The sequence below is a fragment of the Lactuca virosa genome, chromosome 5 (assembly GCF_052849685.1).
Source record: "Lactuca virosa cultivar CGN04683 chromosome 5, Lactuca_virosa_CGN04683_v6, whole genome shotgun sequence".
Classification (NCBI taxonomy): Eukaryota; Viridiplantae; Streptophyta; class Magnoliopsida; order Asterales; family Asteraceae; genus Lactuca; species Lactuca virosa.
The window spans coordinates 387,720,602-387,780,732 of NC_136430.1; the positions used below are offsets into that span (position 1 = coordinate 387,720,602).

General features: G+C 37.8%; 4 protein-coding genes across 6 annotated transcripts; 1 reads left to right on the forward strand and 3 right to left on the reverse strand.

Moving 5' to 3' along the window:
• Window positions 1-4,800: 4,800 nt before the first annotated feature.
• Window positions 4,801-7,295, reverse strand: LOC145117696 (ATP sulfurylase 1, chloroplastic-like). The gene is made up of 5 exons (XM_079054002.1): window positions 6,681-7,295; window positions 5,886-6,291; window positions 5,529-5,789; window positions 5,285-5,371; window positions 4,801-5,198 (listed from the first exon to the last, which is right to left on the reverse strand). Exons 1-5 carry the CDS (start codon window positions 7,187-7,189, stop codon window positions 5,061-5,063), a joined length of 1,401 nt encoding a protein of 466 aa, XP_078910128.1. The 5' UTR covers window positions 7,190-7,295; the 3' UTR covers window positions 4,801-5,060.
• Window positions 7,296-42,551: 35,256 nt separating this feature from the next.
• On the forward strand, window positions 42,552-45,665 carry LOC145117697 (O-fucosyltransferase 10-like). Its single transcript, XM_079054003.1, has 10 exons — window positions 42,552-42,988; window positions 43,241-43,316; window positions 43,423-43,490; window positions 43,578-43,666; window positions 43,780-43,977; window positions 44,048-44,252; window positions 44,325-44,492; window positions 44,572-44,739; window positions 44,823-45,010; window positions 45,116-45,665. Exons 1-10 carry the CDS (start codon window positions 42,647-42,649, stop codon window positions 45,282-45,284), a joined length of 1,671 nt encoding a protein of 556 aa, XP_078910129.1. The 5' UTR covers window positions 42,552-42,646; the 3' UTR covers window positions 45,285-45,665.
• Window positions 45,666-45,905: 240 nt separating this feature from the next.
• On the reverse strand, window positions 45,906-51,268 carry LOC145117698 (uncharacterized). 3 transcript variants are annotated; one of them, XM_079054006.1, is made up of 8 exons: window positions 51,023-51,268; window positions 48,851-50,881; window positions 48,619-48,733; window positions 48,427-48,515; window positions 47,606-47,844; window positions 47,436-47,522; window positions 47,250-47,349; window positions 45,906-47,176 (listed from the first exon to the last, which is right to left on the reverse strand). In XM_079054006.1, exons 2-8 carry the CDS (start codon window positions 50,846-50,848, stop codon window positions 46,301-46,303), a joined length of 3,504 nt encoding a protein of 1,167 aa, XP_078910132.1. In that variant the 5' UTR covers window positions 50,849-50,881; window positions 51,023-51,268; the 3' UTR covers window positions 45,906-46,300. The 3 variants fall into 3 exon arrangements, with proteins under 3 accessions (XP_078910132.1, XP_078910131.1, XP_078910130.1); XM_079054005.1 differs by having other exon boundaries at window positions 48,851-50,932; XM_079054004.1 differs by having other exon boundaries at window positions 48,851-51,268.
• Window positions 51,269-56,896: 5,628 nt separating this feature from the next.
• On the reverse strand, window positions 56,897-57,816 carry LOC145113748 (uncharacterized). The gene is made up of 2 exons (XM_079049798.1): window positions 57,372-57,816; window positions 56,897-57,282 (listed from the first exon to the last, which is right to left on the reverse strand). Exons 1-2 carry the CDS (start codon window positions 57,814-57,816, stop codon window positions 56,897-56,899), a joined length of 831 nt encoding a protein of 276 aa, XP_078905924.1.
• Window positions 57,817-60,131: the final 2,315 nt, after the last annotated feature.

Below are 60,131 nucleotides of genomic sequence, written 5' to 3' on the forward strand. Positions count from 1 at the left end.
CATAGCAATAGTTGCTACAACATTCATGAGTGCTCATAAGTCCTGGGTATTGGATTCAACCCACGCTCACTTGCATCACTTCATGGAATTTATCTCGAGTGATCGTGAGACGGTAATATCATATAAATCTTTAAACCTAGAGATATGAGTTGTTGACTATGAGTTGGTTATTCATTGATTGTACGAAAACGCATTGGTAACTCGATGTTATAAAACGTGCTTTTGTGCATAATTTAACAAATAGTCAGTACAAGCATATGTGTCGAAGTTTATCTGTTCCTTCTAGAAATAGAAGCGATATCTGGGCCCCTCGATGATTTGGTTTTGACTTATGTACCGGGCCCGGTCAGAACCTAATTGATGTGTTCAATTTAGTTCTATGTCGAAACAAATCAGAGATCGAGAAACAAATGTTGGACAATAAGTAAGACCATGTTCCATGTGTTTGTCTGGCTGATATTTTGAGAGGAGAGGATTATATGATCACTTATCTTAAATGGCGTATCATTATTATCTCAGTTTCGAGAGACTTTGAAAGAGCTACGATTGCTAGTCGGATCCTGAAGTCATATCTGCAAATATAGTTATTAGACTTATCCAAGTGGGAGACTGTTGGATATAGTGTCTAAGTCCATAACTTTATTTGGTATGTACTTGACCCGACCCGGCATGGTCCATTTGGGTTGCATGGCATTGCAATACTTGGATAGACTAAATGAGAGAAAGGACACTTGTGATTATTAATATATTATAAGTTCTAATATATTAATAATAATATTATTTAATTAGTATTGATCAAATATTAATCTAGTATTAATTTGGTGATCAAAGTGATACTAATTAAATACATAGGGTTGATTATGACAATCATCAATTCTTTTATGGTGGATTAATGATCCATGGTTTATGGGTTTGGTTATAACCATTTGGAGCTCCATGGATATGGGAGTTACAAACCCATGGATCATGAGAAATGAAGAGTCATGACAGTTAAGGGCATTCATGTGGAAACCCTAATTGTGACAACACTATAAAAGGGACCCTTTGGCTAGCAAAATCGGCACTAGAGAGTTCTTGTGAGGGCATAACCGATTTTGGGTGTAAGAAGTATTCTCTCAAGTTATTCCAAGTTTTGTGGTGTTGTGTGAAGCATTTGAGGCACAACATTTGGGGTGCTAGGCTCACAAAGTCTTGAAGGAATCCAAGCAACAACAAGGTATGTATTTCTACTAGTCTTTATCTTTTATGTAATCCCCATGCCATGCTAGTTAGGAAATAACCTTGAAAAAGAAATTTGCATGTATATAGACAAAACATAGATTCGAGGTTATTAGGGTTGCATGTACACTTAGGAAGTGTTAGAATGCTTAAAACCCATCAGTTTGTCTAACATAAAAGGAAATTTTTGGTTTTAAATTTTGGGACGTTACATGCGCGTAGAGCGCGGCGTGCATTCTGACACCCCGATTCGTCAGGATACGGATGAGTGGCACCATAAGAAGAGTACACGTGTCAACATCTGGTGGTTCACGTGTACTGCGCGACGTGCACCCCAAAAATTTCCTATAAATAGAACTCTCAGGTTGATCCTTTTTCACACCTCATTCTCTCTCGATTTTTGTGCCAGTAACTCCCGAAGCGCCTCTCGAGTTCCGGACTCCCAAATTTTACCCTACATCAACGGTTTCATGAATTATAAGTGAGTTTATGGCCCCATTTTCCAAACCTTTTCTCGGGGGGGGGGGGGGATACATATTAAAATGCAACTATTAAATAGTTATTAGTAATTATAGTTAGATAATTATGCTCATAACATTAGGATGATATTATGCCCGGTAGATACTCTGCCCAAAATTTTTAGCTAATATTATGCATAGTTTTTATACTGATTCACACTGATAGATAAGATCATATCTAGTTATTGTGCTTGCTAGTTGCCAGGAAACGTTGATACTCTAATCGCTATTATACCCACCATTTGGATAAGCTTAGTATCTAGTGGTTACTCTGCCTAAATACTCGGCTACGCAAAACACACTAATTATATATATGTATAAGATAAATAATATATATATATATATATATATATATATATATATATATAAAATAAGTAAAACAGTAAGAGTAACAACACGACGGGAGGCCCCCACAACAAGAGTTAGATGAGACACGATTCATCAACACACTCAAAGAATTTCAGCTAGCTCCCGTCCTATAATTGTTAAATCTTAAGTGAGCGGGAGAGATATGTATAGATCTATATGAGATTGACACTCCCACCTGTGGTTGCTAGCTACAACCCGATTGCAAGTCGAAGCAGGCATAACTTTCTAAACACATTTGCGATGTCTGATGAAACATCATGGTTTCGGGAATCAAAAGTCATAGCTCGATTATAGGAACTAATCGTAACTTTGTTAATCTAAAACTAGCTATCAAAAACTACGAATTAAATAAGTAGTGATAGTACATTCAAACTCGAGGAAACGAGTTTATATTACCCTTATCAAACTTAAAATGCCTTGAATAAGGAAGTAGTACATGCAACCCGATAAAAGAATATTAGGGGAATATTACCTAGGTACCAACAAAGGGTTTTGAAATCAACGAAAGTAATACAATACGCCCATTTATCCATATAGGTTCAGATTTAGTCACTAAACTATCTGAACCCACTATCAAAAACATTAAAGGAACGGTTAATATGCAACATAAGTTAAGAATACAACAAGAGTTGACTTAACGGAACTCGACAGAGTATTTCCAAGTATACAAAACATGTGGATTCACCAACATTATGTTGACCCTTTTAAAACTTACATGTATTCTTAGGTCACCAATGGAGATAGAAGATCATTCAACAAAAGGTTATGGACGAATTACAGTCTACCGAAGTGTATGATTGCCAAGAAAAAACTCAATGTAATAAAATTAAAGTTCTTTTGTAAGTTATCAGTTGTTGAATGAAAGTGATATTTATGACATGAATGACAGGTAACTTATCTATGAGCCAACATCCTAACGTCGCGCCGCCCGATGTTTCTGCCGCCAGGCCGGAGGTGTGACACCAACATATACTTCTTTCTGTTTATTTGGTCGTTGACTAGGTTAACAGTTAGTCGTTAAAGTTTGCTATTTGGCTGAACTAGTCTTGCATCTATCTTTTTATAATATCACATGTTCACACACAAAGTGTCATGATGCAACATGTAACAAAAGATAGAAATAAAATTTGTAGGATTCATAAACATTTTCTCTTTGTGGAGCATACATACTTCATTTCAAAATACATAAGTATAAAAGCATAATTTTAATTTTTAAGTGACATGTACCCCAAAGAGGGAAAAATCCATATATACTAGTTAAACCTAAGTTAACCTTAACAAAAACCTTCATGTTTATATGTCTAAATTCATTTAATACCATCATAATCCAAGAATGTTAAAACTAGCACCCTGGATTCATTACCAACCATTCCTAACTCCCCCATGACACTAAAGATTATACCAATATTTCATTTCATTAAGGTCTAATCATTATCATAAATTTAATCATATAAATTGTATATTTAACCAATTATATTGTCCTAATTTCCATACACCATTATCTAATTTCATATGTTAGATGCTCAGAAATCGCTACATAGTTCTAATAATAACATTCTACTCTTCAGTTACCAATCAATATCATCATTCCATTTTAAAGACACATTATGTGATATCTAACTTCTCATTTTATTCATATCACAAAACTCCACATGTTAAATAATATGATTTCTAACCTTTCAAGATGTAATTTCAACAATCTAGGATAATTGTTCAATTTTAACTTATTGAAGACGAATATTTAATCTTTCAATGGTTACTCATACCATAATCATATTTATCTTGTATTTCTAATGAAAGAAACAACAAAATATTATTAACGTAGTTGTTCTTGCATCAATTTACAAACACTTAATTCATTCAAATCTATTTTGGTGGTTATCGACCTAACACGACATGATAATCCATAAACGATGTTTAATTCAAGTTAATATTACAAGAAACAATGTTTATATAATTTGTTTTTTCATCTTTTTTTTTTCCTTGTTGTCTCCATATTTTAGAAAATAGTAACATACTTTAATTTTGTCTCATTCCTCACACGAACGCTCATTTCTTTATACCATTTCCATTATAAGGCATATTATAATATGTTGAAACACTATTCTCATTAAATTTTACATTTGGAGCATATTTTAGCAATAGTTGTAGATTTCTCGTAATTATCATCATTTTGACACTTTCCATTGTCATGACTTCTTTATCAGTTCATAAGCTTCAATAACTATTCACAAAGATGACACTTGTATAGTAACAAAAATTTAAGAATGTTACCCATCACCCCATGTATCTGAAGTGGAGGAATCGCAAAGTAAATCTAACGAGTTCAAACTAAATATCAAAAAACAAAAATATCACAATCTGAAGTGGAGGAATCGCGAAGGTAAAGTTGAGCACTAGAAAGAAATATAAAGTCATTGCCTGTAAAGGAGATGAATCAATACCCCTATCAACAAAGCTAAAAAGCAGAAACGCATTCATTCAATAATGGATATTCAAAGCACATGACAAGAACAAAGGATTAGCCAAAACATCTATCTCAGAACATTTGTTAATTAGGAGAAATCACTTTTACCAATGGAAAGAAGCAAAGGTAAAGTGTTTCAACCATTATGTCCAAATTAGAATATGAATATGGATTAAAACTTTTTTAAAGATGAACCAAGATGGAAAAGGTTTTAATGGAATAAGAAAATGAATCCCAAAAGCAACCAGTATATTTCATGTGTGAAAAGCATAAATAAATATGTTACAATGTGCACCAGAACAGCACATGAATTTTTACATGGAGGCAAAGTTATATCACTACAGCAGTGCCTGTGCCTCAACTTATTTCTAAAACAAAACAATCCACACAATTATGAACAAACAGAAACAAACACATGCATTCTAATCTGGTTCATGGACTTTTCACCCTTCTGTGTGTGTGTATCACATGGTCAATGGCTCAATGGCTCAAGCTGGAATGGGTTCAGGGACCCTACCAGAGTCATTTGCAGCCAAACTATCATAGTATTCAACCAACACTTCCCAACCACCAGGGCACATAAATCCATCTGGAGGGTTTTCTTTGTTCTTTGCAAGTGCTCTCATCTGTAAAGGGCAAAAATGTCCATTAACTCTCATTTCTGCAAAAGACATGAATGCCCTTCTCACAGAAACATTATACTTATACATACCTTGGTACCCGAGATGAAGAGGAAATCTTGAGGTCTGGAGGGATCAAAGAATTCCATTTTCTGCTTTGTCTTGTCATAAGCTGCCACCTGTAAGTAATATATATTTCCATGATTTAGTAAGAGAATCATAATCAAACCAAAAGGGTTTCTTTGGTTGGATGGAATGGAATGAACCATTCCATTCCATTCCTTCCTGGGAACACAAGGAATTGATTATGTTATGGAATGCAATGCAAGTAAGTACCTTGAAAGGAAGAATGTTTAGGCGTTCAAGTCCAGGTGCCATGCTGAGTACTTTCTTTCCATGATCAGCATCATATAAATCCCTTTTCTCAACTGGATGACTCATGCCAGCTGGATCACGGCCCACTATGTAAAAGTCAGCACCTGCATTGATCCGAGCCTTGGCATGCCACTGCACCTCAGTGGGCCCCGCATAGTGCATTGGAGATGGAAATATCGACACAACTGTGTTTTCTGGATCAAGAACACCATCTTCAAGCACCTAATCATATTCATATCATTTAAAAAAAAAAAAAAAAAAAAAAAGTTACACAATCATAATTGTAGTAACCAAAAACTATAATAAAATTTTGCTAACCTTCTCATGTTGCTTCATACGCCAGCTAAGGGGAACATCATCTGCCTTAGTGAATCCCCCAAGTGGATGAAGCAAAAGAACAGGATTCTTATACCCCATTTCAAGAAGCCTTCGCCTTGTGTCAGTCATCAAAAGAGCATGACCATTGTGAACTGGATTCCTGAGCTGGAAAGCAAAGACGGCATCAGCATTCCGTTTGGTGAATTCCGCCCGAAGTTCTGAAGGGGAAAGTCTGTATTTGTCAAGACCATCATTGTATTTGATTGGTTGTATGACTTCAAGATCACCACCAATCAGCCAATCCCCTGCACCTGTTATGGCTTCTTCAACATATGGAAGACCAGGGGCAGTGGTGCCCCATGTTCTTGCTATTCTTTCTTCTTTGTTGTGCTTGTAGATCTCAATACTACATGATTAATACATAAATCATCAGAAATTCAATACTTGTAGGTTTTCAGTCTTTTCAAGGTGAGAGATATATCACTTTTTGATATTTATCTCCTTTTCTGGTAAAGAAGATACCAGAAGGCGCCTTGTGAATCATCAATATACCTCGGATTCATGATTAATGATTCTGGAATAATGCCCAACAGATAAAGACTAAACCATTTTGTAGCTGATAACTATAAAATTAGTGTTTACAAGTTTGAAGGAGATAAAGTACTAACTTTTTTCGTCTACTTTTAAGCAGATTATCATCATAAAGATGTTCAGTGGTAGTTATAAAGTTGGAAAGGTCCCTGGATTAATAACAAAATGAAATAAATCAATAATGAATGTAGAAAAGCATCTTACTTGTTCAAAATAGCAATCGGGTTATCAGAAGAGTCAATGAGGGCAACAGATGTGGAACCGGAAATCCGATTCTTTTGAGAATCGTCAATGTCCAGGACGATTGGCAAGGACATATTGACGATTGACCCGTCTCCTAATCGGAGCGAGTTAAAATGAAGAGTTTGGAGGAACTCGGATTCTCTCATGAACCCGGTTAACGGACTAGCCCAGCCTTCGCTGAGCACATGGACCCATTCCAGATCGATCCTGGAGAGCTTGATTTTGGGCAAAGACATGGCTTCCCGCTTCTTAACATCTCTCTGGGATTCCGGAACGACAAGCTCAACGAGCTTGCCTCCATCTGGTTGAATCAACCCGCAAGAGATACGAATCGATTTTGGAATCGGTTTCTTTTTGTAGGAGGAGTAGGAGACAGGGGAGACAATAGGGAAATTGATTCGGTGGGTTTTGGGGAAAGGGTTGTTAGACTGGATTGGTGTCTTGATGATAAAGGAAGCCATGGCAGCCATTGTTTTCCTGTTGTCCCTCCTTTATTGCCGATTGCAAGGGGAGACAAAGGTTGATTTTTGATTCAGTTCCAGTCCAGGCTGTGTCAATGGAATCATAATAGTAGGAATATAAAGCGGAGTTGGGAGGATGAACCTGGACACTTAAGTTTTTGTATTATAATCGTTTACACGTTTTAATTTTGTTTTTACTGCAAAAGTTTCCTCCACTTTGTTCTTTGGTTATATAAAAAATAATATTTTTCTGCGTAGCTTTATTATTCTTTATTTCTAATCAATAAATATACATAGATATGCATAATTGTACGGACGCTCTACAAAAGACCGAACATTCAAGTATTCAACCATTCTTTTGAACTTTAGACAAAAAAAAATTCGTTTATTTTGTTAAATAAAAGAAAATAAAGACTATTTTTGTTTATTGAAATATGATTACATTTGTTCATTTATGTTTATAAATATGTTTATTTATGTTCGTTATGATCTAATTACGTTTATTTATGTGTATGCAACATACGAATATATATTCGCTTATCATATCTATATATGTATGTTTATGTTTGTTTCGAATTTTAATGAACATAAACACAGAACATGTTCAAGTTAAACAAACAAATGTTTATGTCTAATCATTCTGCTGGTTTATGCATATAGGAAGACGATGGAGAAATTTTGTTTTCTAAATAAAAGTATAAAAGCAATTAACTTAATAAATAAATTGATTATATAAAATAACAATATATTATTACATATATTAAAACAAAAGTCTTTGCGAAAAGTAAGGCGTTGTTTGTTTATTAAGCTAAAATGTCTGCAGTTTACGGACCACATTTGCAAGCCTATGTAGCAGAAGAGGTGGACAAACTGTTTGCAATCTGCAATAAGAAGTTTGTTTTTTAACGTTTGCAGGTTGCTCACATAAATTGAATTTTAAATAAATTGAGTTTACATACTTAAAATGGTTTTTCAACACCAAAATTCTAATAATAATAATCGTACAACATTAAAATAAAATTCATGCAACCAAATTAGACTTACAATAAAAAATTTAGTTTTATAATAACAATTTCTTTTAAAATATTTCATTCAAAAGTTTGCATCAACTGCTCAACAATTCATCCTGTAACTGAGTCATATATTCACGATCTGTTGTAGTACAATGTGTTGGAACCTCGTCTTCATCATCATCAACGGACACATTGTTATTTCAAAACGAGACATTGAGTTCATCATATCGTGAGAAATACTCATTACTCAATCCTTCTTTTTTTATAAAATTATGAAGTGTGAAACATGTCAATGCAATGTTTCTTTGTGTAACAAACGGGAATGGTGACATCCTCTTCAATATGGGGAATCATGCTTTCAAAACACCAAAAGCACGCTCAATGACGTTCCGAAGTTTTACATGTCCATGGTTAAAAATTTCTTTATTGGTAAATGCACGTCTTTGACGAAAATCTTCAAGCCAATACCTCATATTATGATATGGGGCCATAAATCTTCGAGTGTGTGCATACGCGACATCACAAAGATAATATTTCTCTGTAAAAATGCAAAACACTAATCCATTTACAAACTATGATTTAAAAAAAATCATAAACTTACCTGGTGGTGGAAACGGGAATGATGCATGTGGATCGGCTAATGCTTCTAATAATATTCTAGAATCGTGCGCTACCCCTTCCCAACCGGCCACAACAAACGTACAAATCATATTGAAGTCACAGATTGCCAGTACATTTTAGTAACAATCGCTATTTTCCTTACTTCTATATAAATTTTGTTTCTTAGCAGGGACAACAACATGTATCAAAGAGTCATTAAGTGCACCAACCGCTCATTTGAAAACTCGTTGTAGCCTCCTATTATGTCCCGGAATGTTTGGATTCAGATTAAAAGAAATTGGTACTATAATGTCTTTTGGGAAAAGCATCATTTTGTCCAACACTTCATAAAAAAAATTATGAATTGTTTGCTTTGGGTGTTGAAATCTCCGCTTGATAATCACGTAATGTTGATTATGAACGATCATCATAAAAAACATAGTCATCTTTTCCTCGACCGATACATGTTTACTATCATTTAGCGAGTAATTTACTCTAAAATGAGCACATAGTCGGACAAAAGATTCACGAGATATGCATAGTACTTCGACACATTTTAAAGGATTATGTTGCAATAACTCTAACATGTATTCATGTCCCATCATTTTTGAATCATTGTCCCGCACTCGTTTCACACCTCTCTTCCAAAAATAATAGACATACAAGTACATAAGAACTACGAAAAGTATCTTTTGATCGTGATCCATTATGCACCTATTAATCAACAAAAGTAGAAATTTAAAACATAACAATAACCAAATTCACATAGCAAAGAAATATTATATCAACCATATTTCAAATTTCAAGTAGCAAAAAAAAAAAACAACACTTAACCATATTTCAAGTAGCAAAAAAACATTACATTAACCATATTTCAAATTTCAAGTAGCAAAAAAACATTATATTAACCAAATAGTTATTGGCAAAAGCAAAAAAAACCCTAACAAATAGTTCCAAACACAAGCAAAAAAAAACCTTCAACAATGGTTTCAACACAAGAAAAATCATTGGACAATTTTTCTATCCTTTAAAACTCCTAAACTTGTACCTGTCATCTCGATCCATCGTCATAATATCTCGGGAACATAGGGCAAATTCATCCACATCTCTCTCATATTCATGGCCCCTCCAAAAATATGATATGCAGTAAAGCATAGAGGATCTATGGGGCCTAACTCAAGAACCTCTAACTACTCTAAACATTGAGGAATTGTATACCCTTTAGTCAAATGTTGTAGAACTTTTTTTCATTTCAAATGCTAAATCGTCAACAATAATAGAAGGTTCATCAGGTGAGGCACTAAGAGCTTTATGAGTTGAGGGTTTAGCCATTTTGTTGGGGTTACCAGAGGGTGAAGCAGTAGACGGTGAAGGGGTAGAAGGTGAAGCAGCAGAAGGTCACGACTTACAAAAAGGCTCACTAGCATGATGGGATGTGTCATCATCATCATTTATTGCAACAAAAGGGGTGCATGTAATCTGAAGTGGTGGAACATGGCACGAAGATGGTCCAGCTCTTGATGATGTTTGGGTTAAGTAACACTTGAAATTACCAATGATACTATTTCCATCAAAAAGACTTGCACAAAGATCTGGAAAAGGCAGTGCAATTGTTTTCAATGAAGTTGCCTTCGGATGCCCCTAAACCCAAATGTAACAAAAACAAGTATAAGGATATTTGGCCACTTCAAAAATAAATGTTTAATATATATATATATATATATATATATATATATATATATATATATATATATATATATATATATATAAAGGTTGCAAAAATCGTTCGGCGGTGGACTGGGGTCAAGCGATTAATCGGCTAGGCGAGGATTAATCGGGGACCATTAACTATTAAAAAATTAATAAATATAACATTAATCCAAAGAATATAACATCAAATATAACATTAATAAATATAACATTATATCAATTAAAAAAATTATTAAAGATAACATTATAACATCAAACTATGATTACAAAAAACCCTTTTGATCTTTAATACATCACATCTAAATAACTAACTATTGCACTTGGATCTAATTTATAAAATGAAAACATGAATAATCCATTATTGTGAGGCATGATTTCACATTATCAGCATGTTTTTGCACCTTATCAGCATTAACACTTTCATTCTGAGTTCATAACCGATCCATTCTTATGTCATGCAATGCACAATCCATTCTTGTGAGGCATGATTTCACTAATCAATTCATATTACATGCTTGTCTATCAGTGTTTATATACATAACCAATCCCTTCTTATGTGTAGCATATATTCCACCAACAATAGTTAAACCCAATACATATTTATTGCTAAAGTTTTAATCAAGAACCCATGAATACCAATACCTTGCTTTGATAATCAAGACTAGTTGATAATCAAGACTACAAGATTCACTCAGGAAATTGATCGAACACTTGGTGGGCAGATGGTTTCATACACCAATCGAGTGATTTCCTAATCATCTATACCACCATACACGCATAAAACCAATCTGTGTCGAGATTAAAGAACTAAGAAACATGAAAATAAGATTAAAAACCAATATGTAAGAGATGGCTTACCCTCATAGCAGATTTGCTAACAGGGCTCTGTGTAGATTTGCTTATGAGGCAATACATCTTCAAATAGGGAGGAAGGGGCAGAGGGTCGTCGAATGGCGACAATGAAGTCTGAATCAGGTCGTCGATGATATCTGGAATCAAGTCGTCGACGCATCCACAAAGCCTAAAATTATAGGTAAAAATAAACATGTAATCATGTAAACGAAATCGAATTTAGACTATAAACGATTAAACAAAATCCCAAAAACCACCACGCTTCCATGGCTGACGATCATCGTCTTCAAGGTGATTGTTCAACTGATCATGGGGAAGTTTCATCTCGACCTAATCCTGGATTCTGAACTGACGGATTTCATCTCGACTTAATCATGGGAAAGTTTCGTGTTTCTAGTGAAGAAGGAGGGTGGTGTAGAGGGTGTTCGATGGAGTTGTGAAGAAGGAAGTTTCGTGTTTGCATCCCACATCGCTCGTGTTTCCAGTGAAGGATGAAGTTTCGTGTTTGCATCCCACATCGTTGGTGGGACAATAGATGAAGGCACACATATCTTCTAAAAGGAGAGTTAGTTCCTTCAAAAAATCAAACCCAATCGGCAATATATACAATTCTCAAACAAACACTTTTAACTCAACAGTTGAGGAGTGAGATGATTTTAAGAAGGTATATATATATATATATATATATATATATATATATATATATATATATATAAGTCTAATAGAGGATACAAGAAATATATACAATTCTCAAACAAACACTTTTAACTCAACAGTCGAGGAGTGAGATGATTTTAAGAAGGTATATATATATATATATATATATATATATATATATATATATATATACCTTCTTAAAATCATCTCACTCCTCGACTGTTGAGTTAAAAGTGTTTGTTTGAGAATTGTATATATTTCTTGTATCCTCTATTAGACTTATATATATATATATATATATATATATATATATATATATATATATATATATATATATATATATATATATATATATATATATATATAGGGCTCGGGGAATATGTGGTTGTTATGTACATAATATTAGGTATAGAACCATCAAAAACTACATAATTTTAACAAAATTCAATCAAATATCCCTACCATATATATTGTATCCTCTATTAGAGCTTATGTTAGGCTTTGTATATATTTTTATGGAGTTTTATAAGTTTAAGTTTGTACCACAAACCGTGTATAAGAATATTTTACAAACTACATGTAGTTCGGTATATTGAAATTTATTACAGAAAACTATAGTAAGAGATTGAAATTGTTCATTAAAAACTCGATAAACCTCTTCCCATAATCCATGAAAAAAACAATGCAAGTGTACATAAGGTAGGTGTCAGATTATGAGGCTTCTATTAAAGGTCTAATAAAAAACACATTCGAAATACATAGATGTTGGGGATGAATTACAAAACAAAAAATAATATGAGTTCAAAAGCAACAGTAAGAAGCTAATAGTGAAAAAAAAATGTGTTTTTTTAATCAAAATGAAGTCAATTTAGATGGTTCTATACCTAATATTACATACATGACAGCCACATATTCACTTTTCTCATATATATATATATATATATATATATATATATATATATATATATATATATATATAGGATACAGATCCGGTAAGAAATTTTTTTTGGTAGAAAGCTAAGAAGTTTTTTTCTACATATATTTTTGACGAACAAAATAAATGAATCACTAGATGATTCATTTGTAAGATGATTCACAAGAAAAAATTCCCAAAAAAACATCTTTATGATTCATTTTTAAGTAAATTAAGAAAAAATTCACTTTTATGATAATTTTAGTGAATAACAACAAAATCATTGTATAAATGAATCATCGAGGTGGTTTTTTGAGAATTTTTTCTTGTGAATCATCTTACAAATGAATCATCTAATGATTCATTTTGTTTGTTCGCGAAAAAAATATGTAGAAAAAAAACTTCTTACCTTCCTACCAAAAATTTCCTTCTTATTTGATCTTGACTCTATATATATATATATATATATATATATATATATATATATATATATATATATATATACAATTCTCAAACAAACACTTTTAACTTAACAGCGGAGGAGTGAGATTATATATATATATATATATATATATATATATATATATATGGCTTCCAGGTTATCATATGCATTTTTCATTTGTTTTTGAGACAAATCCATGCCAAATTTTTCCTTAAGAACTCTTCCAAGCCTAATCCATGAATCTTTGTGCATACTCAATCCTTTTCTACCCACATTCTCTACTTCTTCAATACAAGTATCCAATAAGAATTTTAAATGCTCATTGGTCCATTGTTGTTTCTCTTCCATTTCTAATAACCAATATATCATAGACAAATCAGATTTCATAAGGTATTGCATCATTCGCAAATCTGATTTCATAATGTATTGCAACAAAAATTAATTTAACAACATGTGTATCATACCCATTTCAGCAAAAAAAATCAGCATATATATAATGACTATTTTCAACATTTTCAGCAACATTATGGAATTTTCAGCATTATTTTCATATTTTCAACACTATTTTCATATTTTAATCAAGATAAAGCTTGATTTTCTGCAACGTTGTGGAATTTCCAGCATTATTTTCATATTTTCAGCAACAAAAAACTTGATTTTCAGCAATATTATGAAATTTCCAGCAAAATATACAAGGAATATTGATTTTCAGCAACATTTAACAAGAATTTTAAACAAGAAAAGCTATTTTCAACCATATTTTCGGATTTCCAACATCCAACAACAAATTCAAGCAACAAGAAGCAATTTCAGCAAAATTAAACCACATATTTCAGTACATTAGAGAGTTTTCAAGCAAGATTAATCATCAATTTGATGTTAGAACTGAAATAACGAAGAAAAAAGAAAACAAACTTGTTCGTTGTGTAACTGTTTGTCTGTGATGTGAGAGGAGGCGTTTCATGTCGCCTGCGATCGAAGAGGAGATGGCGGTAGGCGGTTGTGCTGATCGGAGAAGATGAACGATGAAGACGATGCTGGAGCGAGGCATGAGGGGCGATGGTGGGTGGAACGTGAGGAAGAATGGAGGCGCTGAATAGAGAAAGAAAAGAAAAAGGTATGTTTTTTTAGGTTAAAAGCAATTCGTAGAGATTAGAAGATGCTAGTCCATGTCTGTGTGGTGAAGACCTCACACAGACGTTTTTAGATTTTCCCACTTCAAAAAAACAAACACACCGCGGTGATATATGTTTGTGCGTAGTCTACACGGTGCAGACAAAAGTAATTTCGCAGATCTGCAGCCAAAAAACAAACAACCTCCTATTGATATGCTTGTATGTGTTTGCTGTCTTTGTGACTTTTGCTAGTATGATTGTATGCTTAGTTGTATGGGTTGAAATATACCTGTATTGGTTGATAGATACTGAAGGAGTCGGAAGGGGCTCAACGAGTCGAAAGGGACTCAAGGAGTCGGAAGGGACTCGGAGAGTCGGAAGGGACGCAGAGGTGAAATAGACTCGTTATATGCTTTAGTATGATATGCATGTATGATGTATGGAATGCAGTATTTTGGGGAACTCACTAAGCTTTGTGCTTACGATTTATGTTTAAATGTTTTTCAGGCACTTCCAGTTCAAAAGGAAAGGGCCTGGCATGATTGCATCACATCCACCAATGTCTGATATTTTATGATTTTGGGATTGTACTCTGATAACTATTTTCTTATATGACATACTTAATGGTTTTTGAAATACATGGTTGATTTTAAACAAAATTTTTACTTGGTATTTGTAACGCCCGTAGATCCGGGCTAGTCAATTTAGAGACGATAAGCATCAAAAATGACTTTTTTTATGGAAGATTATTTAGAAGGAGTAATCTTAACTAATTTGTAGTATATGTTACAAGGATTCCGTACATATAAAGAACGCCGAAATCCGAGTTATAACGAAGAAGTTATGACCTGTCGAAGTTTCGCGACAGAACCGACACGACACTGTATGACGTAAAATATGAATTTAAGATAGAGAGATATCTAGCCTTAGTGATCCAAACGGAAGTCGTAGAGTTCATTAAACCGAGAGCGTGCATAAAAAGAACGTCTAAATCTGACTTCATATGAGGAAGTTATGATTTTTCTAAGTTTCGACTTAGCGGTATGCAGCCCGAAACTCGAATATGAGATCGAGTGATTTTTAGCCGAAAAAATCTAAACGAGAATCGAAGATCTCGTCGATAGTAGTCCAACGGTGAAAAGACAGACAAAAACGGACGTCAGATGAAGAAGTTATGATTTTATAACGGAGTTTTCCTGTCCCGGCCTACTAAAAATAATATAATAAAAATAAAATAAAAATTAGCCGACGGAGTCAAAATGAAAGTTGTAGAGCATAGTCTCACCTACACATGGATATAAATAATGTCGAAAACGGAGCTCGTATGCGAAAGTTATGAATTTTTGAAGTTCGAGGCACGCATACCAAAGCTTATCCGAAGAGTACGCCCAGCGTAACCGAGGTACGCCCGGCGTACTGCTTGTAGAAGAATTACACCCAGCGTAATTAGGATTTACGCCCAGCGTAAATCGGGGTTTCAGCCCCTATAAATAGAAGTCGTGGGCTGCCGAATTTGGTTGCTCATTTCTTTCTCTCTCACTCGTTTTACCTCGTTTTACGTGCAAGCTTTACCCCCGAAGCCCCGGTATCATTCCCGACACCCGAAGCAAGTCCCGAAGCCCCGAGGATCCCAAGAAGTAAAGTTTTCGAGCCGAGACTTTGCCCGCGTAAAGCCCGGTTTTGGAGAAAACGTCTCGGTTTTATCGGAAACGATTATTTTCAGAAACGAGGTGTTGTCCGATCATCGTCTTATCAAGTGAGTGTATATTCGTTTTCTTCTAACACATAGATATGAAGTATTCTTTATAAAATACGTGCTATGTGTTTATATATTATTTGTTTATTTGAACTAGTTGTTGAATGGATGTTTTGTACAGGTTTTAAGTTGTATATAAATGTATATATTTTATCTACTGATATGTTGGGTAGAACATGGGTAGACAGTTGGTGTGTGATGAAATAAAATGATGAGAGGCCTCGATGTTGTTGTTGTTGATTCTATCATCTAGCAGAGTATGGATGACAACCACTGACTCTTCTAGACAGTCCAGTGTAACGCTAGCAGGCTCGCAACCTGTAGGTGTTTGTGAACGATGTGTTCACCGGTGTACTCCATCCCCCTCATGGTTGCCTTAAGGACATTTATTGCTGAGAAATCCCCTTAGCAGTAGTGTCCATCCCGATGATGATCCTTAGGCTAGGTCCCTTATGATAGGTGTTTAGGGACGTAAAGTGAGGATAACGGGAACGGGTAATCGGGTTATTGTTGGTTGATGAACTAAATATAATTATTTATTGTGGGTTGAAAACCCTATATGCTCACCAGGCTCCCAAGCCTGAACCACTCAGTTTTCTTTGTATTACAGGCAGTGCCACGAGAGCATAAGTTGGATGACATTGTCAAGATATTTTTGGATTATAGACTAGTAGTTATATGTAACTGTTGTAAGGTCTATTTTGTATTGTTTATGCTTTTGGTCTGTATCGGAACATGACATCCCGAGGTTTTGTTATATAATGAAAATACATTTCTTTATGAAATGCTTTGATAAATTCTTATCATATTTTGTTTTGGGAACAAATTCCGCAACTCTTTTAATCAAAGGATTACTCTGATTTTATTTAAAAGCATAAACAAAATCGGTCTTTTCTGGCCATGATTCTGGGGATGTCACAGTATTTTAGGGATGTTACACATAGGAACAAATTGCTCGAGCGATAGTTATACCTTGATACAAATAAAGTAGTTAGACCCTTGCGAAAAGGCTATTGGTGACCTAGTGTTCGCTATAATCTAGTAGGTTGGAAGATAAACAAACCTTATAATGAGTTCGTCTCCAGAACTAGAGTATTGGTTTCAAAGTTTTCGAACTAGTAAACCCAATACAGTAACTTTGGTTAAGTTTCAGGATGTTAGAACACCTGAACTAGGTAGAGAAGACCGCTTGCAATCTAGGTCCGCGAGTGTTTTAAGGGTATAACGTCGAAAGTTGTAGTAGGACACAAAGTAAGAACGAGATACCACAAGCCTTTTAGAGGCATGTTCTGGAAAATGGATTCAGTTAGGATGTCATTTCCCTAGTTAATCACTTTATAACGAATCGATGGTGTTCCTAGTCAAGGGAACAAATTGACATTTTACGTCTGAAGGCGATTGTATGCCGTAGAGCATAAATTCTGGAAGTCCATATTGACAAGTTCCCAGTTTTTGGAAGACTTCGCGTGGGCTTCAGGAGTACGTCTAAGGTAGAAACGAGGTTCTACGGCTAAATAAGTACAGATGGGCAAATTCGATGTGACAACATTAGCTAGATCCTAAGTTGATCTCGAGAAACTCCAACAGGACAGTGTGTAGGCATTATCCTAAGGACTAAGGTGCAATAGGAGTAGGATTTCGGGGACGAAATCTTTATAAGTGGGGGAGAGTTGTAATACCTCATTTTCACCCTTCAGTAGGACTTACTATAAATTGTTTGTTTATAAAATTCAAAGTAGAAATATATTACTTTTTAACCAAAGTAATCATCATAAACGTATAGTAGACGTCAATACGATTTCTGTAGATATATAGAACGCTCAAATCTGACTTCGTATGGTAAAGTTATGATTGTTTGAAGTTTTGCGTTCAGCCCTATACTACAAGGCGTGTCATAAAAAGTGAATCGTAAATAAGTTGCTTATTAGCTTAAGTAAATCAAACAAAAGTCGTAGTAGTCGTAAACGCGAGAGCATGCATATAAAGAATGTCAAAATCTGACTTCGTATGAGGAAGTTACGATTTTTTGAAGTTTCGGTTGATTGTTAGCCAAAACAATCTAAACAAGAGTTGAAGATCTCGTGAATACGAATCCGTCGATATAGAAACAGTCGGGAATGGATTTCGTATGAAGGAGTTTGTAACGCCTGGTTTATGGTATAATTTTATTTCAAATTATTGCATTTTTCCTGGAGGACTCGTCGAGTTGGAAGCCTCAACTCGACGTGTTGAAGTTGTTTTGGCCGCGAAGTTTAATGAGTCAACTTGATAGTTGAGGTGCCTCAACTCGACGAGTTGGTAGCAGGGGAGGAAACCCTAATTTTAAGGTTTTGCACCCTATTTAAACACCTTAAGTCCCAAGTGTTGGCCTCATTTCCAGCCTCCATAGCCCCTAACCCTAATCTCGAAACCCTAGAGCCTCCTTGAGTGTTGTGAGCTTATTGCGGGTGTGTTTTGGTGTGTTTTTAAGCTCATTGAAGGAAGAGAAGCTTGGTGCAAGGTGGTGATTCAAGTAGGAGCCTTCAAATCTTGGTTCTTTGCACCATTTCCAGCACATTTCGAGTATAAAGTTCTAACCTTGCTTAATATTTTATTAGATCTCTTTTAGGGTTAGTTTAGATGCTTTTAGTCATGTTTGGGTGGTTGATGGGTGTAACATCCCAAAAATACAACCCAAAAATTTTTGTTTGAAAACTCTACTAAACCATAATATCAAACATTAAAAGATAAATCCATGGATCATGCGTCTCAAAATGTCATAATAAATTTATCAAATCAACTGATGTCAAAACATATCAAAATATCCGAATAAAACTCCCAGGATTAACTGAAGCTGTGGTGTGTGCCATGCCATCATCCCGAGCTCTTCCCCTTACTAGCGGAAGTACCTGAAACCAAAAACTGAAACTGTAAGCACAAAGCTTAGTGAGCTCCCCCAAACTACCACATACCATATAATAACATATAAAGCAACTACTAGGCCTTGCCCACTGCATCGGACCGAAGTCCGGAAACTGCATCGGACCGAAGTCCGGAACTAACCAGGGCCTTGCCCTCTGCATCGGACCGAAGTCCGGAAACTGCATCGGACCGAAGTCCGGAACTAACCAGGGCCTTGCCCTCTGCATCGGACCGAAGTCCGGAACTGACTGAACATAGCATAGCATAATCATAACTACTAGCATAAACACAGATACTGCATACTGCATCGGACCGAAGCCCGGAACACATAACACAAAGACATGCTTGAATCACAAAGACATCAAGCACACTGAACTACTGCATCGGACCGAAGTCCGAAACTACTGCTAACTAAACGGGTCGGCATTGTGGCCGTAGACCCGTTCCTACTGGAAGGAAACTCACCTCGTAATGCTGGCTGATGAGATGCTAAATCTGAAACTGTCTGACTGCTGCTCCGGAACTCCCCGGCTACAAATCCCATAAACACTAAATCAGATAATGATAACTACTCTCAGGGTAAAATGACTATTTTACCCCTGGTCAAAGTCAACTTCCTGGTCAAAGTCAACTTCCTGGTCAAAGTCAACTTTCAGTTGACCGGACTCGCCGAGTTGGGCCGCTAACTCGCCGAGTCGCTATCATCCTTTCTAATCCTCTACCCACTTCTACTCGTCGAGTTTGGCAAAGGCTCGACGAGTTCTTCTTCGATACTAACATCTAGTTCATCTTCATCTGACTCGCCGAGTTGTATAAACAACTCGTCGAGTCCTCCTTCATCCTATGAATGAGATCAGTCCTTGACTCGCCGAGTTGTATGAACAACTCGTCGAGTCCCTCCACTACTAGATCTGAGCCTTAACTCACCGAGTCCATTACCTACTCACTGATCCCACCTTAAACTCTCAAATGGGGAAAATCGGGAACTCGCGACTCGACTCGTCGAGTCTGAAGAACGACTCGCCGAGTCCCATGCATGACATTACTAAACAGTCGATTCTGCTCGAATCCAGTGCATTCCATTCATATATCTGGGCTCCTAGGGCTGGTTTTTCACGTAAAGTTTCTAACTTTACGTGCATGCACGCTAATATGAAGCTCAAATACCCAAAATAAGCTAAAGGAAGAGATCTAAGCTCGGAATGGAAACTTGGCTCAATAAAGGTGGCAACCTTGAGCTTAAGAGGCTCTGGAAAGCTTAGATCTGAAGTCCATTCATCATATTAACTCTTAATTCGACCTTAAAGTTTAGAAAGGGCTCAAAATCAACAAGAGCAAACTTCTCAAGAGATCTAATTGATAATAAGCAAAGATTCGAGCTTGATACCTCAAAGGGGACTGAAATGCAACCAGAAGTCCGGATCTACTTGCTCCCCTTGAATACTTCTCTTCTCTCTTCTTCCCCAAATCCCCAAGATGCACTAAAACCTTCACAAGTGAGAAAATGATCCAAAAATGCTTAAGAACGGCTAGGGTTTCGTATGGGACTCTTTGTGGGTGAGGGAGGCTGGTATTGGGGAACATAAGATGTTTAAATAGGGTGCAAACCCTTAAATTAGGGTTTCATCCAGACTGGTAGACTCGCCGAGTCCGGGAATATGGACTCGTCGAGTCGCCAACTTAAATCGCGTGCAAATCCCGCCTCTACTCGACGAGTCGGGCTACTGACTCGTCGAGTACCCCTTAAGAAATGAAAATTACTTTATTTAAATCACATACCAGAAATGGGGAGTTACAACTCTCCCCCACTTATCATAGACTTCGTCCTCGAAGACTGCTGCTGCTGAATCTATAAATATCTCTGGGTAATGCTCCCTCATTTCCTCCTCGGCCTCCCACGTCCATTCTGAACCCTTCCGGTGCTGCCACTACACCTTCACTAGCTGGCTACCTTGTTCCTCAAGGTCTTCGTTTTCCGATCCAAGATCGCAACGGGCCTCTCAATATAATTCAGGTTGCTATCAACCTGAATATCCTCCAAGGGTACAACTGTTGACTCGTCCGCCAAACACTTCCTCAACTGAGAAACATGGAAAGTGTTGTGGATCTGGCTAAGCTCTGCTGGAAGATCCAACCGATAAGCAACCCGACCCACCCGGGCCAAAACCCTAAACGAACCAATGAACCTGGGGCCCAACTTGCCCCTCTTCCGGAACCTGATAACACCCTTCCAGGGTGATACCTTCAGGAGGACCATATCGCCCACCTGAAACTCCAAATCCGAACGCCTCGTGTCGGCGTAACTCTTCTGCCGACTCTGCGCAATCTGCAGTCTGCTACGGACCTGCTGGATCAACTTTGTGGTCTTGAGTACCACCTCTGTACTCCCCATGACTCGCTGACCGACCTCACCCCAATAGATTGGGGTCCTGCACTTCCTCCCGTAGAGCATCTCGAAGGGAGGTCGGTCTATACTGGAGTGATAGCTGTTGTTATATGAAAATTCCGCTAACGGAAGATACGTATCCCAACTGCCACCGAAGTCTAGTACACATGCCCGAAGCATGTCCTCGAGAGTCTGAATCGTCCTCTCGCTCTGTCCATCCGTCTGAGGGTGGAAAGCGGTGCTGAAATGGAGACGAGTACCCATCTCGTCATGAAACCGCTTCCAAAATCTGGAAGTAAACCAGACATCTCGATCTGATACCACCGAGACAGGCACTCCATGTCGTGCCATTACCTCACGTACATAAATATCAGCTAGCTTCTCGGCCGATATACTCTCCTTAATCGGTATGAAATGCGCGCTCTTGGTCAGCCGATCCACTATGACCTAAATCGAATCAACTCCACATGCGGTCTTGGGAAGCTTAGTGATGAAATCCATGGTGATATCCTCCCATTTCCACACGGGAATGTCTAACGGCTGCATCTTGTCGTAGGGTCTCTGATGCTCCGCCTTGACCTTCCTGCAGGTCAGGCATCTCTCCACGTACCAAGCTACGTCCCGCTTCATGCAGGGCCACCAATAATCGGGTCGAAGATCTCTATACATCTTCGTCGCCCCTGGATGGATGGAGAAACGAGACTTGTGGGCCTCATCCATCAACACCTGCCGTACTCCTCCCCAGTACGACACCCAAACCCTCCCATGAAGGGTGAACAATCCTCGACTGTCATAATCGAAAGAAGCTACTCGGCCCACAATCCTCTCACACTTCTGCCTCTCCTCCTTCAGGCCCTCGACCTGTGCCTCTCTAATCTGCTCCAACAATGGAGTAATCACCGTCATCCTCAGACATATATTCCTGATCGGGGCTGCTACCGCCTTGCGGCTCAGGGCGTCAGCCACTACGTTGGACTTGCCCGGATGATAAAGGATCTCACAGTCGTAGTCCTTTACCACATCTAACCATCGGCGCTGCCTCATGTTTAGATTCGGCAGATCCATGAGGTACCTCAAACTCTTGTGATCTGTGTAAATGGTACAGCGGACCCCATAGAGGTAATGTCGCCAAATCTTGAGGGCAAACACTACTGCCCCCAACTCTAAGTCATGTGTCGGATAGTTAGCCTCGTGAGGCTTCAACTGTCTAGAGGCGTAAGCTATCACATGGCCTCGCTGCATCAAAACCGCTCCCATACCTGTGATCGAAGCGTCACAGTAGACTACAAAATCCTCTACTCCCTCTGGCAGGGTGAGAATCGGCGCCTCGCACAATCTCTGTCTGAGGGTCTCAAATGCTGCCTGCTGCTCAGGCCCCCAGCGAAACACCACCGACTTCTTGGTCAGTCGGGTGAGCGAAACTGCTATCTTGGAGAAATCCTGGATGAATCTCCTGTAGTACCCTGCCAGTCCTAGGAAACTCCGAATCTCAGTTGGAGACCTCGGGACCTCCCACTGCATCACAACCTCTATCTTGGCCGGATCTACTAGTATACCCTTCTGGTTGACGAGGTGACCAAGGAACTGCACCTCGCGCAACCAGAACTCGCACTTGGAGAACTTCGCGCAAAGTCTCTCCCTCCTCAGCGTCTCTAGCACCTCTCTCAGGTGCTCCTCGTGATGCTCCTGAGTCTTGGAATAAACCAAGATGTCATCAATAAACACTATCACAGACCGATCCAGCATCGGTCTGCATACGCGGTTCATGAGATCAATGAACGCGGCTGGAGCGTTGGTGAGTCCGAACGGTATCACCACAAACTCATAATGACCATAGCGGGTCCTAAAAGCGGTCTTCTGCACATCCTCATCCCTGACCCGCATCTGGTGATATCCTGACTGTAGATCAATCTTGGAGAACCAAGATGCTCCCTGAAGCTGGTCAAACAAATCGTCTATCCTCGGGAGTGGGTAACGGTTCTTCACCGTCACCTTGTTTAGCTCCCGGTAATCTATGCACATACGGTGCGACCCATCCTTCTTCCTTATGAACAGGATCGGGGATCCCCATGGTGAACTACTCGGCCTGACGAAACCCTTGTCTAGCAGCTCCTGCAGCTGTGTAGACAACTCCTGCATCTCTGGAGGAGCCAACCGATACGGTGCTTTGGCTATCGGAGCCGCACCCGGGACCAGGTCAATCCGAAACTCAACCTGTCTCTCCGGAGGTATTCCAGGCAAATCCTCTGGGAATACGTCCGGGTACTCTCGTACTACTGGTACATCATCAACTGTCGCCGTACCCTTCTCCCGGGCATCTATAACATAGGCGACGTACCCTGCGCAACCCTACTGAACGTAGCGTCTCGCTCTCGCTGCTGAACAAAGGACTGGTCCGCGCTGTGGCCTCTCGCCCTGAATCACTAACTCTCCCCCACTGGGAGTGCGAACCCTCACTAACTGCAGCTCACAATCAATCACTGCCTCATTGGGGCTCAGCCAATCCATACCCACTATAACCTTATTCCCTCTCAGGGGAATATGTACCAAGTCCACTGAAAACTGCTCATCAAATAACTGCAGCAAACACGCCCTATGTACTTGTTGGATTAGTGTCTAAGCCCGTAATTATATTTGGTATGTACTTGACCCGGTTATGCATGGTCCTTTTGGGTTGCCTTCACCAAAGCAACTTGACAAGGTAATTTGATATGAGAGAAAGGATATTATGGTTTATTAATATATTATAAGAATAATATATTAAAGGAGAAATCATATTTATTTAATTAGTATTAGTCATAAATTAATTAGGAATTAATTTGGTGACTAAAAGAGATTAATTAAATAAAGGGGCATGAACTGTCAAATGTGTGATAGTTGAGTTTTCGGCTGGGAAACCTAATGGACTAAGGGGGAACGAAATTATGACGAAGGATCATCATATTTTCGTCTAAGGGCCTTATTCCAGAAGGTTCCTTGGGCTACTTGGTGGCTAAGGTATCCATTAGGGTTTAGACTGAAACCCTAGCAGCCTGCACTATAAATAAGACCCCAAGGCTCCAATTTTCGGCCACTTGCTTCCAAGAGAAACCCTAGGGCCGATTTTAGCATCATCTCTCCTCTCTCATAATTGCCTTCTTGCTTGTGTGGTGTTTGTGATCCATTAGAGGAATTACAATTATGATTCTAAGCTCAAGAAAAGAAGATTCAAGCTACTATTGAAGAGGTAAACATCTAGATCTGATGTTATTTGTTATTTTGATATTATGTATGCTAGATTAGGGTTTGCAAGTCTTGGATTCAATGCATGTACAATAGAGAAACCTAGATCCAAGCATTAGGGTTTGTATGAGCACATAGGATTGTTCTTATGCTCAAAACCCATCAGTGGTATCAGAGACTTGATTGGTTTCTGTGGTATGTGATGCTTTAACTGTTTGTATGCTGAAAATCGTTTTTCTGGCTTCTGTTCGACTGGAATCGGCGAGTCACTTCATGCACTCGGCGAGTCGGCCCTACTCGGCGAGTCCATGAGTGGCTCGGCGAGTCGGATCGTCTGACAGAGGATATATCGGGATTTCTTGCTGTTTTTGCTATGGAATAGTTGCCTAATCTGTTTTTACTGATAAAATTCGAATTTTAATGATTTTGTGAGACTATCCTTGCCAAAAACAAAAGATATTTACCAATTGATTAGATAATAAATTCCTTATTTGATTAAAATTGATTATTTGTATTAATTGGGTAACTTATCTTGCAAGAAATTGAATTAGGTCAAATATAGATAATCACTAAATTAGTTGTTTGATTTATATTATTTGTTATTTGATCCTTTGTGTTTTTTGAAAAGTTCAAAACTTGTCCTCAAGTTTTGAAATTTAAATTTTGTGATTAAAAGTTTAATTTTGAATGATTTAAATTTCAAACCCTTAGAATTTTACAAGTTTAAAATTCAACCCTATAATATTATATTATTACAAGATTAATTAATATATATGTATAAGAATAAGCTAGTCTTATCGCTAGTAGGCCTCATTCACGAAGCCAGTCTATAAGGTGGGTATAAGGTTGCTGCCTATAAAATGGCGCTTAATGGGTGTACACTCACACCTACCGCTTGCTTGACTGGTGGAGGGTCGTTAGCCGAACGGATAGGATAGGGCATTTAATTCCTCATTATAAGTATAATGGAAATATTAAAGTAACTACATTGTTTTATAAATTCCCAATCTTAGTTACTTTAGGGTAAAATGTGAAAAATGATGCTATTCCATGGAATTACACTTTGTACCCCTGTCAAACGTTAGTGGAGCGTGCGTGGCTAACCGGCACACTAATTTGGGATTGACATTGGTGACGAAGGGTGGCTCGATGTTTTATCATGGATCAATGGAGCGTGCGTGGCTAACCAGCACATTGATTAGGTGATGAAGACATTGAGTGCACCATGTTGATTCGCATGGTTATTCACAAACTTGTTTGCGATCCTCGGCATCCCAGTCGCAAATTTGAAGTGCATATCGAGATTTAAACATGCCATTGAAGTGTTCAATGAATCTCAAAAGAAATCTAGGAATTTTCAAATACATTTAAAAACTTAATTCTTTTTCGTTTTTCATGGTGAAAATTAGTGAATCGTCATTCACTTACCTTCAAATTATTTACTTTTAGATTACGGCATCCCTTTTCTAAGTTGTAAATAATGTTGTTGGATCCTAGACCTAATTTCTCATTTGGGTGTTTAATTGGGGATTCATTTCTAATCAAACTTTGTTCCTTTCTATTTCAGATGTCTAACGCAAACGCAAACAACAACACTTCTGGGTCATTCTCGTTGATGAACCTATGTCAAAAGGTGACATTTGATGACTCGAACTTCAATGAGTGGATGAGATACATTCGCATGATAACTCGCTACGAGGACAAAGAATATATCCTCGACGAGAAGCTAGAAAAGATCAACCCGGAAGAAGCTACTCCTGAAGAGATGGCCGCCTTTGAGGCCCACGAGCGTGATGCAACGAAAGTTCATTGCATCATGTTGGCCACCATGAACCTCGAACTCCAAAAGTCCTATGAGGACATGTATCCATATGAGATGCACCAAGATTTGTTGGACATGTACCACCAGAGCGCGAGGCAAGAGCGCTATGAGATCATCACCAACATGATCACCGCTAGGATGGGGAGTGGAGAATCCTTAACTGCTCATTTGCAAAGAATGTAAAGGTATGTTGATCGTCTTCTCAAACTTAATGTTAAGTTTGATGAGGATTTGGCTATCGACATCATCCTCCACTCCTTGCCTTCCTGCTACAACCAGTTCAGAATGACCTACCATATGAACAAAGAAGAGGTCACCCTGAGTAAACTTCAAGGGCTCCTGAGGACAGCTGAGAGCAACCTCAAGGACAAATCTATTGCATCATCCTCTACTGTAGCTGCTCCTGTGTTGGCAATTGGCCAAGGAAAGGGAAAGAAGAGGAAGGCTCCTTCTAAGAGCCACCATAAGGGTAAGACCCAAGATGGTTCCTCTTCTAGTGGGACCAAAGCAGGTTCTGTCAAGCCCTCTTCTGACCCCAAGGAAGCAGAGTGCTTCTATTGCCACCAGAAGGGCCACTGGAAACGAAGCTGCCCTAAATATCTGCAGGATATTAAGGATGGGAAGATAAAGCCCACCTTTGCAGGTATGTATTTAATTAAATCTAATAACTCATCACTTGCTACTTCATGGGTCCTTGATACTGGATGTGGTTACCACATTTGTTCTGATTTGCAAGGGCTAAGAAAAAGTAGGGAAGTGGAGCATGGAAGGATAAACTTGATCATGGGAAACAAGAAGTCTTCACCAGTAACCAAGATCGGAGTTTATTCCTTAGTGTTGAGTAATGGGTTAGGGCTAGATTTAAATAATTGTTGCTATTCGCCAGATATGGTAAGGAACATCATTTCTGTTCGTGGATTGTTTAGACAAGGTTTCAGATATTCGTTTGATAATAGTAATGGTTCTATTAATGCTTATTTGAATGGTGTCTTTTATTTCAATGCTTTACCTTGTAATGGGATTTATGAATCTGTGTTAGTTATAGATAATTTAGGAAATGATGTTTTGAATATTGATTCGTCCACAAGTTTGGACAAAGCATGCTTGTGGCATTGTCGCATTGGCCATGTTAACAAGAAACGCATAGCCCAACTCCAAAAGGATGGAGTCTTGGAGTCATTCGACCTTAGGGACGATGACATGTGTGAGTCTTGTTTACTTGGGAAGATGACCAAGTCACCCTTTACTGGCTCATGTGAAAGGGGTGAGGGTGTATTGGATCTCATACATACAGATGTATGTGGACCCTTTAGATCCACCACAAGGGACGCTTGTCGCTTCTACGTAACTTTTACAGATGATTATAACAGATATGGATATATCTACTTAATCAAGCAGAAGTCAGAAACCTTTGAAAAGTTCAAAGAGTTCAAGAATGAAGTGGAGAATTAGTTGGGCAGGAAAATCAAGATGCTTCGATCTGATCGAGGAGGAGAGTACCTAAGTCTTGAGTTTCACGACTATCTAAAAGAATGCGGAATAGTTTCGCAATTGACGCCTCCTAGAACGCCACAATTGAATGGTGTGGCTGAGAGACGTAATCGAACCTTGTTGAACATGGTTCGTTCTATGATGAGTCGTGCTTCGTTACCAATCTCATTCTGGGGGTATGCCTTAGAGACTGCCGCCCATATCCTTAACTTAGTTCCCACCAAGAAGGTTGCCAAAACACCTCACGAGATGTGGACAGGGAAAGCTCCCTCGTTAGCACATATCAAGGTTTGGGGTTGTGAAGCTTTCGTAAGACGAGAGACTCACGACAAGCTAGAACCTCGTAGTGAGAAGTGTTATTTCATCGGCTATCCACAGAAGTCTTTTGGCTATCTCTTCTATAGATCAAGTGACAATGTTGTCTTTGTTGCTAGGAGAGGGGTTTTCAGAGAAAGAGAACTCATAAGTCAAGGAGACAGTGGGAGTCAGATTGACCTTGAAGAGCTTCAAGAGTCACGAGATGAAGGAACCTCTGACACTGGCATGCAACCTGAGGAGGAAACTCCTGTTGAACCAATTGAACAGTCCTTACCTCTTAGACGTTCAAATAGAGTTAGTGTTCCACCCCAGTTCTATGGTTTCCATATTACTACTGACGGGGATACGTTTATTAGTGATAGTACACTAATGAATCTGGACAAACCTAATAGCTATAAGGAAGCCATGGCAGGCCCAGAGTCTGCTAAATCGAAAGAGGCAATGGACAGCGAGATTCAGTCCATGTATGACAATGAAGTTTGGAATTTGGTTGATAATGTACCAGGTCGTAAGACAGTCAGGTGCAAGTGGATCTTCAAGAAGAAGACAGACATGGATGGGAAAGTGCATACTTATAAAGCGTGAATGGTCGCGAAGGGCTTTACTCAAACTCCTGGAGTTGACTATGATGAGACCTTCTCGCCAGTTGCCAAGATAAAGTCTATTAGGGTAATGCTCGCAATAGCTGCGTTTCATGATTATGAAATCTGGCAGATGGACGTAAAAACCGCTTTACTAAATGGAAAATTGGCTGAGGATGTTTACATGAATCCGCCAGAGGGTTTTGTCAATGCGAAGCATCCAAATAGAGTGTGCAAGCTTGAGAAATCCATTTATGGATTAAAGCAAGCATCTCGCAGATGGAATCTTTGTTTTGACGAGAAGGTCAAAGAGTTTGCTTTTCTACGAAACGAAGATGAGTCATGTGTGTATGTCAAGGCCAGTGGGAGTATAGTGAGCTTCCTCGTATTGTATGTCGATGACATACTACTCATAGGAAACGACATTCCAACCTTGCAGGAGGTCAAATCCTGGCTTGGGAAGTGTTTCGCTATGAAGGACCTCGGAGAAGCTGCATATATACTAGGAATAAGGATAGTGAGAGACAGAAGTAAGAGACTGATAGGACTCAGTCAGGATACATATTTGCAAAAGGTACTAAAACGTTTTAGTATGGAAAATTCCAAGAAAGGGGAGTTGCCAATTCAATGCAATACCAAACTGAGTAAGACTCAGAGCCCGAGTACAGAGGCAGAGATAGCTGATATGAGCCGAGTACCTTACGCTTCCGCAGTTGGCTCGATTATGTACGCTATGACCTGTACTCGCCCTGATGTGGCCTTCGCTTTGAGCATGGTCAACAGATATCAAGGGAACCCTGGTAGGGCACATTGGATTGCTGTCAAGAATATTCTTAAGTACCTACGAAGGACCAAGGAATGGTTTCTAGTCCTCGGTGGGAGTGATGAATTAAGAGTGCGAGGGTACAGTGACGCTAGTTTTCAGACGGATCGGGATAATTACCGATCGCAGTCAGGCTGAGACTTTACCCTGAACGGAGGAGCAGTAACTTGGAAAAGTTCCAAGCAAGAGACCGTGGTTGATTCAACGTGCGAATCAGAGTACATTGCGGCAAGCGAGGCGTCAAAGGAGGCTATATGGTTGAAGAACTTCATTGGAGACCTTGGAGTTGTGCCATCCATAAAGGAGCCCATGGAAATTTTCTGTGATAATGAAGGAGCGGTTGCCTTGACCAAGGAACCAAGAGATCATGGCAGATCTCGACATATCGACAGGAAATACCATTTTATTAGACATCGGGTAGAAGAGGGACTCCTCGTTGTGAAGAGGGTATCGTCAGAAGATAACCCAGCAGATCCCCTTACGAAGGGACTGAGTAGGGTTAAGCATTTGAAGCACGCTAGGAGCGTTGGACTAAAGGACGATATTAGTTTAGATTAGATAGGTAAGAAATTTGTAATGGATAATTTTGTATTCAACATTTTGATGATTAAATAAAGGTGTGTTATTTATAAGAAAGTTACTATCTTGTGTTGATTATTTATCTGTTATTTCCAATTTTGCATGTTTTGACTTCCTGAATAATAAGATTGTTCGAACAGTCCACAATTGCTCATATGTTGGAAGTAGATATGAAAGAAAATTGTCATAAATTTGTTTGTAGATTGTCTGAAAGGTTTTAGACATAGCAAAGGTTTGCTACGAAGTTTATGAGTGCTTATGAAATTTGTTTTAAGCATTGGAATAAACCCGCACTTGCTAGTATCATTTCATGAAAGTTACCATAAGTGATCGCAAGATGATAATATCATATAATCTTTAAACCTAGAGATATGGTTGTTGTTTGCTAGTTGATTATGCATTGATAATGCGAAAACGCATCAGTAACTTGATGTTGTAAAACGCATTATTGTGTGTGACTTAGCTAGTAAATGATAAAAGCATATAAGTCGAAGTTTTTCTGTACCTTTTATTCTAAGAGAATAAAAGCGATATCTTGGCCACTCGATGATTTAGTTTGACTTATGTGCCAGGCCCGGTCAGAATGAAGTTGATGTGTTCAACTAAATTCTATGTCGAATAAATCAGAGATCGAGAAACAAAATGCTGGATAATAAGTATTGTCAGCATGATATCTAGAACAGAGGATTATACGATCCCTTATCTGAAGGACAGGATTTTGATCAGAGTTGACAGAAGCGTATAAGAGCTACGATTGCTAACCAGATCCTGAAGTCGTATGTGAGATATAGTTACTAGACTTATCCAAGTGGGAGACTGTTAGATTAGTGTCTAAGCCCGTAACTATATTTGGTATGTACTTGACCCGGTTATGCATGGTCCTTTTGGGTTGCCTTCACCAAAGCAACTTGACAAGGTAATTTGATATGAGAGAAAGGATATTATGGTTTATTAATATATTATAAGAATAATATATTAAAGGAGAAATCATATTTATTTAATTAGTATTAGTCATAAATTAATTAGGAATCAATTTGGTGACTAAAAGAGATTAACTAAATAAAGGGGCATGAACTGTCAAATGTGTGATAGTTGAGTTTTGGGCTGGGAAACCTAATGGACTAAGGGGGAACGAAATTATGATGAAGGATCATCATATTTTCGTCCAAGGGCCTTATTCCAGAAGGTTCCTTGGGCTACTTGGTGGCTAAGGTATCCATTAGGGTTTAGACTGAAACCCTAGCAGCCTGCACTATAAATAAGACCCCAAGGCTCCAATTTTCGGCCACTTGCTTCCAAGAGAAACCCTAGGGCCAATTTTAGCATCATCTCTCCTCTCTCATAATTGCCTTCTTGCTTGTGTGGTGTTTGTGATCCATTAGAGGAATTACAATTGTGATTCTAAGCTTAAGAAAAGAAGATTCAAGCTACTATTGAAGAGGTAAACATCTAGATCTGAAGTTATTTGTTATTTTGATATTATGTATGCTAGATTAGGGTTTGCAAGTCTTGGATTCAATACATGTACAATAGAGAAACCTAGATCCAAGCATTAGGGTTTGTATGAGCACATAGGATTGTTCTTATGCTTAAAACCCATCAGTACTCTCGCGACCCTGACGGTCCTGTCATCAGCTATCTCAACCTCAAGTGGGCAATCCAGCTCCCCCGGAGCTCTGCTAAACCTCTTGCTAAGCGTAAGGGAAACAAATGATCGGGTAGCCCCCGAGTCAAACAATACGGTAGCTGAAATGCCGTTCACTAAGAACGACCCTATACGAAAACATATAACCATGAGAAACAATCAATATCAATAAAGAGATAAGAGGAAAATACATACCCGTCACCACATCAGGAGTCGCTCGCGCCTCCTCTGCTGTCATCTGAAAAGCTCTACTCTTCGCCACTGGCGCCTCACCTCGGCCCTGACGGCCGTCTGTAATCCTCAAAGTAGTAGGGGCAGGTGCTGCCACCTTCCCTGCTGCTGCTAAACTCGGGCACTGGGACTTTTTATGTCCCCTCTGATTGCAATGGAAGAAAATCAGATCAACTGCTATGGTGGTGGTGGTGGTAGCTGTACAATCTCTACTCATATGCCCGTTCCGGCCGCACTTATAACAACCGACATACCTGCCTTGCACGCCCCATCATGCAATCTCCCACACTTGCCACACCGACTGTGGCTCTGCTGTCCTCTAGATCTGTGATCTGATACCTTGGGCTTTTTGCCCGAACTCCTTGTGCCAGATGCCGCCTCTGGCTTCCTCTTCTTCTCCATCTCCAAATCTATCTCTCTCTCACGAGCCCTCGCAATCATATCATCCAACGTTTTACAGCTGAACCGACTCACAAACTGGCGGATATCACTCCGCAACATCTCATGATAACGGGCCTTCTTCATTTCCTCATTAGCTGCGTACTGAGGAACGAGAAGAGCCCTCTCCCTGAACTTGGCGGTAATCTTCGCCACTGTCTCTGTAGTCTGGGTGAGATCCTGAAACTCCCTGGCTAACTGCTGCACCTCAATAACCGGTGCAAACTCGGCTCTGAACCTGGTAGTAAAATCAGCCTAAGTCATTGCATCAAGCGCTGCGTCATCCCCGATCTCCTCCCACCAATCTCGTGCCCTGTCCTTCAGAAGACAGGATGCTAGTCTGAACTTGTCCCCCTCGGGACATCTGCTGGTGCGGAACGCATTGGCGACATCCGCCAACCACCTGGTACTCGCAATGGGATCCCGTGCCCCATGGTAGTCTGGAGCTCCACAAGCCCGGAACTCCCCGAAGGTGAGTGTGCGCGACCCCATCATGGTCGCCACCTCGGCACGGAAGGTGCTCAACCTCTCATCCATCAGCTCCAAAATACCCTCCTTGATCGAACCAAAGATCACAGGAGTCTGCTCAAGTATGATGCGAGTAATCTCTGAAGAGAAAAACTCCCTAGTCTGCTCGTCCAAATGCTCGGCCCCCGAGCCTGATCCTGATCCCTCCCCTGCACCTGAACTGCCGACTGCTAGTCTAGGGCGTAAAACCACCATTCTGAAAACACATCATAATAAACGTCAGGAACACTGATATATATCTCGAGGGATCACTACCACTACAAGTTTCCTGGTCTCATCTCAGCTTTCCTTGGTTCAAGTACAGATCCTCTGCTTTCAGTAGTACGGGCCCATACTACCTTCCACATCTATCCGTACTTTCCTCAAGAACTGCCTTGACTCCGCCAAGTCACTTCTACTGCTACAGATCTCTGCTACTCTCATCCTAGGCTTGCCCTAGGGAAATCTCTGACCCCACTCCATCCAGTCCTCAGCGGCTGAAGGCCTCCTTGTAATGCCAATTAGCCATCACCTTAATACCATCACATGTGGCGAGGCTCAGATAATCCTTCGAGTAAAATACTCGTCCCTATAACGGTTAGACTCAAACAAGAGCTGCGCAATAGGGCCAAATCCAGCACTCTGAGATTATTCAACCCTGATCACATGTGACGTGACGTATTCACCTAATGGTTAACTCCAATCACTCCGAGTCCTACAAAGCACGAAGCAAGCAGCATTCGGACACAGGAAACTACTCAAGCAAATCTATCCTCATAACGAGAAACTGTACTAGCATACAATGTTAAGCTCATACTATCAGGCATAACCTAAACAGGCTATCCTACTGTTGTCTACTCAATACTAGCATGCAATTCTCAATAAGCTGAAACACATATAACAGGCACATAAGGCATCCTCCTAGATCCTTAGTCCTATTCTAGCATGCTGTTCTACTGAAACTGGAACTGATAATTATAACATAAACTTGTATGGGTAATTTGGGAGTACTTACTTGAGCTCGGCTGATCGCATGCACCACACCCTTTTCCTTTTCTCAAAACTCTTTTCTTTTTAAGTTTCTTTTTCAAAAATTCTTTCGAAAACATTTTTCTTTTGAAAATATTTTACCATTTCCTTAGTTTGAGTCCAGTCATACCCGAAAGTGTGTCTGAATCCCTCAAACCAAGGCTCTGATACCAACTTGTTGTTGGATAAGGTGTCTAAGTCCATAACTTATTTGGTATATACTTGACCCGACCCGGCATGGTCTATTTGGGTTGCACTTCACCCAAACTATTTATGGATAATTTTATGAGAATTGTATACTTACGATTTATTAATATATTATGAGTTATAATATATTAATATATAGTCATGTTATTTAATTAGTTTTAATCTTGAATTAATTATGAATTGATTTAGTGATTAAAAGGAAGACTAATTAAATCATGGGCTATTATATTTATATGGTGTGGGCTAATGCTCATTTGTTAATGGGCTAAGCTTATATGGAAGTCCATGGATGATCCATGGAGCTTTTAACCCATGGATCCTTGGAAGAGGAAAAGACATGGGTTATTAGGTTTTCACCCTAACCATGTACACTATATAAACAAGCTTATGTTACATGAAAAACACCCTAAGTGTGTGTGTAATAGTGGTGGCCGAAATCTAAGAGTTAGTATACTCTCTCATACATTTTCCAAGTTTGTGGTGATTTGTGATTTCCATTTGAGGCATTCACATTATTGGTGCTTGGCTCTCAAACTCCAAGGAATCAACAATCAATAAAAGGTATGTAATTCATCTAGTTCTTTTATGTTTAAAAGTACCCCATGCCATGCTAGATAGGTTATAAACCTTGGAAATTAATATTTTGCATGTACCTTAGACAAACATAGATCCAAGGTTTATTAGGGTTGCATGTACACTTAGGAAGTGTTAGAATGCTCAAAACCCAACACTTGTAACATCCCAAAAATACAACCCAAAAATTTTCGTTTGAAAACTCTACTAAACCATAATATCAAACATTAAAAGATAAATCCATGGATCATGCGTCTCAAAATGTCATAATAAATTTATCAAATCAACTGATGTCAAAACATATCAAAATATCCGAATAAAACTCCCAGGATTAACTGAAGCTGTGGTGTGTGTCATGCCATCATCCCGGGCTCTTCCCCTTACTAGCGGAAGTACCTGAAACCAAAAACTGAAACTGTAAGCACAAAGCTTAGTGAGCTCCCCCAAACTACCACATACCATACAATAACATATAAAGCAACTACTGGGCCTTGCCCACTGCATCGGACCGAAGTCCGGAAACTGCATCGGACCGAAGTCCGGAACTAACCAGGGCCTTGCCCTCTGCATCGGACCGAAGTCCGGAAACTGCATCAGACCGAAGTCCGGAACTAACCAGGGCCTTGCCCTCTGCATCGGACCGAAGTCCGGAACTGACTGAACATAGCATAGCATAATCATAACTACTAGCATAAACACAGATACTGCATACTGCATCGGACCGAAGCCCGGAACACATAACACAAAGACATGCTTGAATCACAAAGACATCAAGCACACTGAACTACTGCATCAGACCGAAGTCCGAAACTACTGCTAACTAAACGGGCCGACATTGTGGCCGTAGACCCGTTCCTACTGGAAGGAAACTCACCTCGTAATGCTGGCTGATGAGATGCTAAATCTGAAACTGTCTGACTGCTGCTCCGGAACTCCCCGGATACAAATCCCATAAATACTAAATCAGATACTGATAACTACTCTCAGGGTAAAATGACTATTTTACCCCTGGTCAAAGTCAACATCCTGGTCAAAGTCAACTTCCTGGTCAAAGTTAACTTCCTGGTCAAAGTCAACTTTCAGTTGACCGGACTCGCCGAGTTGGGCCACCAACTCGCCGAGTCGCTATCATCCTTTCTAATCCTCTACCCACTTCTACGCGTCGAGTTTGGCAAAGGCTCGACGAGTTCTTCTTCGATACTAACATCTAGTTCATCTTCATCTGACTCGCCGAGTTGTATGAACAACTCGTCGAGTCCTCCTTCATCCTATGAATGAGATCAGTCCTTGACTCGCCGAGTTGTATGAACAACTCGTCGAGTCCCTCCACTACTAGATCTGAGCCTTAACTCACCGAGTCCATTACCTACTCACTAATTCCACCTTAACCTCTTAAATGGGGAAAATTGGGAACTCGCGACTCGACTCGTCGAGTCTGAAGAACGACTCGCCGAGTCCCATGCATGACATTACTAAACAGTCGACTCTGCTCGAATCCAGTGCATTCCATTCATAGATCTGGGCTCCTAGGGCTGGTTTTTCACGTAAAGTTTCTAACTTTACGTGCATGCACGCTAATATGAAGCTCAAATACCCAAAATAAGCTAAAGGAAGAGATCTAAGCTCGGAATGGAAACTTGGCTCAATAAAGGTGGCAACCTTGAGCTTAAGAGGCTCTGGAAAGCTTAGATCTGAAGTCCATTCATCATATTAACTCTTAATTCGACCTTAAAGTCTAGAAAGGGCTCAAAATCAACAAGAGCAAACTTCTCAAGAGATCTAATTGATAATAAGCAAAGATTCGAGCTTGATACCTCAAAGGGGACTGAAATGCAACCAGAAGTCCGGATCTACTTGCTCCCCTTGAATACTTCTCTTCTCTCTTCTTCCCCAAATCCCCAAGATGCACTAAAACCTTCACAAGTGAGAAAATGATCCAAAAATGCTTAAGAACGGCTAGGGTTTCGTATGGGACTCTTTGTGGGTGAGGGAGGATGGTCTTGGGGCACATAAGATGTTTAAATAGGGTGCAAACCCTTGAAATTAGGGTTTCATCCAGACTGGCAGACTCGCCGAGTCGCCAACTTAAATCGCGTGCAAATCCCGCCTCTACTTGACGAGTCGGGCTACGGACTCGTCGAGTACCCCTTAAGAAATGAAAATTACTTTATTTAAATCACATACCAGAAATGGGGCGTTACAATGGGGTTGTAGGACGTCCCAAGTGCTATTCTTTCAGATCTATGATCCTCATGAGCTCTTTTGGCATAAACGTGCCAACTTTATGGTCTTATGGGCTCCATGCATTCATTAAGTTCATCTTATGGCTTCTTTTGAGCATTTGAGCTTCTTCTAAGCATGCTTGAATGTAAAGTCGGAAACTGTACGTGGTATTTCAACTTTTAGGGTCAGATCTACAGTTTGGGGTTATGCCTTTCATGATTTAGTGCTTAATGATTAAGTCCTTATCCTTTTAAGCCTAGGGTTTGGGTTTTAAACCCATTTTGGTTGTTATTAGAGGTAAAGTTGGAAACTTTACCCTTCCTGAGGCCATTTCAGTTAAGATCTAAGTCATGAAGCTCTTAGTTTCGTTAAGGACGACTTAATGGATTAAGATGTTGAATTTCCGGCGAACTCGACGAGTTTATGGAGGAACTCGGCGATTTAGATCGATTTCTCCCGACTTTGCAGACTGATAGCTAAACTCGGCGAGTTTATGGATGAACTCGGCGAGTTTATGGATGAACTCGGCGAGTTGAGTCAACTCAGATTGTTGACTTTTGACTTTGACTTTAGTCTTTAACCAAGTTTGACCTATAAGGGGCTTCTGGGCATTTTGTGCTGAACTTAAGGAAATCTTTTATGTTTAGGGTTTGAGTTGGGTCGATATTCGGAGTCGGGATCCGTTCAGCTACCTTTCTGTATTTGAGGTGAGTTTCCTTACCGGGTTTAGCGGGTCGAAGGCACCAAGGCCGACCCATGTTTATATTATGTTGTTAGTATGTTAGTTGTCTTTGTGACTCTTATATATATGCTCGTGTTTATATGTCTTCCGGGCTAAGGCTCGATGTCGGGCGGGGCCTGATGGATATCTGTATACTATGCATCTCTGTGATTATTGCATGTGTATGTGTTTATTTTGATATATGTTATTGCATGTTGGGCGGGGCCCGTTTTATAGAGCTCAGCTCGATGCCGGGCGGGGCCCGATGTCGGACGGGGTCCGAAGCCGGGCGGGCCCCACTATATGTTTATTATATGTTTGATATGTGGTATTTTGGGGGAACTCACTAAGCTTTGTGCTTATGATTTTTAGTTTATGTTTCAGGTACTTCCGGTTGTAAAGGGAAGAGCTCGGGATGACTGCATCGTATACACACACCATTGTGATTCCGCTATGATGTTTTACTCTGATTTATGATGAATCGATACATTGGTTTTAATCATGTGTTCGGATGTTATGAGAAAATACTATTTTATTTATTATTAAATTGAAATTTTTGGGACCATATTTTTGGATGTTTCAGAGTTATGAATTTTGCACGGACTTTAACAACCTAATCTTTATAAAAATATGAATTTAAAATAGAATGATAGTTAGCCGTCGAGACCTAAAGGAAAGTTCTAGAGCTCTTTGAGAGGATTCTAGGGATATAAAGAACGTCAAAAACGAAGCTTGTATGCGATAGTTATGACCGTTCGAAGATTTCAGGAAAATACCTGTTATGATGACGTGGCACCACCAGGAGGCGCCAAGTGGCCGGAGGAGTACCAGATCTTCTACCAACCATCCGACGTGGCACCGCTATGTGTTGACACGTGGCATGTTATAGAAAGAGGCGATTTGGACCAACAACGAGGTGACATGTGGTAGCGTGGCAATGAATGACCGTCATCACAAGGCGTGGCGTGCCTATGAAGAGGTGTGCGGCATGCCTCCCTGACAGCTATAAATATTGTTTTCATTTTCATTCATTTCACACAAATTTAAATTTCCTTCTTTCTTAAACGTTTCCCTCCTTTTTGGTCCAACTTTTCCCTAGACTTTAGAAGTATTTAGCGGGGCTCAGAGTCGTCAGAGAGTCCAACAAATAGGAGCTTTCAGGTCAAAGTTCTGCCCACGACTTTTCTAGTTTTCACTAGAAATTTATGTAAGTTAAGCTATACTTACTAGGCTTTTGGGGTAACTTATAATTATGTTTATGGCTGTTATTAGGAACCTATAAGTACCAGATTAGTCATTAATTCCAGTTAAATATTCTGATTGGTTTACTTTAGGGAAATGTGTCTAGAATGGGCATGTTGGCTTGGTTGTTGGATTTCAAAAAAGTTATATGCCGAAATGGTTCTGCCTCCCAACTATCCTGCCTGACTGATCCTTATTTGATAGCCATTAAGTATATTTGGAATTAGTGAAGGATCTAACTTCTACCAGATTGCCATAGATATTAATAAGTTATAATACTATATGTCAATACTTGATAGACCCTTTACCGCCAGTTGGATCATTCGAAGGATAACTGATAGCCATCTGAGTAATTGTCCAGGTGAGTTTTCTCAATATATTGTATACTCTAGTATGTATCCTATGCATGTTAGGATGTAGTTGCCCTATAGTATGCTATTAGGCCACTAGACCAACTTAGGGGTCGTTTAATAGTTGTTTATTGGGTTAGAGCTAACTGAGTTAGAAACTGAATGAGTTAGAAATGCTGATTGAGTTCACATCTGACTGAGTTTATGCTGTTTGATTATTTATCTGATTGATTGTGCTGAATGATAAAAATGACCATATTATCCTTGTGTTGTCCCTTGTGCTGGATAAAATAATTATAAAAATACAAATTATCACACAAAATCCAAATTAAACATACATCATTTAGCATCCAAATACAAAGTGTAATACAAAATCCAAATACACATCATTCATAAAAAAAGTACATCATTTAACGTGAACCATAAACACACAAATATATATATATATATATATATATATATATATATATATATATATATATATATATATATATATATATATATATATATATATATATATATATATATATATATACTATCCTTTTGGTTTGTTTATTTCTCAGTTCTCATTGTTGATTTTAATTAGGTTTCAACCTACACCATACAAAAATGAAGTTAAAGAACCTATATTTTCCTATCTAAATCAAGTCATGGACGGTTTCTTTTTAAATTAACCACTCATCACTTTCACAAATCTCTATCTTTAGTAAATCTGTTAAAAACTATAATTATAATATTGTATTCAAATTTTATATGTAAAAGCAAATCGAATAAAGCATTATACTGTATCAATCATATGCATGTTGCATGCATACAAAAGACGTTTGCAGAACACGTTTGCATCCATTATTTTATACTTCAAATACTTGTATAATAATCAATTGTTAGCAACATTTATATACAATTATTTGTGACAAAACACGTTTGCAGAAAAAATAAGGACAAAAAAAAACATGTTGATGCTGTTGCTGTTGATCACGGTAGCAGTTGATGTTGTTGCTGTTGATGACGGTTGCTCCACTGTTGCTTTTGATCGCTAATGAAAGTCTTCTTGCTTCGTCGATTGGAGGTTAACGGGGGAGGGGATGACATAAGAACCTCAGTCGCAACGATATGTAGGGCAATGAGTTGTTTTTGGTTTTTTTTTTTCTCGGTCCATCAAGTAGAAATCAAGGACCGAGTCCTGTGTTTTTATTGGACCGAGTCCACATATTGGACCGAGTCCCTACATCTATAATCCCTATCAAACATGTCAATTGATATTTTATGGACTCAATCTCTCTTTGGACCCAGTTAGATACCATATCAAACGACCCCTTAGTTAGTTGCTTGTTATGCGGAATTGTTTGTCTGCTAGATATGTATTGAATAATTATGTGGGAGTTAAGGGCGGACCAACCCCGTGCTGAAGACCAATAGACAAGGGCGGATCTTTATTAGGGCTAGGGGGCTGTGCCCCCCCCCCCCTGATTTTTTTATTACAATTAGCCCATATACTTTAATTTTATACATATTAGGCCCAAAAATATAAAATTTTGGCTGTGGCCCCCCCTGCTCATCGATTTTTATACATATTATATTTCCGGCCTCTCCAAATCAAATGTTGAAGCTTCGCCCCTGCCAATAGACTCGGGCGAACCAGCCTCATGTTAAAGGCCAAGGGGATGACTAGCTTGATACTGAAGGCCAAGGGGCGGACCAAGTTTACGCTGAATGCCATTATGTGAATTATTGGTGGATCGGCGAAAGGTCGTGAGTCATTATGTGTATGCATTATATATGTATTGTGAGATATGATATTTTGGAGAACTCACTATGCTTCGTGCTTACCCAGTTGATTATAAATGTTTTCAGGTACTTCCTCGGTTCATGAGAAGGGCAAGACTCGACTGTACACACACGCATTCGTATCATGTTTTCCACATAATGTAATTATATTATGATATATTTAAACAAATAAAAATGAATTTTTTTTGAAAATCAGGACAAACTCATACACTAACTCCATTAGATTCTTATAATGGCCAAAACTTATGCATGGTTCCAAGGAAACCAAAGCATACTAATTTTTCTACCAACACAAGACTAGAAATGAACACAAACCAAACCTAAGGTTTTGGAGTTTTCTAAAACTCCAAGAACACTCTTCTAAAGGACCTCAAAACATGAAATGAGAATCATAAGCAATAAATGTGGGAGCTTTATACCTTCAAAAGCTCCACAAAGTGCAAGAGATACAAATTTTGAAGTATGAACCACTTCCTCAAGCTACAAGATCACCTTCTTCATCATCCAAGAGCATTCCTATGCTTGGAACATCAAAACACACACTCAAGGCACCAAAAACACACAAACACACTAGGGTTTCTCTTTTTGGGGTGGAGGCTGATGAATGCATGCAACCCTAAAAGTTAGATCTATTATATAAGGCCCAAGGGCCGAGGCCTAAGGTTTTGAACCCAACCGCCACCTTGTCGCGACCAACACCTGACCGCATTGCCATTTAAGTTACGTGGCAGCACCACGACCATCATCTGACCGCGCCGCCATTTAAGGTTTTTCCTAAAAACTTTATTCTAAAAATTCTTAAGTCTTTAACTGATCAATCCAAAAAACGGATGTTATAGATACCAAATTTTTGGGTTCTGTTTTAAAGGCACTATTATCACCATATGATCGATCCTGGTATATTTTTGGAGGTTCTTGCCCAAAAATTAATTTTTAGACAAGTTTGATGATTATTTTTTATAAAGTTATCAAGTGTTCCTGCTTGGGATACTGTTAATTCTCCAATTCGTTGTTTCTATTTACGTTTTTCATATTCGAACTAATATTTCTTGATTCTAAGAGGCATGCTAAAATGTAAAAGGTCCAGATCCTCGTCCCAATACAGTAAATATAAATTAAGAGTAGTTAAAAAGTAATTATTAGTTACCGTTCTAAAAAAACTTAACCCGACGCGAGGTGTTTTGAAAACTATACAAAATAATCGAATTCGGATGAATTTAAGGGTTCAGACGAATTACTCCTTAAAAATGGGATGTACAGAAAAAGACAGGAGAGAAGATCTCACTTTTCCCCAAACGTCACTACGCCTTGAATCCAAAAAATAATATGCCATGGATGCCACTCTCAATTACTACAGCAGCAGCAGCAGTGGCAAATCTTTGAGCTCACCCCCGTCTCCTCCTACTACTCATTCCACTTCTCGCCGGCGAGGTCGCTCTTATAACTCCCGTCGACGGCGTCCACATCTTTTAAACGGAAATTTTTTCCGGCGAAGGATCTTTGGCTACTTGCTTCTACTCCCGTTATTGTTCTTATCGGCTGTGATCACGTTCGTCGGCCCCTTGTCCGCAATGCTATTTCCCAATCCTTTGCCTGGCTCCATTTATCGTAGTCATGAGATCTTCCAGAATCTCCTGACTGACATTCAATCTGACACTTCTTCTGGAATCCAGGTATTATATGGTTTATTATACCATTATTATTCCCAATTTTAAATCCTTTTATCCCCAACCTTACTGCTACAGTTCTGTAATATCTAAATCTCGAAGAGGGGGCTTTCACATCTTAATTTCTATTGGTTTCTCATCTTTATCCAAGATAGATCACAGTATTGTCCATTGATTCAGCGAATACAGTAATTAATTGTCGGCTACATTACATTATATGCTTGAAGCTGAAAGAAAAATTGTATCTTGTTGACTTAGTTGTCAGATGTATGGAGACAAAAAATGAAGTTGACAGAGCAGAAACCTTGCCCTACAACATCTCATCAATATCTTGGTATTTGTACTTCTACTTCAATTCAGTGGTAGTCTCTTCTAATGATTATGTATTTTGCCATCTTCTTTATGTGTACCTATAAACTAATGAAAATCTTTTATCACAGAAACTGGCATACCTGATCAATACTTGGTTGTGGAGGCAAATGGTGGTCTAAATCAACAACGTTCATCTGTAAGCCTAATGAACATCCATAATCCATTAGCTTACTTATTTTCTCCTCTAAATATATTAACATAACAATGAATCTTCAAATGACAGATATGTAATGCAGTGGCAGTTGCAGGTCTTTTGAATGCTACACTACTCATTCCTCTTTTTAATTTTCATAATGTTTGGAGGGATAGCAGGCAAATCCTATTACTTAATGAACATCCATTAATCTTGAAATGCAATAAGGAGTTTTTTTTTGACTTTTTGTTGCTTTCAATTAATATTCTTTTCTAATCTTTGTTCTTCACAGTGAGTTTGCAGACATATATGATGAAGACCATTTCATAGCCACCCTTAAAGAGTATGTTAATGTAGTTCGTGAGCTCCCAAAGGAATTAATGGAAAATTACAATTTTAGTATAAGCAATATTCCAAACTTTCGGGTCCCAGCTTGGGCATCTGCCAATTACTACTTAAAACAAGTTTATCCTGTCCTCAAAGAACAGAGGTTGGTTCTTAATATAATTGTAAAATTTGAGTATTTCTTTATTTTTCATTCTTTGAAAAATTCAATGCAGGATTGTTCGAATTGCTCCTTTTGCAAATAGATTGTCTCCAAATCTCCCTCCTCATATTCAATATCTTAGATGTGTTGCTAATTATGAAGCATTGAGATTCTCTAACTCCATCATCACAGTTGCCAAGATGCTAGTCAACAGAATGACTGTTGATAGTTCAAATTCAGGTGGAAATTACGTTTCTATCCACCTTCGGTTTGAAGAGGTATGATACTATTGTTATCCATTTTTCCTAATGAATCATGTAATAGATACTTATTGATTGCATGTGATTTAGGACATGGTTGCCTTTTCATGTTGTGTGTATGATGGAGGGAAATCTGAACAACTTGAAATGGATTCAATACGCCAAAAAGATTGGGGTGATAAATTTAAACGTAAAGATTATATTATAGATCCTGTTCGTAATCGAATCAATGGAAGGTGTCCAATGACACCTTTAGAGGTTAGTTTCAAGAACTCATGAATTTTATAATTTCTTGAATTTTAGTTCGTGTTTGAGGGTTAATTTGTTTAAAGCATAGGTAGGGATGATGCTAAGGGGTATGGGATTTGCAAACACAACTCCAATTTATTTGGCATCAGGAAAAATATATCAAGCTGATAAAAATGTAGCCCCTTTGAGGAAAATGTTCCCCCTTTTACACACAAAGGAGTTACTTAGTACCCCAGATGAGCTTGCTTCATTTAAGGTTAGTGTCTTAATACATTAAGCCATGTTAAGTCAAAAAGAAACAACACCTTAGTTTTTAACTTGTGTAGTTTCTTGATGTAGAATTATTCTTCAAGGATGGCTGCTTTGGACTACATTGTGTGCTTTTTCAGTGAAGTTTTTGTAACAACACAAGGTGGAAATTTCCCACATTTTTTGATGGGTCATAGGAAATTTCATTATGGACATGCAAAAACCATCATGCCAGATAAGCGCAAGCTTGTTGTTTTGCTCCACAATACAACCATAAGGTAATTCATTATATCTTGTATATGAATAAACATATAAGCTTATGATTGATGAATCTTTATATTTGAGTAAATGCAATAACAAAATTGTTGTTTTTTTTTTGGCAGCTGGGATGAGTTCAAGAAGGAGATGCAAGTAATGCTAGCCGAAAGTGACCACAAAGGTGTTGCAATACCCAATATCAAGAAAATCACAAGAAAAAACTCGTTATATTTAAACCCCTTCCCAGAGTGTCAATGTCTTAAAAAACCAAAATTATTTGAAGAAGAATATTGATGCATTCATGATTGATGTAAGAATGTGAAAAATCCATAAGTGAGGTCTAAGGTTGGCATATGCATGCATGCTCAGGGGATATACTGTGATTTACCTTCCTCATGTTGGTAGTGAGACTGGTTGGTGGTGTCAAAGATACCACCATAGATTTGGAGTCATGTCATGATGTGGCTCTTGAAACTATAAGGCTTCAAGTATGAAGATTTTAGTTTTGTGAAGCCACAACATGGATTAAAATTTATCAATATTGAGTTTATGTCATAGATGAGGTTCATTAGACTTTAGAGTCATGAGATTGCTTTAAGTTCTCTCTCTATTTTTTGACCAATAGATTTGTAGGTCTCAAATTTTAGGCTTTGTGTATTATATTATAAGTTAATATTCATTACTTTTGCTTTTAACCCTTTTCCTATATGGTTAAATGTATGACTATGATGCAATGTAACAATATATGTAGTGGTTAAAGAATAATGGATACTCTATAATGGTTTCTTGCGTATGATTACAAATATATCATTTAATCATGTATGTATTCAATTTTATAAATCAACATAACATCCAATATAGAAAATAATGGTGTGACTAAAGAAAATAAATCTGAAAAGTCAAACACAACAGTCGTTAAGATACAAACAAGTAAATTGTATTGGCAACACCAACATTCCCGTTGAAGATAGTTGTAATTATAAATTTTGTTACATATCGAATACAATTGGAAAAAAAAAAATTACTCTGATAAATATGTTGTCCTCAAAAACCCAATCAACCTAATTGTTTATTAACCTTTCTTGATACAACAACAGTGAGTGAGTCAACTCGACCCCACCCACAAAACCAATTACAAACTCAAACCTCATCAGCAGCATCTTGTGTTTATACATTCCATTCCAGGCTCTGCAGCAACTCACGAATGGAATTACTTTTCATGTGATTTTGAAAGATTTTGGTTCATATTCTTCCCATCATCTTCAAATCAATAGGTTATATAACATAATCAAAAACTTTAATCTGAATTTTTATTTCTCCTTTCCTGTTGAAAATTGAATCAATTCTGCTATATTTGCAGCTGAATTGGGAACAGATGGAAGTGATTCCATTCCAGACAATTGTGGTTCGGGTTCAAGAGAAATGTTTAAGGATATCACGTCAATTGGAATAGCATCAGTGATTCCGTCATCCTGCACATCAGTTAGTTCTTTGCTGGAATCGGAATCCGTAGATACAGAAACTGATTCTTTTCCCATGAGTTCACATGGGTTACCTGGAATGGAATTAGCACCGCCTGTTTTGGTGGAAGGCGTCACATTCCCATTCTGCGGAGCAAATCCTTCTACCTTGGAATCAGCATCAGCAATTCCGTTTGTAGTCTCATTGCCACCCCGCACACCTTTTTTCACCGGAATGGCAACAGAAATAGCAAAATTTTCAGTACTCTCTTCACCATTCTGCATAACTGTATCATCACCATCAAGCTGAACATCGGAATCACTAATAACATTTGGTTTTCTTTCCGGAACCGGAAACGGAATATCAACTTTAACAGAACTGATGGAAAGAGTGGCATCGCTAGCATCTTGAGAACCGGAATCCGATGGAGCAATTCTCTGTCTCGACTCTTTAACATCGGGAGAACTTGATTCCGATTTGTCAGCCTTCGGAATGTTGCTTTCCAATTCCAATTCCAATCTTATCTTATGTAATGATGAACCTTTCTCTGGAATTAGCGGTTTCTGCAACATATCTGTTCCAGGAAACACCAACATGTTGATGGACCTCATTTCTTGTCTGTGTGTTTCCTCAAGAGGCTTGAAACCAAAAACATCAGTCCATGTATGCATGTGTTCAGCAATGGCGGGAATAATCAATTTCTCAATATGAAGGGATGAGAGTACCTGAAAAGAAAAGGGTATACAAGTAATTTACACACGCACCAAAAGCAAATAAAAAGGTTCTACTTTTTCTTACCGATTCAATAGCAGATAACAACCTACGACACATCCCTTGGCGTCTATACATATGGCGGGTCCCAATAAATGGCATCTCTGCTAGCTGGGTCCCATGGATCCTAAACAAATTTTATTAAAATTTAAAATTAAGGTCACAGAAATTGACAAATTTTATTAAAAATTAAGTAAAGCAGCAGAAGCCTACCTGATGGATGCAGCACAAATCATTTCATCACCCCTCTCCAATATAGCTGTAAAGAAGCCACTGTAGTTTAACCTGTTAAAGTTTGATCTACAAAAGAAAATTACAAAGAATTAGCAAATTCAGACATGAAGTTAATGGGTAAAGAAAGTAAGAGGGTATGTTGAACTTACCCACAATTGTAAACAACATTATGAATTAAGTTGATTCCACTTCTCCTGTCAAGAACAGGAACAAAGCACTCATCAATGACTGAAAGAGCAACAGCTAGCTTGGAATTGCATTCCACTCTTTGAGATAACTCCATGGATGAAGCATCTGGTGGAAGATCTGATCGATGAATAAGAGACCATGAGAATCCAGAACCCACTTCATGTTTCACCCCAAGAAGCTTCTGCAGCTGGCTGTATACCTGCAAATTCAACATAATTACAATTTACACCACAAAACTACAAGAGAGAATGTCATAAACAAATAACACAACAAAAAGATAGTCTCTCTCTCTCTCTCTCTCTCTCTCTCTCTCTCTCTCTCTCTCTCTCTCTCTCTCTCTCTCTCTCTTTTTCTCTTTTTTATGTCCCAAGGAAGTTGCAACTTTAGATATTTCTTGCGCCTTTTCATTGTTATAAATATTGTAACATGCGTACAGTTGTGTGCAACTTTCACTGGACTTTACTCACTATGTTTCAAGAAAAGAGGTTGTTTTAACTAAGAGTTAAAGAGATAGGAATGCAGGGTAATGGTGAAATGAGAAAAGGAGAGAATATAAATCATGATCTCTTTGCACACATACTGCACATCAAGCTTAAAGCAAGTGAAAACTAATGATGATGGTGCCTTTAGTTTTTCCCTTCAGAGCTAATATGTAAGATACTAGAATACTAATGATAATATGCTTAAGAAAGAAACAGAAATAACAACAGCTGCATGATTTTCTTTATGCATATGAGATTAAAATCCATTAACTCAGAATAGGAAAGAGAACTTTTAGTACCTCTAGACACTTCTGGCCACAGAATGACAGGTTTGGATCAGTGGGATCAATAGGCTTCTCATTCATCTCCAGGCTGCATGATTCATGATCTGCAACAGCAACAAGTTTTAAATTTAATCCAACAAACATTAAAATCACAGTGATTAATGAAACAAGCATATGATCAGATCACAAACAAATAGCAAACATTACATTTTTTCTCACAAAGGCAGCATGCAAGAAGTTGACTTTCAGTTCTAACACCAGCTTCAGTTTCACAGTATTTACACGAGCAATTTGGACAATGCCAATCACCTTGAGGAAGCATCTGAAATCGCATGATTAAAACATTACATTCATAACAATGAATTCATAATACACATACAAATAATATATCCATATATCCATGGGTATAAAGCAATAAAAACACAATTAATATTAATACCTTTATGCCTAAACAGCTCTGGTGAAAGGTGGATGGACAACCATCACAACAAATCAAATCACCACCATCGCCACATAAGCCACAGGTGTCATCATTAGGATCATCACCATCAACATCTACAGCATAAAAACCCTTTCTTTCCAACTCTCCTTGTTTATTCCATGCATCAATCTGACACTGCATCAAAGATTTTCCAGATTGTCCAAAAATATTCAGATATGGTTGCTTGAGTTTGCTTCCTGCATGAAGCTCAAACTTCAAAACTGATAAGATTTTGCTACAACAGCCACAATGGATTCCATCTTTTGTAATCCACCCTTCTTGCATTACTCGTGTCTTTCTTCTGTTCATATATTCAACTTTCTCACTCATTTCCACTGTTCCAGAATCAATCAGCCATGAAAGAAGGGTTCGTTTTCCTGAATAGGAAACAAATCTATCATTTTCAGAGCCTTTCCCTTCACTTCTAACCAACAAAACACACCTTCCGAGTTTTCGACTTTTTTGCCCCTGTGGAATTTGAGAATCATATTCATTCCCAAGTCCAACACTTCTCTTTGCAGCAGCCCTCTCTTGTTTAGCTGTTTCCATGTAATAATTATCATTTGAATCATCAGCATCACCATTGTTGTTGCCTTCATCTCTTTTCTTCTTTTTCATTTCTCTTTCAATTTTCTTACGGGTTTGCCTGGTTAGTTTACTAAGTGTTTCAACGGGTAAAGGGGTAAATTCTCCACCTACTTGTGAATGATCTTTCTCTTCTTCCTTTTGAAGTGCTTCATAAGCTTTGATTATAGACCAATAAGCAGTTCCTGTTGGATTGATGTAGACAGCATCAAGGTAGTCTCTGTTCCTTCTTGGTCTATAATCAATGGTCCAACCAGCACCAAGAAGCATACTTCTAATCTTCTCTCTCAATAATTGCTTTTCAGTGCCACTTCCACGTTTAACCTTGCTTTCTTTCCCTTTAACTGGAGTAACTTTTTTGGTTTGTGGGGTTATTCTTTTTTCAATTTTAACCATTTTTTCAGCAGATGGTTTTATTGGTAATGATGTATCGCTATCATCTAAAACTGGTTTTTCCAAATCCAAATCAACTTCACCTTTCACTTGATTCTTGAATGAAACTGGTTTCTCAGGATGCCTTGAAGCAGAGTGCAATGAAGAAGACTCCATAGCTGCTTTTTTCCTATTAGGACCTTCCCAGTGATCATGGCTTTTATGGGACATGTTCTGTTGTTTCTTTTTGTAAACTACTGGCCTAGATTCTTTCCACTCTTCAACTTCTGGATGATGATTATAACTTTGATGTGGAACACTAATCTGCTTATGCTTTTTTACCATCACCTTTAGAACACCATTTTTCCCTTGCAACCTGATAGGTTCATCAGAAACTTCTCTATAATGAAGGGGTAAATGGGATTTATCGTCCTCCATCTTGTATCCACTTTTGATGCCATGAATAGGCCTACTACTATTTCCACCCAAAATGGCATTCCTTTTATCATGAAGGAATTCCCTTCTCTTATCATCGATTATCCTACTACTACCACTTGCAGAATTCTTTAGATCTCCACTTTGCCAATGTAACTTCAACCCATGTCTATGATCGTTAACATCCTTCCTATTCATCCTCTCATGGAATCCATTATACTCATCAAACTCATGCATATTTATCCCATTATTTACCCTTTTCTCAATCTCTGATTCTCTATTTCCCATAAAACCCCTATTACTAAAAGATGAACCATTGTGAAAATTATCAAGTTTTTGGCGGTAAGGCTCTGTGAACTCATCACTGGACTCGGAATCACTCCTAATCGCTCTTGGTCTTTTTTTCTCTTTTGCCGAGTAATATAGCTTCCTTGATGACGAATCGCTAAACCCTTGAACTCCGCCAACACCATCTGCTACCTTCTTTTTGATAATCAAGCATCCAGAAGAGCTTTTTTTCTTTACCACGTCTATCGAATGGACAGATCTCCCCACTTCTTTCATGTCACCAAAGATAAACAACAGATGCCCCCAATTCTATCAAATCCGACATAACAGAAACACCGGCAATCAACGATACTTACAGATCTAGGCTCGCCAAATTGAAATAACACAACAAATCAAGATCAACGACCTTGAAAGCGAAAAGGCATGTGAAAAGAATATAGGTTTTCTTACCAGGAATTAAGTAAGAATAAGCAAAGTTTCCCAGCGGAAAAATGTCGATTAAGGGAATTTGATCAGGGAAAACCCAATTTCAATCCAAGGACTTGGATTTGCGTGTGTTGGAAGAATACTACTAGTGTGTATCTGGGAGTCTTGTAAGTTGTAATGATGCAATCTATAGCATGGATCGGATACCTGTAACATTAGCAGGCAAAACCCTTTTCCTCCATTGTATCCGGTCGAATTATGTATATTAAAATTCTTTTAACTTCTTTTTTCACTCTGGATTTTGGTTTTGGCATTTTAAAGTTTTTATTATGGAAATGGATTTATTAGAATAATTATTTTTGGTTTGTTTATATTTTGATAATTTATTATTTTTTTACATGTATAGGTAACAAATTTTTTAGAAGTGTTCATATATGACAATTATGACAGACTTTACAAGTTACAGTCGGTCATAATGGTCATATGCAGTGTTGTAAAACTCGCCGAGTTGGCCGATTACTCCTCCGAGTACTCGCTACTCGGCCCCTTACCGAGGCGAGTTACAGAATCCCGAGTACTTACTGATCAACCCCTTACTGAACTGAGTAGTGTTGTAAAATGCGGTCAACTCGGTGATTAATATGTATAATATACTTAATGATTTATTATTTAACACACACATGTGATTATTACTACATATATATCTTAAATTTTCAGTAATTATTCGCGAAGTGAGACCATTATGTGTTTTTTTAGCTTTTGTGTATTCACATGTATCTAATTTTGTTATATATTTCAATCAACTTATGATTTTGACATATATAATTTCCCTAAAAATATTTCTATATGAATTACCGAATCCGAGTACTCCCGAGTACTCGCTACTCGGTAGTCGGCCGAGTAGGTACCGAGTAACGAGTTCTACAACCTTGGTCATATGTGAACATTTCCAACAAATTCGTAGCATATATAAATATAAAAAATGTTACCTAAATATGAACAAAACGAAAATGTAATTACCCTGATAAGTCAATTTCTCTTCTTTTATTTTACATTTTTTAATTTTGTTTTGGTATAAATTTTAACCTAAATGGTAAATATATTTAAAACCACAATATTTTGGTAAATATCTTTTTAAAATATTTTCAATGAAGTTTGCTCCGGGTCATGACTTGTTTTTTGTTTCTATAACAAATTGAACATACTTTGCAAGTATATGCAAATCTCAAGTGTTCTGTCTGACACAACTGTAGGTGTGAACAACATGGTGACTGCCATATTTATTGTCGAATTGGTATGTACACACGTATTCTCAAGTTTTGCACGTGTACATAATAAATTTTAATTTTTATATTTAATCTGTTAAACAATAAAATTATGAAATGACGATGTGTGTTTTTACCAGTCAAATCAGGAGTGTTTTTTTTTTTTTTGTAATACCAACCTAGTGTATTTTAAAAATATATTTACCACATTGGTGCGGTTCTAAAAATATTTATCATTTAGGTTAAATTTTATATTAAATCAAATTTAAAACATAAAATAAAAAAGAAGAGAAATTGACTTATCATGATAATTACCTTTTTCGTTTTGTTTACATTTAGGTATTTTTTTTATGTACACACCTAGATAATTAACTTAGGGGTCGTTTAATAGTTGCTGTCTGGGAAAGTGTTGTATGGGAAAGTGCTGTCTGGGAAAGTTTTCTGACTGGGAAAGAAACAATGCTGTTTGATTGTACATATGACTGACTGTGCTGAATGATGAAAAACGACCATATTACCCTGCTGTTCTATTCTGTGATGGATGAAGTTGCTGAATGATTATAAAAACATATAAATTATCATACAAAATCAAAATTACACAATAATCATTTAAAAATCCGAATACAAATTGTCTTACAAAGTAATTAAACATAAATCAATCAAAATCCAAATAGAAACATACTGAAATTGAAAATAACATACTAATTTGCATACATCTCTAAAGTAAACCGGGTGAAAGTAGTTGATTAGCAATCTGCTCACGCAAAGTAGCCATGTATTCAACGGCTTCTGAACCCCATTATATGCCTTGTGTGTTTTCGTCTTCAATTCCTCCACCGTGCACATCAAGATTAACCATAACGTTCTCTTCAAAATTTTCAAATAACTCATCTTGGATATTGTATTTCCTTATAAAATTATGGACCGCGGCACAAGCAATGACGATGTCTCTTTGTATCGGAAAAGGATAAGGAGCCATTTGTTTTAAGATTGGGAATCTCGCCTTCAATACACCATAAGCACGCTCAATAACATTTCTAAGTTGTGCATGAGCAAGATTGAACCTTTCTTCTTTAGTTAAAGGTCGACGTCCTCGAAAATCGGCTAACCAATACCTAGTGCCACGGTACGGAGCCATGAACCCACGAGTGTTGGTATATGCGGCATCACAAATATAATATTTATCTGTAGGCGAGTGACATTTATTATATAAAGAATATAGATAATAAAACTTATATAAAGAATATAAATAAACTTATATAAATATTAGAAACCTGGTGGAGGGAATGGAAATCCGGAAGACGGATTGAATGCAACTTCTTTCAAAACTCTTGAATCATGTGCTATGCCTTCCCATCCAGCCCATACAAAGGTGAATATCATATCAAAATCACAAATTCCTAATACATTTTGATAACATTCACCTTTCCCTCTTCCCATATACCTCGTTTGTTGATCAACGGGCACAACTGCATGTACAAGAGTTCCATCTAGTGCACCTATTGCTCCGGAAAATATAGCTTTTAACCGTCTTTGTCGTTCTGAGGCATGTCTTGTTGGATTAGGATTTGTTGGTACTATAATTTCTTTTGCAAAACACATCATTGCATTTAAGACCTCATGAAAACATTGATGAATGGTTTGTGTGGAGTGATGAAATCTTCCTTTAACCGCTCGAAAACGTTCATTATGTCCTATAACATGTAAAAACATAGCCATCTTCTCTTCAATGCTTATCGTTCTACTAGCTTGCAACCAACTTCTTTGCGTAAAATGATTGCATAATAATACAAATGCCTCTTGTGTAAGACGCGTCATATCGTAACATTCGATAGGGTCCCCGTGTATCAAATCTTGCGTATACGCATAACCGCTCGAATCGTTATCTCTTATTCTATGAATTTTTTTTAGCCTTGGCCGGTTTAACCTCAACCAATACAAGACAAGTAAAAGAAAAACTAAAGCTTCACCATTAGAAATCATACTTGACCTGTAAAATACAATTACATATAACATGTCAAATATAAAATAAACAACCAAAATATTTATAACATGACAAGTATAAAGTAAATAACAAAAAAATATTTATCTAATAACACAAAAGTGATGCACCAAAAATTATCCAATAAAAAAACCCATGCATATAAAATTCATCAAACGTAACATAACAAAAGTCATAGAAAAAGCCATCAAACCTAACATCCAAAAGTCATGCAACAAAGAAATAGTAAAAGTAATCAAATGTAACATCTAAAAAGTCATCAAAGGTAACCAAACTCATTCCTGCACTCCTCACCCACGACTCACAAGTAGTAGGCGTAAGTCGTAACCAAACTTTCCTAATATCGGCACTTTCAACAAATAACAAAAGAGCGGTCTTGTGTCTTTCATCTTCTTCTCCCCATCCCATTTTTGCCAATTTCTCCATACATGCATCTATGTCCTTATCCATTTCACTTCTTTGGTTTTGTTCCACAAGCGTCCTTGCAAACTTGACGATTTCCTCCTCAACTTCTAGTGCCCTTGCGTTTCTCTTGTTTCCACCAGCTCTTTTGTTTCCACCCACTCTCCTATTTTTCGAATGTCCAGAGGATTCTTCACTTGCAGCTACGTGTTGGGTTGAGTCGGGAGTTTCCGTTTGGGTGCATTGAACCTCATCAAAGTCATGCTCAGTGTATTCAGGAGTAGGACGGGGGAGTGTAGAAGATGGCCCCCAACTATCAAAGCCGGTAGAGGTTGAACCTTCAAATAATTGTGTGCACAGATCAGGGAAAAGGATGGGCACGATTTTCAAAGCTCCTACAATCTTGTTCAACTGTTTAACATTTTGAAATTATCAAACCATTAAAAGAAAATAATCATATTTCTACTATTTTGTTTTATAATTAGACGAATATATATTACCTTCGTCTCCGTCTCCCATTGTTCGTCAGTCAAATTAAATTTATTTGTTAAAGGATCATATATATTTCCGGTTTTGCTTTTAAGTTTCACCCAAGCTTGATACTTTCCTTTGTAGTAGTCGTAGTGGTTTCTCATCTGTTTTTGGTCAACGACTAAACCGTGTTCCTTTAATAATTTTTCGGCTACAGTTTTCCATGAATTTGGTTTTAGGGCACTACCCTCACGACCATATGTGGTTACTTCTTGGATACAAGCATCAAGAAAAGTTTTGTCTAAACTTTGGTCCCAAATGATTCTAGATTTTCTTTGTGACATGTCTATAATAAAAAACAGCAATAACTATGAAATTTCAGCATATATATTCAAAAAAACAGCATGTATATACACAATTCAGCATATATATTCAAAAAAAAAACAGCATGTATATACACAATTCAGCATATATATTCAAAAAAACAGCATGTATATACACAATTCAGCATATATATGAAATTCAACATGTATATTAAAAAAAACAGCATATATATACACAAATCAGCAAGTATTTTCAAAAAGCAAAAAATAAAAAACAAAATCATCATGTATATAGACAAATCAGCATGTATTTTCAGCATCTATGTAAAAAATACATCATATATCGGCAGAAAAAAAAACAAAAAACAACATGTTTCAACATTTTTGTTCATCTTTCCGAATCAACACGTATTTTCTTCACCTATGCACGAAAATCAGAAGAGCAAAGAAAACAAGATGAAAAACATGAAACAAATTCTGATTTTGATACAAAAAGATGAACAAAAATCAGATTTCTAACATACAACTGAAAGAGATGAAGCATAAAAATCAGAAGAAAAAAAACATAACACAAATGAAACATACAATCGAAATACAATCAAAAGAAATCATAATTTCTGATTTTAATCCCCAGAAGAAATCGACAAGAAATCGGCAGAAAAAAGGAAGAAATTACCTGTGGGAGGAGCTGCAGGGCGGAGCCGGTGGCGATGGAGGCTGCTTGGCGGGAGGAGGCTGGCCGGAGAAGACGAGTGATGAAAATCGACGAAGGGAAGACGATGATGACGGATGGAGGCGACGCAGGGAAAGGGAATACGCATCTTTTTTTTGCTAGGGCATAATTGTCCAACGCCTTTTCTTTTCCATACAGACTTGGGTTTATTGCTTTGTGGGAAAGACCCATCTTAGCGAGAAAGATGATTTTTTTGGTCCAAATCAAACGGTCTTTCCGGCCCATTCAGCTGGAAAGATCTTTATGGGTCGGGAAAGACGTTTATCAAACAGGACCTTAGGGGTCGTTTGATAGTTGCTGTCTGAGAAAGTGTTGTATGGGAAAGTGCTGTCTGGGAAAGTTTTCTGACTGGAAAAGAAACAATGTTGTTTGATTGTACATATGACTGACTGTGCTGAATGATGAAAAATGACCATATTACCCTGCTGTTCTATTCTGTGATGGATGAAGTTGCTGAATGATTATAAAAACATATAAATTATCATACAAAATCAAAATTACACAATAATCATTTAAAAATCCGAATACAAATTGTCTTACAAAGTAATTATACATAAATCAATCAAAATCCAAATAGAAACATACTGAAATTGAAAATAACATACTAATTTGCATACATCTCTAAAGTAAACCGGGTGAAAGTAGTTGATTAGCAATCTGCTCACGCAAAGTAGCCATGTATTCAACGGCTTCTGAACCCCATTATATGCCTTGTGTGTTTTCGTCTTCAATTCCTCCACCGTGCACATCAAGATTAACCATAACGTTCTCTTCAAAATTTTCAAATAACTCATCTTGGATATTGTATTTCCTTATAAAATTATGGACCGCGACACAAGCAATGACGATGTCTCTTTGTATCGGAAAAGGATAAGGAGCCATTTGTTTTAAGATTGGGAATCTCGCCTTCAATACACCATAAGCACGCTCAATAACATTTCTAAGTTGTGTATGAGCAAGATTGAACCTTTCTTCTTTAGTTAAAGGTCGACGTCCTCGAAAATCGGCTAACCAATACCTAGTGCCACGGTACGGAGCCATGAACCCACGAGTGTTGGTATATGCGGCATCACAAATATAATATTTATCTGTAGGCGAGTGACATTTATTATATAAAGAATATAGATAATAAAACTTATATAAAGAATATAAATAAACTTATATAAATATTAGAAACCTGGTGGAGGGAATGGAAATCCGGAAGACGGATTGAATGCAACTTCTTTCAAAACTCTTGAATCATGTGCTATGCCTTCCCATCCAGCCCATACAAAGGTGAATATCATATCAAAATCACAAATTCCTAATACATTTTGATAACATTCACCTTTTCCTCTTCCCCTATACCTCGTTTGTTGATCAACGGGCACAACTGCATGTACAAGAGTTCCATCTAGTGCACCTATTGCTCCGGAAAATATAGCTTTTAACCGTCTTTGTCGTTCTGAGGCATGTCTTGTTGGATTAGGATTTGTTGGTACTATAATTTCTTTTGCAAAACACATCATTGCATTTAAGACCTCATGAAAACATTGATGAATGGTTTGTGTGGAGTGATGAAATCTTCCTTTAACCGCTCGAAAACGTTCATTATGTCCTATAACATGTAAAAACATAGCCATCTTCTCTTCAATGCTTATCGTTCAACTAGCTTGCAACCAACTTCTTTGCGTAAAATGATTGCATAATAATACAAATGCCTCTTGTGTAAGACGCGTCATATCGTAACATTCGATAGGGTCCCCGTGTATCTGTTGGATTAGGTGTCTAAGCCCATAACTATAATTGGTATGTACTTGAATCGATAGCAACACAGTCCTTTTGGGTTGCCCTCAACCTAACAACTGGACAAGGAAATTATGAAAGGAGAGATATTAATTTATAAGATTAATAAATTAATATAAATGATTTATTAATATGTTAAAAGATTAATATATTAATTAGAAATCATTATGTTTAATTAATCAGAATTAATTTTGGGGTTAAAAGAATTAATTATAAAGTGCAGGGACTAGTTTGCAATTAACTGATAGTTGAATGGAAGGATCCAGAACTCCCTTGGAAGGGGGTGGACGAAAACCTTAGGGGAAACCCTAGAGAATTCGTCCAAGGGGTCCAAGATAAGGCCTTGGGTCTTGCTTAGGCCCTAAGCAAAGGATAACTAGGGTTTTCCCTAAACCCTAGTTCCCTCAACTATTTAAGGAGCCTCCTGGCTCACATTTTGGGGACTGATTTATTTGGAAGAAACCCTAAGGCCGAAATTGCATACTCTCTCCATCCTCTCTCCTCCAAGTTTCCTTCTTGCTAGTTCTTGGGTGTGATTCCATTAGAGGCATTACATTTGTGGTGCTAAGCTTCCAAGAAGATCAAGATCAAGATCAAGAGGATTATCAATTGTTTGCTATAACAATTGAAAGGTATGTAAACCCTAAACCCTAGTTGGTTAATTTCGAAATTAGCCTCTCTCCTCTAGGGTTCTTGTTTTGCAATTCAAAGTTGTATGTTCAATAGTTAAAACATAGATCCAAAGTAGGTTGCATGTGAACTTAGGAATTGTTTTTCTAGTTTATTTGTTTTACCTAAAACTCATTAGTGGTATCAGAGCCATTGTTGTTTTAAATTGAATTGCTATAACTGTTGAATTGCAAATTAGGGTTTATAGCTATTAAACCCTAAAGGCCAAATTTTCGATTTCTAGGGTTTTGGATCAAAGGTTTTTTTCGAAAACCTTAGCCTCCAAAGAACCCTAATCGAAATTAGGGTTAGGGTTTTGAAAACCCTAGCCTCCTCCCTTGTAAATTTCGAAATTTGCTTAGAAGTTTTAGGGTTTCTTGTTTTGGATAATTGTTACTTAATTAGATTAATTGGATAATTATCCTTACCCTATTTTTCGAAATTTAGAGGGATAAGGATTAGGATTAAATTAATGGATTAATTTAATTAGATAATCCTTACAAGATTTAATAATTTGATTAATAGTTAATTAAAAGATAAATATTAAATCTAGTTAATTGGTTTATTTAAATTTAAATTTAATAGCTTAAATTTCGAAATTTATAAACCCTTGAAGTTTTAAAATGTTTTAAAACACACCTTATATATATATTATAATTAAAAGTTTAATATTATATATGTATAAGAATATGGTCAGTCAAATCGCTAGTATGCCTCATTCACGAAGCTAATCTATAAGGGGGTATAAGGAAACTGCCTATAAAATGGTAGTTGAATGGGTGTCCACTCTCACCCACCGCTTCCTTGATTAGTGGAGGGTCGTTAGCAGAACGGATTTGATAGGACAACTACTTCTCATTAAAAGTATAATGATATTAAAGAAAGTACTAGAACATAATTTACAAAATCCCAACTCTAGTTACTTTAGGAAAAATGTGAAAAGTATGCTAATCCATGAAATTGCACATTGTGCTTTATTGGTTGTTAGTGGAGCGTGTGTGGTTAACCAACACACTAAAAGGCACCAATAAAGAGTAGTAATGGGTATCTCATAATTGTCATTTTGATGGAGCGTGTGTGGTTTACCAGCACATCAATAGTTAATGATAAAGACAATGAGGTTACCAAGCACATTTGCATGGTTATTCACATCTTGTTTGTGATCCTCGGCATCCCAGTCACAAATAGAAGAGCATAATCTGAGATCAAAACATGCCATTGAATAGTTTCAATGTATCTCAAAAGAATTAGGAATTTCACTCCGTTTGTTTCGTCTAATGGTGGAATTGGTGAATCGTCATTCACCTACCTTTATGAAATTTGCACTTGGATCTCGGCATCCCATTTCTAAGTTGTGAATCTTCATAGTTGGATCCTAACCTTGATATTATATCTTTGGGTTATTTTATTAAGGTATCTTGAAATCTAACTAAAACTTTCTTTCTTTTCAGATGTCTACTCCTGGAAACACTTCTGCTTCGTC

Excerpts from the sequence above, each read along its gene's own strand:
- LOC145117696 (XM_079054002.1), bottom strand. The coding sequence starts at position 7,189 with ATGGCTGCCATGGCTTCCTTTATCATCAAGACACCAATCCAGTCTAAC. Across the intron at positions 6,292-6,680 it reads CCGATTGCTATTTTGAACAA|TATTGAGATCTACAAGCACA; the intron begins GTAAGATGCTTT and ends TTAATCATGTAG. Across the intron at positions 5,790-5,885 it reads GTATGAAGCAACATGAGAAG|GTGCTTGAAGATGGTGTTCT; the intron begins GTTAGCAAAATT and ends GAATATGATTAG.
- LOC145117697 (XM_079054003.1), top strand. The coding sequence starts at position 42,647 with ATGGATGCCACTCTCAATTACTACAGCAGCAGCAGCAGTGGCAAATCT. Across the intron at positions 43,317-43,422 it reads AACATCTCATCAATATCTTG|AAACTGGCATACCTGATCAA; the intron begins GTATTTGTACTT and ends CTTTTATCACAG. Across the intron at positions 43,667-43,779 it reads AATGTTTGGAGGGATAGCAG|TGAGTTTGCAGACATATATG; the intron begins GCAAATCCTATT and ends TGTTCTTCACAG.
- LOC145117698 (XM_079054006.1), bottom strand. The coding sequence starts at position 50,848 with ATGAAAGAAGTGGGGAGATCTGTCCATTCGATAGACGTGGTAAAGAAA. Across the intron at positions 47,350-47,435 it reads ATTTGTGCTGCATCCATCAG|GATCCATGGGACCCAGCTAG; the intron begins GTAGGCTTCTGC and ends AAATTTGTTTAG. Across the intron at positions 47,177-47,249 it reads TGTTATCTGCTATTGAATCG|GTACTCTCATCCCTTCATAT; the intron begins GTAAGAAAAAGT and ends TTTTCTTTTCAG.
- LOC145113748 (XM_079049798.1), bottom strand. The coding sequence starts at position 57,816 with ATGGCTATGTTTTTACATGTTATAGGACATAATGAACGTTTTCGAGCG. Across the intron at positions 57,283-57,371 it reads ATTTCCATTCCCTCCACCAG|ATAAATATTATATTTGTGAT; the intron begins GTTTCTAATATT and ends ACTCGCCTACAG.